Source organism: Bidens hawaiensis, unplaced genomic scaffold (genome assembly GCF_021521415.1).
Source record: "Bidens hawaiensis isolate Kalapana, Puna unplaced genomic scaffold, B.hawaiensis_p1.1 tig00042928_1, whole genome shotgun sequence".
Taxonomy (NCBI): Eukaryota; Viridiplantae; Streptophyta; class Magnoliopsida; order Asterales; family Asteraceae; genus Bidens; species Bidens hawaiensis.
The window spans coordinates 29,986-102,074 of record NW_027505812.1 but is presented as its reverse complement, the minus strand read 5'-3'; the positions used below and the strand labels follow the sequence as shown (position 1 = coordinate 102,074).

Here is a 72,089-nt window from a genome sequence, read left to right as displayed (position 1 = left end):
ATAAATGAGACATAAAAAAATGAAATGGTGCAAGGCCAAAGCCTGTGATAAACTTAAATGAGTTTTGGTTTCAAAGGTTATTTAATTTCATCTTAATTCATTCGTATCGCTTCACAATCACTGTTTTATTTTAAGTACGCAGATCTATACCAATTGAGAAAACCGGCTGTTTCAGCTTATCTCGAGTCATAAATCGGCGAAACTTGCTAAATGGAAGATGTTCATAACACCCTAATTCAGTAGACTGGATATGTTTGTAATTTTTAGAAACTTATTTATATTTTTAAGTATTATTCAAATCAAGGACAAGTTATGTCCAAAAATAAATTAAAATCTTTTTGGTTGTTTTCACACTTTGGATGTGATATATTTTTGTTTGATCATTCTTGGTTAATGTTTTATAGTTATTTTTCATGTTATAGCCAGATTGGTATTGTACTTGGTCTCAAACCAAGCCCCGGAATAAATAAACCAAGCAACCCACCTTAAATCTAATCACTCATTTAAAAACACAAGTTGTGTTTTAAGAGACCGATTCTTGATTTTTCTTTCAATTTTCTATCTTATTTTAGTTGTTAGTTCTCATGTTTTGGATATGTGTCAACCAACCTCGGTGTAATACCAAGCCATGGACCGAACCAAAGCCGAACATTCACTTAAACTCAAGATTTGACAAATAAAACCCCTATTTGAATTCAAGATTAGTTTATTTTACTTTTATTTAATATTTACTTCTAGACACATCCCCAATCCTAAACTCATTTCATTTCTCTGAGTTGCTTGTCAAAAACTGAACCTTCCGGTTCGCCCGCTTAAGGAGCGGCCCGTCTGTTTCGTCACTCGCTTAACTTCCAAGTGAGTAATCACACTCCCCCTTTTTACACTTTTATACTTTTTAGGGGCGCCATGCGTACCATATTCAAACTTACATGTTTTAAGACCTCTACACTAAATCCACAATTCAAAATTTTGTGTTTATATGAATAAATGTCCGACCATTTGTTTATGCCTCAAATTGATTGCGTGCATGAGTGTTTATTTTGATGTTTTCGTTAAGCCTCATTAAGTATGATCATACGCTCTGCTAACTATTTTAGCTTTGTGCTAATAGAATAGGGCCTCATTATTTATCCGAGTATGTTGGTTGTTACCAATTAGAAAAGAGCCTCAATTATTTACTTTAAATTTAGAATGGTTGTTGCGATGTTTTATTTACACACATGAATTGTGATTTTACTTCTTTATGTGCATATATCAAAAACTAGTGTATTGCTCACTAACATTCATGTTGATCAAATCAATTTATGCATGTTGTAGGTTTACTTTTAGGTTGCTTATGAAAATTGAAGACTCATCACTTAGATGATAAATTTAGGATATTTTAATAAATTAATATTGTTGTAATTGCTTGTATTTAATCTTTTGACAAGTTGTACTTGGGTTATTGAATGAAATAAATGAGTTGTGTAAATATTGTCACTTTAATAGTGTCATTGTGTTCTTGAGCAATCCGTCATCACCTGATATGTTCCGCCGCCTTTGTTGTGAGTGTGATAGATTGGTATAAGAGCCATGAGTATAGGATAGACAGTTAGATGTAACGGCGTAGTATAGTTTATGCATTAGGGTCCTAATGCGTGTTTTCGCGACGTGATTGCCCTACTTGATTGTTCATTCGACTTATTTACTTCATTTAATCTCATATATACACATTCACACACTCTCATATTATTCTATGGTACCTTACCGCAAAAAGATAGTGTTTATATTATTTTTATGGATCACAAACTAAATTTGGATCCTGTTATTTCTCATATCCTTAAATATTGATCCTATAATGGGTTGGTAGCAACCATAAAACGCAAAATACTATATTTGATTCCTATGACAAAAAAATTCCAAGAATCGAAGGTGATATGACTTACCTGGGAGGATTGGATCTAAGTGTTTGTCTCCTAAGCCAAGCGAACCCATGTTATACAAGTCAACTACTTTAAGTGGTCATTGCAAGCGTTCCGGTTGCATCCACATCATTTTTATGTTGGAAACATAAAAGCCACGGTGATAGATAGACTAGTGTTTTTAACATCTCGTCGCACCTCATTTCTTACTTGTTATTTTTATGATTTTGGTTGAAACATGAAAGGCGTGATGATACGTGCAAATGTTCGACTCCTCATTTTATCTCATTTTCATTTAAGATTTATTGATTTGAATAAGATTCATGGTGATACATGCACGTTCTTGCCGTTAAATTTTAAAATTTTTTTTTTGTTTTTGTTTTTTTTGGATGTTTACGAAGAACTTATTTATTCAAGTATATATTTAGTAATTTTATTTATAACTGATTCCTCATTATGAATCTTCATTTATTGAATTTTATTTTAATTATGATTAATCCTTTCATATTTTTATTTCATACGGTAAATTTATTACACAAATTTCACCATCTTGATTTCTCACAACAAATTTCGTTACAAAATTTCGTCTATTTTGTTTTCCTCATTTTCATTTACTACATTCTAAATCCTCATGACAACTTTCAGCATACTATTTTTGTTCTTTATGACTTCTCACCAAAAAAATAAAAATTCGTCATATGATTTCTATCATTATAAATTTACTCATATCAATTTTACATTGATTTCTCAAGTAATTCTCGTTGTATGATTTTAATTTTCCTAGAAATTCTATTTTGATGACAATCTTGTTTATCTTGATTCCTCGTTTCATAAAATTGTTTATTTTAATTTCTCATATCCGTTTTCAATGCACAATATCATATAACCCTCATGGTAAACTTCTCACTATGTAATTTTGTTCTCATGACAATTTTCATTATTCATACGATAGCTCATAACAAATTTCACTGTACAATATACTTATTTTTCTCCCTCGTAGTAAATTTTATTTAGATTCCCATAGAGATTTTAAGTTGATTTCTCATGACAATTTTGTTTTTATTCCTTATGGTAACCTTCAATATACATTTTCGTTCATTTTTTTTGTTTTCTTCTCATGATAATTTCCACTACTTAATTTTGCTCATTTCAAGTACGATTTATGTTAAAAGCATATGTTTATTCCAAACTTTCCCTTATAATAATATTTATATCAAGGAAAGCATGAGTCGACGTTTACATAGCGATACTTATGTAGTGGGATTCGTTGAAACAAGAAAATTGTGGTGAAGCACTAACTTGTTTCTCAAACGTTCCTATAAAACACATGTTTTAAAAAACAATTATTGATAACTCATATATATAAATATATATATATATATATATATATATATATATATATATATATATTCTCTCTCTCTCTCTAACTTTTATATCAAAATCTGCATGTTCTTATAAAATCGCAAACATTCTATGGTGATTTACAAAAGCTTTGGGTTTCGCTTGATAATTTCAAAATGTAATTTGGTTCATGAAATTTCATAAATGTTTCAACCTTTTTAACTTCAATTTTGTGGTTATAAATATGATTCTTTCAATTTCAAACTTAATATTGGTCAAAATTCCTCTAAAACGCTACCGTAAGTTCCTGAACATCCTCACTCAAACTATCACCTCAATCAAACCCTTACTACCACTATTACCACCGCTACAACTCCTTCCTTACACTACCATATTTTCACATGCAATCAGTTTTTCCCCAACCACGAAGAGAAATGAAACCTAAATAACCTATGTTATGCCCTCACCAACTCAAACTCCATGCAAATCCAAGATGTACAATATCAACCCAACATAAAGCCCCAATACCGACACTTTTACCCTACGTAACACCTACCAATTTCACTATCCCTCTACTACGAAATGCCGACATGAGCATCAACTCATGCCTTGAACACACACAAACCAAAATTTAACAACCTATGACTCAATCATCTGACCCATACTATGTCGAATCACAAACCATGATGTCATACCACTACCACTCGACCTTCCAGCTTAAGTACCAAAATAATTACCTGAACCATCTCCGCAAAATACATATACAAACCGAATTCAAGCCCAAAATAGTCCAACCCACCAAGCTTAAACAAACTCCACCAATCAACCCAAGTAAACTCAACTACACAACACACTCAAGAACTCACTCATTCCTCAAAAGGTCCCCAAACCATCCGCCATTAAAGCCTAAACCTCTACATACACATGCAAGCCTCATTTCCCTTGTTGACTTTTTATAAGTAAGGTATTTCTAACGATTCCACGCACTCAAACCTTCATTTTAAATTATAAACTTTTGTATTCAAGATAACAATTTACGTATTACACTTATTCCTAAGGCTCATTTCTTTATAAATCATTTTCATTTAAAAGGGATATTGTCATAACAACTTTACGCACTCGAAATTTAATAATAGGTTTTGTTTTCAAGATTATTCAATAACTATTTACGTGTTTCGTTGTATCGCATTGCCGCAATGCTTATTTCATTTATGATCCTTTTTTACTTAAAGTGATGATACCACATTGACTTATACACACGAAGTTTCATTTTGAATGTTGTTTCAAGATTTATTCGATAAAAATTTACAAATTTTATTATTTCGTGTTGCCTAGAAGATCTTTGTTTTTTTTTATTATGAATTAATTTTTTTGGAGATGTTTCCACAACAAATTTATGTACTCAATCTTTCAGTATAAATTTTATTATTTCAGATTATAATATATGCGTTTCATTACCTCACACTACCGTGCGTCTTATTCCTTTTACGATTTATTTTCAATAAAAGTGATATCATCACAACGGTTTTATATACTCAAAAATTTTGTTTAAGAATTTAGCTTTCAAGATTTACTTGATAGCAAATTAGGAGTTTCTCAGACTACGCGTTTCCGCAATGCTCAGTTATTATATTCCTTTTTGTGGAACTGATATAACAACTTTACTCAAAATTTTGTTTTGGATTTTATTTTTCAAGAATATACTATATGCAATTTACATGCTTCATCATTATCCTAGGTCTCATTTCTATTATGATGTTTCCTTTTCATTTAAAGAGATATTTCTATAACAACTTCATGTACTCGAGATTTCATTTCTGTGTTTTGATTATTCATGTCTGAATTCTGATTATTCGATAACAACTTGTCTGCTTATTATGCACTAATTCAAACATCAGTTTTACTAAAATTTTGTTTTGTTATAAACGATATTTTATGCATTTTGCAGCTTGATCTCACTTACTCAATTAACGTCCTACGCATGGCTGTCCACAAACATTGGCGCTATTGGAAACCGTTACTATAATCATGATTATATAAATTGTTTCATAACAGAAGTCATACGCGCATTTTATCACATTTCTACGATATTTTGTTAAATTAAACAATTGTTTGTCCGTGTTTGATACATGGTTATCCTACCCCATAGAACTCATCTCATCCTCATGTTATTTAATCTTATTTGACAAAATTATATCCACAAATGCTTATTACCTCAAGTTTGTTTCACATATGAAACTCATCGAACGATTTTATTTTTAATTGAATCGTTTTTTATCTCAACTTAAAGTATTCACTTATCGGATTTCTCATTATCACATGTTTAGGTTTATCATGTCTCATTTAGTGCCTCAGTTTATAGACAAATATTTATCTTGATGACTTTCAACTTCAAGTCTCAATTCATATTGTTTACTCTATAACTTTATCTATTCGACCATCTATACTTAACCGAACTGTTATTTTAATCTCGAGTCGTATCTTGTGACCCGTTATTTTTTTTATATTGTTTCTTTTGTTCACCTTATTTTTTTTAATTTTTTTCCAACTTATTTAAATACCGACCTCAAAATTTTTAACTACTTATTATTTGTTTGTCAATTATGGTAAAAGTCGACAGTTTTATTTACGTTTCTCATATTTAAGATTTCATTTAAATGTCTTTTAAACCACACAATTGAACAAAACATGTGGACCATATGACAATCTAGATAATTATTAATGCGCACTTAATTATCAAAATCCTCGTATGGAAACTAGAGTAAGTGTGATTGTGTGTCGTAACTCAAACCCGAGGTTGATTTCAGAAAAACAAAATGACATAAATGTGGTATGATAAGGGCATGGTGGATACGCCGCTGGTACATCCTATATATAAGTGTCCTTGTAGTGTTTCCCATTTAAAGCGTTTTTTGGGTCATTCGAGGACTGGTGTTATTCTTTTTACCTAAAAATTATTTGTACTTTTCTTACTAAAACGACATCTGGTGGTAGTTGTATGTAATGCCCCAGTCCCCGTGCCCTACTTTGGTGTTGGATTTACTCATAAACAAAATTCTAAATATCAGAGTAAATTAAAACTTTTGGAATGTAAATAGATCAATCATATGTTATAAAATCATTCAAATGTTCGTAGCAATTAAACTCTTATCTTTAAACATAATTTAAAAAGACATTTCAAACATCACAACATTCTTCTCAAGATGCTAGTATCATCAGTCCAATGCCATGTGTCCTTATTCAAGAGAGCTGTGTTGGTCCCTTGGATTTCACCTTGATCTTAATCATTCATGTCATAACTCACACAAATTAATCGTGTTGACAAGAGAGTTAATGACGTGTTACTATATTTAGAAAGATATCCGTTTGTTAAAGGCGGAATCAATAACAAACATACGGTTGCAATGAGTAATCAAAGGTAGAAAGCACACTTAAGATTCACTCAAAAGATTTCCATTTATATAATGTTAATCATAAAAAAGGATAATCGATTTTGGGTTTTTTAGGAATCCTAAGACAGCCGTCACACAATATTCTCATAATTAATGTGTCGGTCTTATCCGTATTGTGCTCTCCTTTTGCGGCGTGCCCTAAATATTCTATTTATAGGCCTGCCAACCTAGGACAGCTGTCATTCCTTCTAGAAACCCCCAAATACAATTATACATACTCAGATTAAATATTCAAAATAAACTAAGTGTAAAACAAGTCTTTCGGGTAGGCTTTGAATCAATCTTATCTTTTCGAGTATGCTCGGCCATCCTTCATAACTTGGTAACATAGAAGTGTGCTCGGGTACAGTTTCCGGGTAGACCTTACTTAAAGAGTATTTCACTAAGTAAAATACTCACCGAGTAGACTTCAGTCTTCTTGACTTTGCCAGACTTTGCCCGACAACTTCTTACGAGCAACCTTGTTCTTCGATGGTCCATTTCAACTCTTTGCCATAAAATAGCTTATTAGCAATGTGTACTCGGGAGTACTGTTCCTTGCTTGAGTTGAACCTTGCCTGACGTTACTTAGAGATATATTACATTTATACATCAAGCTTGCTCGGACCATAATTATTAAAGAATACCTTGCCCGGTCTTCCAATCACTTGGCTTCATGGACTTGGTCAACCAAACTTTACTCGGAAGAGTAATATACTTGGTTCTGAAGAACAGACTTCCTTGATAAAGTGAACCTTGCCCGGATTTACATAAACTAGTGAACCTTACTCGGAAACACACTAATTTGCAAACCCTGCTCGGATAACCACTTAAGAAGACTATTTGAAGTAAACCTTGCCCGGTAGGCAAAATATCGTACCCGGCTAAGTAAAAGCTTGCTCGGATCCCAAGGTGTGCTCGGATTCAATACTTAGCAGTTTCTGAGGAGGTTGAGAAGATTCCAATCTTCCATAATCTTGATTTAGGTCAAATCTCCTCATTTGGGTCAAACTCTTGACCCAACAAGCTTCCTCAACCTATTCACCTGCGTGCATACTAAAAGTCAGCTACGTTAAGTGAGTTCCACTTAATCAGGCAACATACTTACATATATACGTAGCAGAAGATACATATAACATACTTAGCCTATTACCTTTCTTTCATTCATACATACATACTTTCATTCTTTCATACCTTCACACTTTTATACTCTTGTACTTTCATACTACATGCATAACTATCTTCACCATCTTAGATATTAGTAGGGTCTGGTCTCTTCTATCTCAGATATTATTAGGGTCTGGTCCCTTCTGTCTCATATATTATTAGGGTCTGGTCCCTTTCTGTCTCAGATATTATTAGGGTCTTGTCCCTTCTATATCATATATTATTTGGGTCTGGTCCCTTCTATCCTATACAACCGTACATACATTTCTTTACACATACATTTCAATATTTATACTTTCATGCATACTCTTAACCTCATATATATGTCATTCATACACATCCACATATCATACACTTACCACTTAAGTTGAGTGTATTAACTAATCACATTAAGTATGCACACAGCCCTGAAAACATAACAAGGAAATTGTGCTAGAAACTCACCTGTGTCATGTTCTTCTCTGAGTTAATGGTAACACCCTTTCTTAGATGTGTAATAATTTCAAGTGTTAATTAACTAACTTTAACTTTATCATACTTCTATATTAGTGTAACCCCTAGCTACGGGGGTCCGGGGACAGCGCCCCTGGCAACGGTGTTTAGGGGCAGTAGCCCCTAGCAGGGTCCAAGGGGCAGAGCCTCTGGCTGGGTTCGAGCTGAATCGAATGAATTCTAATCGAATCGAATGAACCTTAATTGAACCGAGCATGCCTTGTATTAATCGAATCGAATGAGACTTATTCTAATCGAATCGAATGAGACTTTTCTAATCGAATAGAATGAGACTTTTTCTAATCGAATCGAATGAGACTTTTCTAATCAAATCGAATGAGACATTTTTTCTAATCGAATCGAATGAGACTTTTGTAAGGCCCCGTTCCGGTGCCCTACTTTCGCGTTGGATTTACTCATAAACACAGTTCTAAATATCTATCACACCCTCAAAATCCACTAACGGAGTTTTACCGTCAGAGGGTGTGAACTAACAGGATCGGAATCATTAGTTATAATTAAACCATAAAAACGTTTAAATGAAATTAAGTGCGGAAGAGTAAAAACCAAAAGACAAAAGTTGCGTCACGCAGGACGACTTAAAATCCAATGACAACAGTTAAAAATCAGTTTGCATAAACAAAAGCGTTTTCAATAATGCATGATCCTATGCCGCGCGCCCGCCTCGGCTACCTGAGAATAACATACTAAAATTGTCAACACGAGGTTGGTGAGTTCACAAGTTTATATAAAATAAAGCGTTTAGCGTTTTGCGTCCAGCGTTCAGCGTTTTGCGTTTAGCGTTTTGCGTTTAGCGTTTTGCGTTACCAGATAGTGTTAAATCAATTATATATCGATAGGTAGCTAGCCTATACAACAAGTATTACTAAGTGTTCGACACCGAATCTGACTATTTATCAAGTGCCTTGCCACAAGGTCATCCAGACCATGGTATGTGTTAGCCAAAATTACACCCGCTCGACCTCCAGTCGAGTTTAGCGTTGGGTGGGGTTTGTCAAACCGAGTAGTACTACTCAACAGTTACTCGCTATTATCCAAATATTAACCGGTTCGATGTGTAGGACTTCAATTGTTTCGTTTGCCACTTAGCCTTTACAAGTGATATATAATTTACTAACAAAATCTTAAATGCGTTTTTCGGAGTATGTTATCTCCCCCAAGTGAAAAGCGTTTAAAACAGTTTAATGGGGTAAGCGAAACTCACTGTTTGCGAAGAATTCCCAAAATAAATCACCAAGTGATGCGCGTCACAGAAAACTCTCTCTAGCGTTCTAAAACAACAAGGAGATTTTCTAAGTATCGGAACTAATATCGAGTCTCTAGACCCGGCACATAATTCCTAAGCACAAGATACGTTTCATGTTTCGTTTGTGAATCGTGTGTGACTTTAACAAGTACATTTGTGATACATTACATGTGTGAGCAATTATTTACGTGTCATGTATTAATAATGTACATCACTAGCAATTACTCCCCGTGAGAGCAATTTGGTCAACACATAACAATTTAACTAGCAATTATTCCCCGCAAGGGCAATTTGGTCAAAACATGACAATTAATTAGCAATTATTCCCCGCAAAGGAAATTTGGTCAAAACACGACAATTAATCAGCAATAACCATGTTTCATGCAACTTTTACAAAATTCAGCAACTAGTTTCTTAATGACAGAATTCTACTTGTAAAACTAGTCTATTCCACCGATCATAGCATCTCAATTAATTTACTAAAAATCATCACAAAAGCATACATGTATTAGGTTTCCAGAACATATTTTATTTTATTTTTATTCCACATATGTTTCTCACAATGATCAAAACATTACAGCAACCTCATAACAGTCAAATTCATGCATAACAGAATGTTATTTGAAATTCCCGTTAAACTAAAAATCCAACAAATGCAAGACCACTTGGGTTAGGTTCCTAACACAAGAAGTCAACTTACAGAAGTGGAACCAACCCAATTGGTCTCGTAGTTCATGAGATATAATATTTACAAAACAACCTAACAGCAGGTCTAACAACTCAGCTTTGCACAATGTTTTTGTAAAATCATAAAGGTTAACTTTTACACGTCCAAAAATTGCAAATTTATATTCTTTAGAAACTAGACTCAACCTAGTTTACTGTAGTATCAATAATCTCAACCAATTTTTAAATTTACACCCAGATACAGTCTATTGGACATCAACAACACAATCTGTCCAGAAACTGTTTGTAACAAAACCCAACATATTAACCATCTATAGACCATAATCCGTTCATATAACACTCTAAACACCATAATCACTATCCATGCACATCAATTACACATTACATCCATGATTAGGGTTTTACTTGAACTCAAAATCAAGAAACAAACGATTAACATGCAATAACACCAATACTAGTTATCAATTCAACAATCAATACATCTTTCAATCAAAACAAGACACATGAACACAATCACATATAAAAATCAGACCTAGGGTTTATAATTAACCCATTAAAAATCGAAATTAAGCATAGAGGATGCATAGGATAGTTGTTTATACCTTCCTAGCACCTTAATCTTCAATCAAACTTGAACAATCTTGATTGTATGTGTGTGTATGAGGGCCGATCGCAAGGGGGGGGGGGTCTAGAGGCTGCCGTCGGGTTTGGGAGGAAGAGAGGAGAGAATTTAGGGTTTAGGTTAATATTAATAATAATAATATAATACACTTTGGTCCCTTAACTTTCAAATGTTACTTTTCTAGCATAATTAACTAGTTCTAGCACATTGAGTTAACGTTTATAACAATGTTATCACCTAACACATAAGTCTAACACATAATTATCACATAATTATTGTTTTGACGTTTTTCGTTTATTCACCAATTGTTTGCGCCAACCCGTTTGCGTTTCGGTGCAATTCCCGAAAGACTACACATGTAGTAAGTGTCAAGCGTCATTTAAACCCTAGTTTAAATGTAATGAGGTGTGCGTTATAGGTTCAGTGATCTAAAGTTTGAATTGACGGAGTTGAGTTAACGGAGTTAACCTGAAATTGATGATTGTCACATCATTCCCATGTTAAAGAATTTTCGTCCCAAAAATTTGAGTCAAGTCGTGATGAGTGTCTGAAAAAGTAAGAAAAATTTTCAGTTTGTCATATCATCACCTAGTAGAAAGAAATTTCGTCCCGAAATTTAATTCATACCTCTGGTGATTTCTGACGGTTTGTCAGGTTTCGCGGTTTTTTGTGTTTGGTCAGCCCTTCAAAAAGGTGAGGATACTTTTTCATCATTTGATCCTCGCGTTCCCACGTGAACTCCGGTCCACGTCTCGAGTTCCAACGAACCTTAACGATTGGAATTTTGCTGTGCTTGAGCGTTTTGGTTTCCCAATCCAAAACTTCGACTGGTTCTTCAATGAAGCGTAATTGTTCATCAACTTGCAGTTCATCCAAAGGGACTACTTGGGTTTCATCAGATAGGCATTTCTTCAGACTGGATACGTGGAATACATTGTGTACGCCACTGAGTTCCGTTGGTAGGTCCAGTCGGTACGCCACCGAACCAATGCGCTCAGTTATTCGATAAGGGCCAACGTATCGTGGGTTGAGTTTGTTTTGCTTCCCAAAGCGAACCACACCCTTCCAAGGTGAGACTTTGAGCAACACTTGATCGTTCACTTGAAATTTGAGGGGTTTTCGGCGCTTGTCGGCGTAACTCTTTTGACGATCTCGTGCTGCTGCCATGCGATTTTGGATTTGAACAATCTTTTCTGAAGTTTCGAGTACCAGTTCTGGACCAGTGATTTGACTGTCACCCACCTCTGCCCAGCAGAGAGGTGATCGACACTTCCGTCCGTACAGTGCTTCAAACGGCACTGCTTTAATACTTGCGTGGTAGCTGTTATTATACGAAAACTCTACCAAAGGTAAGTGAGGTTCCCAACTTTTTCCGAAATCCAACACACATGCACGCAACATGTCCTCTAAGGTCTGAATAGTTCGTTCACTTTGCCCATCTGTCTGAGGATGGTATGCTGTGCTCATATCAAGGCGTGTGCCTAGGGCACTCTGTAGCGACTTCCAAAAGTGCGAAGTGAAACGGGAATCTCGATCAGAAATAATTGAGACAGGCACTCTGTGTCTAGACACTACTTCCTTCATGTAGACGCGAGTCAATCTTTCCATTTTGTCTGATTCCTTAATCGCTAAAAAGTGCGCAGACTTAGTCAACCGGTCAACGATCACCCAGATGGTATCGCATCCCGTCGGTGTCTTAGGTAAACCCGTGATAAAATCCATTGAGATGTGTTCCCATTTCCACATTGGAAGTTCCGGTTGCTGCAGCAAACCAGATGGTTTCTGATATTCTATTTTGACTCTGGCACAAGTCAAGCATTTGCTCACTTAGGTGGCAATGTCGGCTTTCATATTTGCCACCAGTAAAGTGCCTTTAAGTCATGATACATTTTATCTGAGCCAGGGTGGATAGAATATCGGCACTTGTGTGCTTCGTCCATCACCAGAGTTCTCAACTCTCCGTACCGTGGAACCCAAATCCGGTTCTCAAAATATTGAACCCCGTCCGATCTGGTTTCAAGTTGCTTGTTCATGCCCCGCATGAGTTCTGATGAAAGATTATCATCCTTCAAAGCTTCAAGTTGTGCATCGCGAATCTGATCGGGTAAGCTGGCATGAATCGTGAGTTGCAATGCTCGCACTCGCCTGGGTTTATGGGTTTCTTTTCTACTGGGAGAGTCGGCCACTACATTGGCCTTGCCAGGGTGGTACTTGATGGCACAATCATAATCCTTAAGTAGCTCGACCCAACGACGCTGTCGCATGTTCAGCTCCTTCTGATCGTAGATATGCTGGAGACTCTTGTGGTCGGTGTAAATGGTAAACTTGGTACCGTACAAGTAATGCCTTCATATCTTAAGGGCAAACACCACAGCTCCGAGTTCCAAATCATGGGTCGTGTAGTTCTTCTCGTGAACCCGTAGTTGTCGAGAGGCATAAGCTATAACCATCTCGAGTTGCATCAGCACACAAGCGAGACCTTGTATCGATGCGTCACAATGTACCTCGAAATTCTCTGTTCCCTTGGGTAGGGCTAGAATAGGGGCGCTACAGAGTTTGGTTTTCAACAGTTGAAAAGCGGATTCTTGTGCGTCACCCCAATTGTACTTAGTGCCTTTGTGAGTCAAAGCGGTGAGGGGTTGAGCAATCTTTGAAAATCCCTCGATGAAACGCCTGTAGTAGCCGGCCAGTCCTAGGAATTGCCGCACCTCAGTCGGAGTCTTAGGTGCTTCCCAGTTTTTGATGGCCTCTACCTTGCCTGGATCGACATGGATACCATTCTCATTGATCACATGTCTTAAAAAGTGAACCTCGCGAAGCCAAAATTCGCATTTCGAGAGTTTAGCGTACAGTTGTTCCTTCTTCAACAATTCCAGAATTAATCTCAAGTGTTCTTCGTGGTCAGCCTCGTCCATGGAGTAGACGAGAATATCATCAATGAAAACAATCACAAACTTGTCGAGGTACGCCTTGCATACTCGATTCATGAGATCCATAATTACGGTTGGTGCATTGGTTAGTCCAAAAGGCATAACCGAAAACTCATAGTGACCATACCGTGTTCTGAAAGCCGTCTTTGAGATATCTTCTTCGCGCACTCTTAATTAATGGTAACCAGACCGCAGATCGATCTTCGAATAGTAACTCGATCCTTGGAGCTGGTCAAACAGATCATCAATTTGGGGTAAAGGATAACGGTTCTTGATCGTCACCTTGTTCAACTCCTGGTAGTCGATACACATTCGGAAAGTCCCGTCCTTCTTTCGGACAAATAAGACGGGGGCTCCCCATGGCGATGAGCTAGGTCGGATAAAACCTTTATCCAATAGATCTTGCAACTGAGTGGACAGTTCCTGAAGCTCCGCCGGTGCGAGCAGATACGGGGCTCGTGCTATAGGTGCTGCACCGGGGGTCAATTCGATTTGAAACTCGACTTGTCGAATAGGAGGAAGTCCAGGAAAATCCTCCGGGAAAACTTCCGGGAAATCTCGCACAATCGGTATATCTTCAATTCGCTTCTCCTCCGCGGGTTTCTCAACAATATGCGCCAAAATTGCCGGATGACCCTTTCGTAGATACTTCTGCGCCTTCATGAGGGTAATAACGCTGGTGGTCATGCCGCTTCTCTCGCCCCGGATCGAAATGGTCTCGCCGGAAGGAGTAGTAATGTGGACTATCTTGTCGTGGCATATAATCTCCGCTCGGTTCTCGGATAACCAGTCCATGCCGAAAACGACATCGAAACTTCCAAGCGTAAAAGGAATAAGGTCGATATCAAAAACATGACATGACAGTTTTAACTTACATCCCGCAAGTACATGAGTCGTTACTATAGTCTTACCGTCAGCTAATTCAACAGGAAACTTAGCATCTAACGGGGTTGGAGTTAAGTCTAAGAGTTGACTAAAGGCTTTCGATACAAAACTCATATCAGCTCCAGTGTCAAACAATACAGAAGCAAAACAGTCGTTCACAGGAAACTTACCAGTCACCACGTACGGATCATTGCGGGCTTGACCCGACCCAATAACAAAATCTCTTCCTTTACCATTGTTTCCACCACCACTGCCACTTACATTACCTTCATTTTTGTTGCTCTATTTCAGCTTGGGACAATCTTTCCTGAAATGACCTTGCTGCCCACATTCGAAACATCCCTTTGTCGTCATAGGTGGTTTAGGGGCACCCTTTGCCGCAAGGTCTCCTCTACATTCCTTTGCCTGGTGACCCATCTTTCCGCATCTCAGACACTTGACACGGTCACACGGGCCAGCATGATGATAGTTACACCTGTTGCACTTCGGGTACTTCCCAGCATTGCCGCTCGAACCCTGCCCGCTACCGTTGTTATTGTTGTTGTGACCCTGATTGTTGAAGCCCCGAGTGAGTTCGGGCTTATGGTAGTGTTGTTGCTGTGGAGGGTTCGAGGATGAGGATCTGGTGTTGTCAAACTTTCTCTTTCCATTGCTCGGGTTGTTGTTGCTTTTGTCAGTAATCGGGTTGTCACGGGCTTTAGTGGCTGAACCTCTAGGTGGTAGCGCACCTTGGGTCACTGCTTGATCCGTCAGTTTGTGAGCTAACCGGATCGCTTGTTGAATCGTGGCTGGTCTGGAAGACGTCACCATGCCCTGAATTTGCGGTGCTAACCCATCAATATACATTTCAATCCTCTTACTCGGCGGGTCTACCATCCGTGGACACATCACAGCTAACTCGTGAGAACGGGTATTATAGGCTTCGATTTCTGAACCCACCATCTTCAATGACCAAAACTCGGATTCCAACTTTGCAATCTCCTCCCTAGGACAGTACTCTTCTCGCATCATGTTCTTGAACTCCTCCCAATTCATAGCGTTAGCCAGTTCCAATCTAAGGATCTGCACGTTTGAATTCCACCAAGTGAGGGCAGAATCTTCAAGTGTTCCAGCAGCAAATTTGACCCTACTGGCAGGGGGGCAATTACACATTTCAAACGCCGATTCGGCCTTCTCAGCCCAACGCAGGAAGCCTATAGCTCCCTCAGTGCCCTTAAACGTACTGGGCTTGCAGTCAAGGTAATTCTTGAAGGTACACGTTCCAATTGGACCTTCAGCTTGGTTCTGAACATGTGCGGCTAGAGCGGCCGCCGCGTGGTCGTTCATCAGAGTTTGGAGTTCTGCTGCAGTCAAGTTGATGTTACTGCGACCGTGTCCAGCGTTTCTTCCTGCCATTTCCTAGAATCACAGCATAAGTTGTCAGACATGAATTTTTCTTTCATATGCAACACGCCATAGGCGGGAAATTTCCTCCGGTTCCTCTTCAGGCTCTGCCTCAGGTTCGGCTGCGTTCTGAGCAATTTGCATTTGTAAGACATCGCAACGCTCTAAAGCTATCTCGGTTCGAGTCCTTGCTACTTGGAGTTGCTCTTGCAAGTCTATCATCTTGGCTTGCATCCTTCTCATAATCTTCATCTGTTGATCACTAGCCTCTTACATTTCCTTCATTGCCGCTGTCATAAGGGAAATTTCCTCTTTAGTTTCGGTTCCATCTTTTAACAGTCAGGAAACGTTCGCTCTCGTATAGCGCATGTAACCAACATCACGCTCTAAGCAAGAAACAACAGCTGCAAGCACACGCTCTACAGGTTCGGTTATGGGTGGTAGGGTGTTGGGGTAAGCAGGATGGTTCGGGTGAGGTAGCGGGGGAACTTGTTCATGGTAGACCATACGTCTGATCATATTAGGGTACCAATCCCAGCTAACTTCGTTTTCATACATGCCTCCGGATAAGCGATACCTCTTCGGCGCAGGAGCTTCGAGTTCCGGGACTACACGGGGTGGCGATGAGGTAGGTAACTGCGGTTCCTTCCCATGCGCATAAGTCATCGGATCAGATGATGATGATGGTGGCGTCGACATCCCTACAGGTAAGTCGTGTATGCGCGCGTATGAGTGAAAAGGGGTAAGGAGATAAGATAACAAAGACTACAGAAACTTATGCAGTGCGTATCATTATAACTAATGGGTCGTCGCAGTTATAATCTAGTATGCATGCAATTTCTAGTTCGCTATAACCAATGGCTCTGATACCAATCTGTCACACCCTCAAAATCCACTAATGGAGTTTTACCATCAGAGGGTGTGAACTAACAGGATCGGAATCATTAGTTATAATCAAACCATAAAAACGTTTAAATGAAATTAAGTGCGGAAGCGTAAAAACCAAAAGACAAAAGTTGCGTCACGCAGGACGACTTAAAATCCAATGACAACAGTTAAAAATCAGTTTGCATAAACAAAAGCGTTTTAAACAATGCATGATCCTATACCGCGCGCCCGCCTCGGCTACCTGAGAATAACATACTAAAAGTGTCAACACGAGGTTGATGAGTTCACAAGTTTATATAAAATAAAGCGTTTAGCGTTTTGCGTCCAGCGTTCAGCGTTTTGCGTTTAGCGTTTTGCGTTACCAGATAGTGTTAAATCAATTATATATCGATAGGTAGCTAGCCTATATGTATTACTAAGTGTTCGACACCGAAGCTGACTGTTTATCAAGTGCCTTGCCACCAGGTCATCCAGACCATGGTATATGTAAGCCAAAATTACACCCGCTCGACCTCCAGTCGAGTTTAGCGTTGGGTGGGGTTTGTCAAACCCATTAGTACTACTCAACAGTGACTCGCTATTATCCAAATATTAACCGGTTCGATGTGTAGGACTTCAATTGTTTCGTTTGCCACTTAGCCTTTACAAGTGATATATAATTTACTAACAAAATCTTAAATGCGTTTTTCGGAGTATGTTATCTCCCCAAGTGAAAAGCGTTTAAAACAGTTTAAAGGGGTAAGTGAAACTCACTGTTTGCGAAGAATTCCCAAAATAAATCACCAAGTGATGCGCGTCACAGAAAACTCTCTCTAGCGTTCTAAAACAACAAGGAGATTTTCTAAGTATCGGAACTAATATCGAGTCTCTAGACCCGGCACATAATTCCTAAGCACAAGATACGTTTCGTGTTTCGTTTGTGAATCGTGTGTGACTTTAACAAGTACATTTGTGATACATTACATGTGTGTGCAATTATTTACGTGTCATGTATTAATAATGTACATCACTAGCAATTACTCCCCGTGAGGGCAATTTGGTCAACACATAACAATTTAACTAGCAATTATTCCCCGCAAGGGCAATTTGGTCAAAACACGACAATTAATTAGCAATTATTCCCCGCAAGGGCAATTTGGTCAAAACAAGACAATTAATCAGCAATTACCATGTTTCATGCAACTTTTACAAAATTCAGCAACTAGTTTCTTAATGACAGAATTCTACTTGTAAAACTAGTCTATTCCACTAATCATAGCATCTCAATTAATTTACCAAAAATCATCACAAAAGCATACATGTATTAGGTTTCCAGAACATATTTTATTTTATTTTTATTCCACATATGTTTCTCACAATGATCAAAACATTACAGCAACCTCATAACAGTCAAATTCATGTGCAACAGAATGTTATTTGAAATTCCCGTTAAACTAAAAATCCAACAAATGCAAGACCACTTGGGTTAGGTTCCTAACTCAACAAGTCAACTTCCAGAAGTGGAACCAACCCAATTGGTCTCGTAGTTCATGAGATATAATATTTACAAAACAACCTAACAGCAGGTCTAACAACTCAGCTTTGCACAACGTTTTTGTAAAATCATAAAGGTTAACTTTTACACGTCCAAAAATTGCAAATTTATATTCTTTAGAAACTAGACTCAACCTAGTTTACTATAGTATCAATAATCTCAACCAATTTTTACATTTACACCCAGATACAGTCAATTGGACATCAACAACACAATCTGTCCATAAACTGTTTGTAACAAAACCCAACATATTAACCATCTATAGACCATAATCCGTTCATATAACACTCTAAACACCATAATCACTATCCATGCACATCAATTACACATTACATCCATGATTAGGGTTTTACTTGAACTCAAAATCAAGAAACAAACGATTAACATTCATTAACACCAATACTAGTTATCAATTCAACAATCAATACATCTTTCAATCAAAACAAGACACATGAACACAATCACATATAAAAATCAGACCTAGGGTTTATAATTAACCCATTAAAAATCGAAATTAAGCATAGAGGATGCATAGGATAGTTGTTTATACCTTCCTAGCACCTTAATCTTCAATCAAACTTGAACAATCTTGATTGTATGTGTGTGTATGAGGGCCGATCGCAACGGGGGGGGGGGGTCTAGAGGCTGCCGTCAGGTTTGGGAGGAAGAGAGGAGAGAGTTTAGGGTTTAGGTTAATATTAATAATAATAATATAATACACTTTGGTCCCTTAACTTTCAAATGTTACTTTTCTAGCATAATTAACTAGTTCTAGCACATTGAGTTAACGTTTATAACAATGTTATCACATAACACATAAGTCTAACACATAATTATCACATAATTATTGTTTTGACGTTTTTCGTTTATTCACCAATTGTTTGCGTCAACCCGTTTGCGTTTCGGTGCAATTTCCGAAAGACTACACATGTAGTAAGTGTCAAGCGTCATTTAAACCCTAGTTTAAATGTAATGAGGTGTGCGTTATAGGTTCAGTGATCTAAAGTTTGAATTGACGGAGTTGAGTTAACGGAGTTAACCTGAAATTGACGATTGTCACAATATCAGAGTGAATTAAAACTTTCACGGAAAAACAATAAAGGTCAACCATTCATTACAAACATTCATAACTTGTCTTTTAAAGCATAACATAAAACACAATATCAAAACGTCATGACAAATCTTCAGATATCAACATCTTCAATCCTGCCATGTGTCCCCCTCAAGCCAGCTGCCTCAGTCTATTAACATGCGTGCATACTAAAAGTCAGCTACGCTGAGTGAGTTCTAGTTAATACGGGTAACATACAATACATACATATACTTACTTCTTTAGGCATCCTAAGATACATATAACATACATAGCTTTTTACCTTTCTTCATACTTTCGTACTTTCATACTTTCATTCTTTCTTTCATACATACATTATAACCTTCGTAGATACTATTAGGGTATGTTCCCTACATTCGCAGATATTATTAGGGTATGTTCCCTACATTTACAGATATTATTAGGGTATGTTCCCTTCATTCGCAGATATTATTAAGGTATGTTCCCTACATTCGCATATGTTATTAGGGTCTGTTCACTACCTTCGCTCTACCATAATTTCAAACTAGCATTCATACACTTTTATACATACCCTGCTTTATCATTCATTCATACACAATTACATATTCTAACACTTACCTCCCTTGGCGATACGTGCAATAGAATTTTATTTCCATTAACTTCCTTAACACATTTTCATTAGAATTCTAAACTTATTTTATTATTCGTTATCCCAGTCGTTATAATGAATGGTCTTAGGTTAAGCCTCATTCGCTATCTCATTCGTTATGATGAATGGCTCCATTCATTATATCATCAGAACGAATCTATGTATAAAGAATGAGTAGGCTATTCGTTCTTTCTATAGGACGAATGAGAGGTTCATTCGCTGTCTTTTCATGACGAATGGATGAGTAATGAATGAGTAAGGTCATTCGTGACGAATGAAAGGCTCATTCGTTATCGGGGCGTACGAATTCGTCTTCTTCGTTATGGCTGTCTAACGAATGAGTAGCTTTAACGAATGATCATCTGTCCTATCCAAAAATTTGACTCAGAAGTCAAAGTCAAAATCGTCATGAACACAAAACGGGTCAGCATGAACCAGATTTGCAATTGCACCTCAAATCTCAATGAAACAACACAAATTTGGTAACATTAGGCTCGCATTCTCAGCGCCTACAAACCCCAATCATCCAAACATCCAAAAATCATGTTTTAATAGTGCGATTTATGTATATATATATACGGCTCATTGATTGATTAATTAACCTATCTAATGTTAACGAAATTCAACAAGGATCATCCTGTATTATTAGTTTTTATCATGTGTATATAGATATAGGATTATTAAATGAGCCAAACAAGTTTTCGTTATTGAACGTACCTTAAACGAGTCATTTTCACGAACCCGATCTAAGCTTGATGTCGGCTTGGCTCGTTACGATGTTCCAGCACCAACAAGCTCGGGTTTTCACCTTCGGATCATGGCTCGGGATATAGGAGGGTGTTTTTTTGTGTTTTCTAAGGTGTAGGCTATGGTGTAGGGATGGATAAAAATGGAAAGGATTAGGGTTTAAGGGGTATTATACTCCCTCAAGCCCATGGACCTAAGGCCTATTTTATCCCTTATTCCATCTTTTAAATGTCTAAGCCCACCTTCTATTAGTTTACTTATCTAAACCGATAAACGACACATTGTTAAATAAACGAAATTTATTTTATTTATTCTTATAACCGAAAGTAGGATGTTATAAGTCTTCCCTCCTTAAAGAGGTTTCGTCCCCGAAACCTAACTATTACCTAAACAATCTTGGGTAAAACTTGCGCATCTCTTCTTCAGCTTCCCCAGTGGCATCCGATCCTTTGCGATGCTTCCATATCACTTTCATCAATGGGATAACTTTATGACGAAGCTGTTTTTCCTTGCGGTCAACGATCTTTACAGTCTGTTCGATATAGTTTAACTGTTCATCAACCTAAATGTCTACTAATGACACATGCGATGTGTCATCAGCTAGGCATTTTCTCAAGTGAGAAACTTGAAAGGTAGAGTGAATTCCTTCTAACTCCTTAGGTAAATCTAGCTTGTAAGCCACTTCACCCACATGATCTACGATCTTATACGGTTCAATGTACCTCGGACTTAACTTTCCGTTCTTTCTAAAGCCAATAATTCCTTTCCAAGGCGAGACCTTGAGCATCACATTGTCACCAACGTTAAACTCGATTGGTCATCGCCTCTTATCATCATACGACTTCTGACGGTCTTGAGCAACTTTCATTCTTGCCTTGATCTACTCGAACCTTGACAAGGTTTCTTGCACAACTTCTAGGCTTCCAATTTCTTTCTAACCAATCTCTCCCCAACATACAGGAGCTCTATAACGTCTACTATACAACATCTCAAATGGTGGCATACCAATACTCGAGTGGTAGATGTTGTTATAGGAGAACTTTTCCAGATGCAGATGATCATCCCAACTTCCTCCAAAGTCTAAAACACAAGCACGTAGCATATCCTCAAGGGTTTGGATAGTCTTTTCCGACTGCCCATCTGTTTGAGGATGATATAATGTACTGATGTTCAATCTTGTTCCCATAGCCTCATGGAACATCTTCCAGAATCTTGAAGTAAAGCGAGTATCTCTATCAGACATGATCGACAGCGGTACTCCGTGCTAAGCCACAACCTCTTTTATGAACACATTTGCAAGCGTTTCTGACGAGATAGCCTCTCGTATGGGCAGAAAGTGAGCACTTTTATTCAAACGCTCAACTATCACCCAAATGGTATCATGATGTTTAGTTGTACGCGGTGGCTTAGTTATGAAATCCATGGTGATGTGTTCCTATTTCCATTCTGGTATCTCTAATGGCTGCATCTTTCCATAAGGATTCTGATGTTCCGCTTTGGCTTGCAAGCAAGTTAGGCACTTACTGACATAATCTACTACATCATTCTTCAAACCCGACCACCGGTAATCTCTCTTCAGGTATTGATACATCTTGGTAGATCTTGGATGAATCGAGTATATCGACTAGTGAGCTTCACCTAAGATTCGACCTCTAAGATTTCCATGACGTGGAATCCACATACGGGAAAACCTAGTCTTCACACCATGAGTGTTATTTATGTGTTGTAAAACACACTTATTTTCCGTGCCTTTTTATTATCTTTTAATGGCTTAATTATCTAGTAAATAATGGTTTTGGATTGTTTTAAATGATCATAAAAAGTTTATATCTTTCCTAGGTTGCGGGTTTTAAAGAGAAGAGGAACCGGGGCTTTTCAAGACTTAAAAGTCCTTTTATGATCAATTTTGGAAGAACCAAGTGAAATCCTGTCACACCCCACCCAGGATGGGGCATTTACAGTGACCAGTCGGCACATACTTACAGCGGAAGTGTATTCTTATATAAAAACTAAATTATTTGTTACATGTCTAACTATTACCGTATTACAAAACGTAGTTGCAATAGGATAAAACGTCTAAATTTTTCCAAGTGCTAACAACTAATCTTCACGCCCTTATATATCAGCCTGTAATACATGCTTGGGTAAAAAAAATACGTCAGCACAAAGCTGGGGAAACCAACATATTTAATAAACTGATACTAAAACAATTTTATTTCTCGGACCTTTTGGTGAAAAAGAATGAATAAAACTTGTGTGATTACTAATGATGGACTATCTAAATTTATAGGAAAATTTTAACCGACTTATGTCACTTTACTTATTAAACTCGTTTACTAAATTTGATGTTGTTGTAAGACAAACTTTCATCCTTATCTTTACATGCTCCCTCTGCTTATTTATATATTATATTACTATAATATGTGGACAATTTTACGACTTCACTTACATGCACTTCTTTCATTACTTTACTATATTATATTATTATATTTACAATTATTATTATTATTATTATTATAACAAACGTCTAGTAAGATTCTCATGCACACGTAAATTTCATTTCTATAATTCTAATTTTATTATGATTACTTATCAAGATCATTATTGTAATATTACGAGTATATTATTATTTTACGTATTTCTTAATACCAATTACTCGTCTATCAATCTCATACTTCATACCTAAAACAATCATTTTGCTCATTACTTACTCGTTTATTAATTTGAGATACCCGTCTAAATATTGTATATGTTAAAGCTTCGTTATACCTATCAAACACATTGTTTAACCATCCTTGAGTATGAGCTAAAATACATTTTTTATATTTAAATTTGGGATGTTACAAATATCTCCTACCAATTGAGGGTTTCGTCCTCGAAACCATTTGTGTAGAGAATAATTGAGTTAAATGCTTCCGCATTACCTTTTCGGATTTTCCAAGTTGTCTCAAATCATTTCATATGTTTCCTTTGTATTTTAACTTGATCTATATTTTTTTTTTCATTCTTGAGTTTCTTACCTCAATGTGATTTAGAGGTACATAACATAGGCACTTTCATTAGTTAAACCATTTTCTTAGGTGCGACACGTGGAAAGAAGTTATGGATACTATGTAATTCTTAAGGTAGGTCCAAATGATAAGCGACATTTCCTATATGTGCGATGATTTAAAAAGGTGTTATGTATATAAAGGTAGGTCCAAAGGAGTTACTTTTAACGTGACTAAATCTCTTACATTAAATTCAATAAGGCGTCTACGTTTGTTAGCATTTGATTTCTATTGCTCGTGTGCAACTTTTAATCGAGCTCTAAGTTGATCAAGTTTCTTGGAAGTAAGGCCACTTCAATGATTCCTAGGTTCAATGATTACTTTAATATAAGAATTTCCTACATTTTCTCTCTATATATAATTTCACACGATGGGCTTACCAAAATCATTCGATAACTATTATTGTAAGAAAACTCTGCTAATAGTTGTCCTAAATGTTTCTAAAATCCAGTCATAATGCCCGTAGCATATGATCTAATGTTTGGGTAGTCCTTTCACTTTGGGCATTGGTCAGAGGATGATACACAATACTAAGAAATAAATTATGGCTCATCACTTCATGGAATTTCTTCCAAAACTGATAAGTAAACCGGGTGTTTCTATTAGAAAGAATGCTTATAAGTGTTCTAGGTTGTGAAGCTATTTCTTTAATGAATGTTTCGGCTAGCTCTTTAGAAGAGTAGGCTTCTCCTATTTGTAGAAAGTGTGTGCCTCATATAGTATTCCTTTTCTTACTTCTCTTATTATTGAAATCCATATTTAATTACACCTTAACACCATTTACATTTTCAGTTAAGTCCTTAACTTATCCAAATATCCTCTCGTCGGTTTGATTTGTTGTGTTTTTTTTTTCATTAAATCGGAACTCAGGATCTACTTACACAATCTGAGATTAAGAGTTAGATAATTTTCTTTTAGGCTAAGAGCATCAACAGCCACATTTTCCTTCCCTTAATGATATAGGATTTAACAATCGTAATCCTTTATTAACTCCAACCATCTACACCGCCTCATAGTCAAATTTCTTTTTTTTGAAGAAATACTTTAAACTTTTGTGAATGCTAGCTTCTGATCATGAGTCGGTTAGTTGCTCGATTTCAATTGTGGAGAGGCGTAAGCTATTAAATAACCTCGCTATATAATTACGCAGTCTAATCCTTGATAAGAAGCATCAAAATATATTATTACTAGATCATCAACTCTTTCTGGTAGGGTCAATACTGAAGTTTGAGTTAGTAGTTTCTTCAATTATAAAAAAGCTTTTTCTTTATTGTCACTCCATACAAACTTAATATTCTCTATAGTTAATTTTGTAATGGGTGCTACTATCCTAGCAAAATCTTGGACGAATTGTCAACCTAGTTAATCCTAAGAAATTCAATACCTCAGTTGGTTGGTGCCTTAGGCTACTCTTATTTTGTTATATATTCTATCTTTGCGGGATCTACCATAGTTCCTTGAACATTTATTGCATGCCCGAGGAACTACACCTCTTATAGTCAAAATTCATATTTTAAAAACTTGATATACAATTTATGTTTTCCAAGGTTTCCAAGACTTCCCATAATTATTGATTTATGTTCATCTTGGGTATTGGAGTAACCAAAATATCGTCGATAAATATGATAACATATTTTCTAACATGAGATTAGATACCCAATTTATCGTGTCTATGAATGTAAACAGTGCATTTGTTAACCCATAGGGCATGACTAAGAATCCATATTGTCCGCACCTAGCACAAAATTCAGTCTTTGAAATATCTTCATTCTAAATTTTCAATTGACAGTTACCTTATTCAAGTCTTGATAGTCTATACACACTCAAAAGGCTCCTTTTTTTAACGGATAGACCGAGGCTTAAAGTTTAATAGTTTTGGTGTCATAGCTGATTTGAGCTTTGTAATCGGCTAACCAGTCCATTACCATTACTAAGTCAAATGCAGTCAATATATTAACTATCAATTATATAAGAAAGATTCAATCCTCTATATTAAAGAAAACACTACTATATTACATCAATAATTGTTGTCTTTCCCATAGGCCTTTCTCAGGATAAAAGGTTGTTTTAGTTTCCTTAATGAGCCGCCTAGTGTTTGACAATACCTATATAAAATGGATCTCCTATTCGCATCAAAATCAAAAACAATTGTTGGTAACTTATTAAAGAAAAACATACTAGTAATCACATCGTCTAGTCTATTCAATCTAGGCCTTGCATTGGTCTACCTCCTTTAAGTACTTTATGGTTTCAACTAAGATGATTATATATGCACATTTATATACGTTATTCATAATCCATCAGCATGCCCCAAAGATATAAACTATTATAACCATACTATGTATTCACCACTGGTTAACCTAGAGACATACAATCAACTATCACACATCTTATCACTCATGTCCCTACAGGTAAACATATAGTAACAAAGTAGGCTTAGTATGCTCACATAGCCATATTTGTATGCAGATTTTACTGGCATGATCCTAGAGTCCGGTCATATTAATATCTTCATGCCTACAATTTGATGCTTTGAGTACAATATGATGTTTGTGAGATCATAGTGGTGCCATAAATTGAGCTTCATACTGGCCAGGCATGAAAGCAATCTATGATACAAACCATGACACTCACAACTACCATATGGTGTCTCTAACATACAATGTTTGGCATACAAGTCAAAGTATACCTCAAACTAGCATCCGACTACCAAAGACCGGCGTTTTAACTTGCTTAGCAACTATAGTTTAAGTTTAGATACTACTATGAGTAGCTAAATCCCTTAAACTACGGCTTTGATACCAACTTGTGACACCCCACCCAGGATGGGGCATTTACAGTGACCAGTCAGCACATACTTACAGCGGAAGTGTATTCTTATATAAAAACTAAAATATTTGTTACATGTCTAACTATTACCGTATTACAAAATGTAGTTGCAATAGGATAAATCGTCTACATTAATCCAAGTGCTAACAACTAATCTCCACGCCCTTATATATCAACCTGTAATACATGCTCGGGTAAAAAACAAAATACGTCAGCACAAAGCTGGTGAGTCACATAAACCACATATTTAATAAACCGATACTAAAAAATTTTTATTGATTAAGTATGAGCTCATTGCATGTCATGCCATAATTATAACCCGCACGCTTCACGTTAAAGCTGGGTCAGCATCATATATTCGCACATACAGACTTTACGCACGTCTGCTGCTGTATAAAGTGCATGTCCCCTCGGGAAAATATAATGATCATTATAATATATATAACACCTTGGGTGCCACACCATATGTGCCATGTAAATACAAGATCAATCACAGTCCAAACAATTTTATGAGCATGTAGCAGAGTTTTGAAAATAGTTTAAGCAACTCACCTGAAAAGACCTTTTCGGTTAGCGTGACTCTTTCCATTTCAACTGAAATCTAAGATTTAATATACTAGTTCTTATATTTAAACCAAAAATAATATTCTAATACTTACAGGTCGTTAACACAACAACTGTCATTGTTGTGCAAACCTATTCAAGTCCAGACAGTGCTATGGCTTAAACAACCATACCCACTAATATACAATTCATGGTTCTCTTAACCATATATGACCAAAATGGTCATACCATACCACAAAGCTAGTTGTGGACACACAAGACGGGTTATGCTAAAGTCACACGCCCTACTATATGGGTTGCTACCCATACGTCTCCGTGTAACTTATTACTAAAATATTAAAGGAATAATTTACTGTTACACCCAAGGTCCCTAAATGACTCCTAATAAACTAATAAACATATACTATTTTATAATTAAAATTAATTAATTATAATATAATAAAAATGTAAAGAAATAGAAATACCTTATTGCTCCGACCTTTTGGCGAAAAAGAATGAATAAAACTTGTGTGATTACTAATGATGGAGTATCTAAATTTATAGGAAAATTTTAACCGACTTATGTCACTTTACTTATTAAATTGGTTTACTCAATTTGATGTTTTTGTAAGACAAACTTTCATCCTTATCTTTACGCTCCCTCTGCTTCTTTATATATTATATTACTATAATATGTGGACAATTTTACGACTTCACTTACATGCACTTCTTTCATTACTTTTTACTATACTATATTATTATATTTACAATTATTATTATTATTATTATTATTATTATTATTATTATAACAAACGTGTAGTAATATTCTTATGCACACGTAAATTTCGTTTCCATAATTCTTATTTTATTATGATTACTTATCAAGATCATTATTGTAATATTACGAGTATATTATTATTTTACGTATTTCGTAATACCAATTACTCGTCTAGCAATCTCGTACTTCATACCTAAAACAATCATTTTGCTCATTACTTACTCGTTTATTAATTTGAGATACCCGTCTAAATATTGTATATGTTAAAGCTTCGTTATACCTATCAAACACATTGTTTAACCATCCTTGAGTATGAGCTAAAATACTTTTTTTTATATTTAAATTTGGGATGTTACAAAGCCCGTCCCGAATCCATTTATGAGAAGTCTTGCATATGTTATTATATATTATACCATTAAAAAAAAACCCTAACAAGACTTGGAGCTGCGATCAGAAGTGGACAGCAAGAAGAAGAATTTTAGAGTTTGTTTTTTTGCAAGTCGTCGGCTAAAAGGTGGGTAGATTTGTGTTTGCTTTAAGGAGACAAGTAATATTATTACTTGTGGCTGGTAATCAATCTCACGGGAGTATAACACAAAAGAAAACCAACATATAATATCAAACAATCAAAGACCTAACACCCTCACCTCTTCCGATAGGAAGGCAGCATCAAAAAGAAAGTAGTGAAAATAATTTTTGAAGCATCTTGGCAGCCAAGGAAAGAAGAAGAACAGAACAGGGGATTTGGACAGCAGCTAGGGTTTATATTAATCATTAAACTCAGCCCCAATTGGTAATAAACACTCCATAAACTTTGTGTTCTTGTTCAAGATTCATACTTGTTGATTTGATCTTTAAACTTGAATTGTTTTGCATTAGAATTGAGGATTGAGTTGGGCTTGATTAATATTGATTATTGAATGAGTTTAATTATGAATTGGTTGAGTAATATGGAGTTTACATTGATGTATACCTGCTGTCCAAAAATCATGTTAGGCTAAACTTGTTAGTTCTAACTAGGTTTGATGAATATTGCTAGGTTTTAGTGAGTCTTATGGATTGTTTGATCATCATGACTTGATTTGTTAATGAAAGTTTGGTTTAATATTGAATTAGGTTGTGTTTATTGGCTGTGATTTTGTTAATTATACTCATATACCCCTTGCTTTGATTGATTGAATTAGTTTTGAATGACTATTGCTTGTTTGACTCCTTACTTTGTGTTTAGGGATTGTTTGCGGGGTGTACAACCGTAGGGTTTAAGTGGGTGTGTTAATTGATTAGATTTAGCCAGTAGGCACCTTCTTAGAGACCGAGAGATGATAGGAAGTAAGGTCGTCTCAAAGATTTTACTTGTTAGGATTAGGATCGCGCAAGAGCGGGATCGGTTCTTGTCAGGTTTGGGTTTATGAGCGATTAGTTGATATAGTTTAAGTTAAACCAAATTGTTCCTCTATCCTTGGTTGCGTATTATTCATTTCCATTAGGGTCGTGTGTCGGTGAGTCTGAGAGGAGAGTCTACATTAGAACACTTTAGCAATTCGTTTCCCGGTTTGTTCTTAAAATCAATTAAGTGTAAGTTAGGTTTTGTTAGTGAGACCGAAAGGTGATCTAGCTTTCTTGAGCGAGCCTTAGTTGTGTCATCCTTAGATACTGGTGTCTTCACATTATTCAATCCATTAGCTTGTTAGAACTTCAATATGATTCTTACCTAGGTAGACGTTTTCCACATTTGCAGTTAAGGTTCTAAGTTTCATCTAGTGTTTCGTCAAGTTAAGTTAAGTTTAGTTAATTAATTTAGTTAAAGTAAGTTAGGTCAAGTAGTTAATTATTAAAAATTATAAAAATATATTATTCTTAGGAAGGTCTTGTCTTTGGTTTAGTGATCATAAGCGGTTTCACATGTCCTTGTGTTCGATACTCGGACTTCCTTAGTTCTGTACTATTTAAGATCGGTACACTTGCCGGTTGTGGGTGGTTTCTTTAGGATTTTCGTTTTATAAAGTTAAAGCTTAGTTGTGAGTTCCATAGAAAAAAACATTCATTAGACACGCATCAGTTATCTACTAGCTCGTCTTGTTGTCTGAATATTCTTTCCTTCTTCACTAGACCTCATTTATAAGCACCTCAGACTGTACTTTGATGATTTCTTCAAAGAGATTGGAGTTAATGATCAACTTATAAGACTTCATTGTTGCAATGATTTCTTCATTCTTACGGCTTAGCACAACAGCAACCACATTAGCCTTACCAGGATAGTATTTGATATCACAGCCATAGTTCGTTATCAACTCTAACCATCTTCTTTGTCTTATGTTCAACTCTTTCTGCTCGAAGAAGTACTTTAAACTCTTATGATCCGTATAAATGGTACACTTAGTACCATACAGATAATGTCTTCATATCTTGAGAGCATTCACTAATGTTCCTAGCTCTAAATCATGAGTCAGGTAGGTACTCTCATGAACCTTTAACTGTCTGGACGCATAAGCTATCACTTTTCCTCATTGCATTAATACACAACCTAACCCACGATGCGAGGCATCAGTACAAACAGCCAAATCCTCGTCACCATCGAGGCATTGTGTGAGTCTCTTCTTCAATTCTTCAAAAGCTTCTTCCTAAAACTTACCCCAACTGAATACTACAGACTTTCGGGTCATACCGGTCAACGGTGCGGCTATCTTGGAGAAGTTTTCAATGAATTTCCTATAATAGCTAGCCAACCCTAAGAAGCTTCGTATATCAGTCGGGTTCTATGGAATCTTCCAACTCATTATCGCCTCAATCTTAGCTGGGTCCACATTAATTCCTTCGGGATTGATTGCGTGACCTAGAAACTGTACCTCATGCAACCAGAATGCGAACTTCGTGAAATTAGCATACAGTTTCTCTTCTTTTAGAACCTCCAATACTTCTCTTAGGTGATCCGCATGGTCAGACTCGCTCTTAGAATAAATCTATATATCGTCAATGAAAACGATGACTGACTTATCTAGCATTGGCCGACATACCCTATTTATCATATCCATAAATGTTGCGGGAGCATTCGTTTGACCGAATGATAAAGAGAAACTCGTAGTGCCCATTCCGCGTCTGGAAGGCTAGTTTAGGGTTGTCCCCCTCTTTAACTTCCTGTTGATGATAACCTGTCACACTCCCAACTTAGGCCTAGGAGTGCGACTCGACAGTTGGTACCACATTTGTATATAAATCAGAGTTACGGGTTATTAGCGAAAGACTTTATAAAACATGTGGATTTAAAAATAAAAATATTTACATTAAAAAAGACGAGACGAAAGTCTCGTTTGGTTATACTTTTTTATAAATTTAAAAAAAACATCATATTTCAATAATTAAACAAAATATCCGAACCATCGGATTCTTGAGCCTTCGTCCTTCAAGCTCTATTCTTGGTTACCTGCAGAATGTTATAAAAATAAGTCAGCAATGATTGTTGGTGAATATGCTGACGCTAAAAATGTTTTCTTTTACTTTGTTACCCCTCGAGGGTTACGAAAGCCTCGACCCATCTTGGCTAAGGAATAACAAAGTTAAAACAACATCATTATAAACTCAAGTCTCTACACTAGATCACCCCAGCAAAACACCGCGGGGTTTCGACGTACTTTGGTACCATAAATATACACAAGGTCATTCTCACTCGAACATACTTTGGTTCGGCCCATCGTGGTTGGAGGTCGTGACCAGGCGTGGTGCGATGTGCCAACCGCATTTTACCACATATGTAAGGATCTAGACAAACGTATACTACAGCCTGAGTGCTAGGCTTATACTCTTATTTACACTGTTTTTAGAGACACGTAGCCTCATGTAAAGTTTTACACATAACACGTTTGATTTGTTTAAAAACAAGTTTGTAAAAGTGGGGTGTACTCACATTTGATCGGGATCGGTTTCCAACACCGTCCATGCGTCTCTTTCTTGTTATCTCGCACATATAGTACGAGTATAACTATTCGTTAGTCGGATATACAATCTTTTCTTTATTTTACCTCGATGAACCTTTAGTCCATTTCTCAATTAGTTGAAAACCTTTAGTTTAAAAGTATTGTTTATAAACCTTTAGTTTATTATAAAAACCCTACGTTTCTTCTTCTTTAAGAAACGTATTCTTTTCTTTATTATTTAAGAATACTCATTATACTTAAATAATAATAATAATAATAATAATAACAAAGAATTTATATAACACATAAGTATATATACATTTTTTTTTCTATCTTACTTTTCTTTTCTTTGTTATATCATTTATTCTCGAGGTATAGTATGATTTCGGCTTAGGGCTTAAGCCTTTAATATAATATTATATTATATTCATTTGACATTACGCCTAACCTTGTTGGCGTTTTGGACTTCGTAAGGATTCGAGCAGCACTTCCACGCCACTTGATCAACCCTTCTAACGTCAACGAACCTCTTGTCGGCACGCTTTTCGAGGCACCAACACTTCACGGTATGCACTCCAAAATGATCGTCAGGACGTCGGTACGGGATCACCTTCTTGATATACACGTTGTCGGGAAATGGCACGCTTATCGAGGCATGGCACGGAAAACGAGGATTTGGGCACGTTTATCGAGATGGATTGAAGGCATGATTTTCGAGGTGTAGTGATATGTTTAGAGAGAGAGTAGAGTGTGAATTTTGGTGTGTCAAATGGAGATCTCGAACTTGCTATTTATAGGCAAATTCTGGGATCCCATCGCAGTACGCGACCGCCTTTAAGGCACCCGTCGCGTACCGCGACGTAGCCTTGGTGACGCACACAGTAGGTCTGCCACGTGTTGTCACGTATCGGGACACGTGGCGACCGGTGTGCCACGTGTGGACACGTGGTGAAAAGGTGTCAGATGTGTTAGGCCACGTCATCGCGGTACGCGACGACGTAGGCACAACAGCAACCGCGTATCGCTGTTGACTTCATCCAGAAGCTTTGACCAAGTCCCATCGCGGTACGCGATGGGCTAGTCTTTTTGTCCCGTCGCGTAGCATGAGAGGACAAGAAAACAGAATTTTCATATTAGCCCTTAGAGTTTGGAAAACGGCAGAATTGATCCCTTAACTTTGGAAACTTGACATTTTTGGCCCAAAATTCCCGTGATGTTACATAACCTGTAAGGTCTATCCGTGAAAACCAACATGAACCTTGTAGTTTATCAAACAAATCATCAATGTATGGCAATGGATATCAATTCTTTACCGTAAGCTTGTTCAACTCACGATAGTCTATACACATTCTTATACTTCCATCCTTCTTCTTAACAAACAACACCGGTGCGCCCCACTGGAAAACACTCAGTCTTATAAAACCTTTATCGAGGAGTTCTTGTAGTTGGGACATCAATTCTTTCATCTCAGATGGCGACAGACGGTAAGGTGCTTTCGGGAAGAGCTGTGCACCTGGTATTAAGTATATTTGGAGTTCTACCTCTCGCTCCGGTGGCAACCCCGAAAGTTCCTCAGGGAACACTTCTGGGTAGTCGCACACAACATGAACATCATTCACTTCCTTCATCTCGGCCGTTGCTTTGACAACATACGCCAGGTAGGCAACGCAGCCTCGACTTAACAAACTTTCGGCTTTTATCATCGAAATGACATTAATCCCTGAACTTTCTTTATCACCGTAAACCGTCACTGTACCACCATCCAAGGACTTTAACCTTATCAACCTACTCTTACAAACTATCTGAGCCTCGAACTCAGATAGCCAATCCATTCGCAAAACCACTCACCATCCTAAGTTCATAACATACGTAACTCTATTTTACAATCCATAACCATTCTCATTATCTGAACTGACGTTTCACTAGCGGTTTCTACTATAAAAGTTTCAGGACACGACAACATTTTATTTTTGCTAACTTACTAAATGGTGTAGCTACGAAACTTCTGTTCGCACCTGAATCAAACAACACATAAGCGGAAATATCGTTTACTAGAAACGTACCTGTGACAACATTTGGAATCTGCTTGGGTTGTTCTTTAGACAGCTCCCAATTCCAAATCGTGAGTCGCATAATTTCGCTCGTGGACTTTCAATCGTTGAGAAGAATATGATATAACTTTCTCTCATTGCATAAGTACACATCCGAGACCTTGGATGGAAGCGTCGCAATATACAACAAAATCATCGACTCCATCTGGCAAGGATAGAATCGGTGCGCTATGAAGTTTTACTTAAGCGTTTGTAAAGTTGTTTCCTGCTCTTCACCCCAATTGTACGCGGTGCCTTTATGGGTTAGAGCAGTGAGGGGTTGTGCGATCTTTGAAAATCCTTCAATGAACCTCCGATAATAACCATCCAAACCAAGAAATTGGCGAATCTCGATCGGCGTTCTTGGGGCCGGCCAATCCTTAATGGACTCAACCTTAGCTGGGTCAACATGAATACCTTTGCGTTAACCACATGACTTAAGAATTGAACCTCTCGAATCCAAAATTCACATTTTCAAAACTTTGCGAATAATTGCTCTTTCCTCATGAGTTCCAAAATCAACCGTAAATGATGTTCGTGATCCTCCTTAGTCTTTGAGTATATCAAGATACCATCAATAAACACGGTGACAAACTTATCTAGATACGGTTTACAAACGTGATTCATGAGATCCATTGAATATTGCTGGATCGTTTGTTAACCCAAATGGCATAACCGCAAACTCATAGTGACAATAACAAGTGCGAAATGTCGTCTTTGATAAGTCCTCTTCCCGAAATCTGAGTTGATTATAACCCTATCTCAGATTGATTATTGAATAATAACTAAATCCTTGCAACGGGTCAAAGAGATCATTAATACGTGGTATGGGATATCGGTTCTTGGTCGTAACCTTGTTAAGCTCTATGTAGTCAATACACAACCGGAAAGTTTCATCCTTCTTCTTTACGAACAACACAGGAGCTCCCCATGGAGATGAGCTCGGACGAATAAAACCCTTGTCTAACAAGTCTTTAAATTGTTTCGACAATTCCTCCAACTCATTAGGAGTGAGTCTATAAGGTGCGCGAGCAATAGGAGTTGCTCTCGGGGTTAATTCGATCTGAAATTCAACCTGTTGTGAGGCGGAAGACCAGGTAGATCTTCAGGAAATAACTCAGGGATATCCCTAACGATAGGAATATCCTCGATTCGCTTCTCTTCCGTCCTCGAATCGGACACCATTGCCAAAACTGCCAAGTGTCCCTTACGTAACAACTTTTGGGCCCTCATCATTCAAATAACGCTCATAGCTGTACCACCCTCTTCTCCTTGAACGGTTAGGACTTCTCCATTAGCGACGGATATACGAACTACCTTCTCATGACAACCTACTGCGGCTTGATGTGCAGACAACCAATCCATACCAATAACCACATCAAAACTACCGAGTTAAATTGGTATAAGATCAATGTCAAACGTATGAGTGGACAATACTAATTTGCATTCTTTAAGAATCTGGGATACTTTAATGGATTTCCCGTTAGCAAGTTCAATTAAATAGTTCGACTTTAGAGTTGATGGGTTGTGTTCTATTAGTTTGAAAAACTTATCAGAAATAAAACTTCTATCTGCCCCGGTGTAAAATAATGTTAGGGCAGGATGCCCATTTAACATAAATTTACCATTTACAGTAGAAGAATCTGATAGAGCCTGACCTGATCCAATCACGAATGCTCTTCCTCTTCCTTCTCCACCGGAGTTGCCATTTCCACCCTGGTTGTCTTTTCCATTGTTAATGTTCCCTCCATTGCTTTTATCTTGAGTTTCGGACAGTCTGGCCTGAATGTCCTTCTTGTCCGCACTCGTAACATTTCTTTGATTCTCTTGAGCCTGTGGTTGTTTGTGCTTAAGCTCTACCCGACAAACTTTTGCTTCATGACCCGGCTTTCCACAAAGCTGGAAAGCTACTTTTTCACATTGGCCGATGTGGTGCAGATTGCACTTGTTACACCTAGGATGTCGGCCCTGATAACCCCCTTGATTCTGGTTGGGGTTAAAGTGATTGTGGTTCCGGGTTGGATCGAATCGTTTGTTCTGACGATGCTGAGTATTGATGGAATATGATGCTTTGTTCCCATGACTGTGGTTATTGTTGTTCTCCCACTTACGTTTGTTATCACTCGATTCTGCAGTCGATTTCTTTGGAGGTAATACTCCTTATTTGATAGCTTGCTCAGTTAGTTTATGAGCTAGACGAATAGCTTCTTGAATAGTAGTAAGTCTGGACGAAGTTATCATTCCCTGAATTTGAGGTACTAGGCCATCAATATACTTTTAAATCCTCTGTCAGCTCTGCTAACCATTTCAGCAACTTTGGTTCTCACCGCGTGAAAAGCTCGCACCATACTACAATGGTATTCCCCAAGTTGCCTATTCCTATCTGTCAATTCTGTAATCCTGAGCTTAGCCATATCTAAGTCTTTCCTCATACAGAATATCCCCAAGTTGTTATCTTCCACATGACGACGTTGGTGCTCCGACGAAGCAACCATAGCAGCTATCACTTGTAACTCATGACACGGAAGGACAGGTAGAGTAGGTTCAGTAGTCGACTCATCAGTAAACGAAGGGTTATTTAGACGAGGCATAGGTGGGACATGATCCCTCCTAAAGAGATTAGAAACATAATCTGGATACCATGTCCATGGCTTCTGTCTCCTAAGCAAGTGAGCGTGAGATGATTCACCTAGAGGTGTTGCCCCCTCTGGTAATTCGGTACGCTGCATGTTCGTCCCTGCTGACGAAGGAGAAGTAGCATGAGTTGGTGACAATGATTCGTCACTCCTGGTGACGGATTCCTTTCCATGAGCGCGATTGGGGTTGGATAATGACATAGTGTAACATTGGCGGGTGCACAAATAAGTACCCAATATGTGTGTGTTGTGTAACTAACTCGACAAGTACAGTCATAGTTAGGAATGCAACCTAGTTCAATTATCAGTAACTAGAAATGCAACCTGGTTCACTATAACTATTGGCTCTGATACCAATCTGTCACACCCTCAATTTCCACATGCTGGGTTTTACCGCGAGACGCGACACAAACCAGGATCTCAGTCGTTAGTTACACCAAACAATGTCTAAATATTTTAATTAACTTTTCATGCAATCCTATGACTAAGTCCAATATTTACCAATTTCAATTATTCACAAGTAAGACTAAAAATTTAGTTAAATAGTTCCAAGTTGACCAATAAAGTGAAAATCCAATTTACTACAACAATCCTAGCACAAACTATGATTATCTTTACAAACCGTATGCTAATCAATCTAAATAAGTTTCAACTCATCAAAACTGATTTTTCCAACCAACTAAAACATGTAAATATATTACCAAATAATTCACACATATAATTCATGTATTAGGTACCACATAAATTTTTCTTATAATTTTTTAATGCTCACAAGCATACAGAAAATTCATACTCTGCAGCAACCTATTTTCAGTCTCTTTATTAACACAACATAATACAAATATTTTCCAAAAATTCCATATGTGTCCAATTGATGCAAGACCAATTGTATTGTACTCCTACTTCAATATATGACATTCTAGAAGTGGAATCACATCATTATCTATTTTCAAACACAAGTTATGCAATTTACAACACAACTCAGAAAATTTCTTTTTCAATCAAGATTGCAACCCGATTTTGTAAATTAATAAACACTAGTCAAACAAAGCCCAAAAATTATGATTTATGACTTTTTGAAAACTAGACTCAAAGTACTTAACCGTAGTATCAAAAATCAATCAAAAACATCATCTTATAAACAAGTTATATAACTACCAATAAATCACCAAATCTGTCAACAAGCAGATCCAAACAAAAACTTACAAAAATCATTTTTATTATATCCTTCTAATCCTAAATCACCAAGGAACAATTTTATTACCAAATATTTGATATGAAAATCCTATAAACTAGGATATACTAAAAACTAATAGCCTATTTAAAAAAAATATTATATATAATTAAGAAACAATTTTATAATAAAAATAATAAGCGGCTCATGGTTCTCACCAAACCCATGTAGCTTTTAAACATGTTATAACATCTCATTTATTTGTTGTAGGTTCCCAACCGGATCTACACAGGAGTATCTCGTAACATGAGGGTGCGGAATCCCCTACGTATACGATACGAGTGCTAAGACAATGAATACGTAAATGACAAGCAAAACACACGAGTATAAAAGATAATACTTCTTATATTGCAAAGGATGATAACCAAAGAACAAACACGTGACACACAAAGTCACCAAAAGCCTGCCGTTCAAGTTAAAAACAAAAGAGCCGAAGTTAGGATTTATATAACCTGACAACTTCGCCTAACATACTAGGCGAAGTTATCCTAACTTCGCTCAACCCAAGTTCGCTGAAACACAAAGCGAACATAAAAGAACAAGTCCAACACAATCTGAACAATATAAACGATTACAGACACATAAAAACATGAGATACTGAACTACTGGCATTATGCACCAACAGACTTCCCCTTGGCAGTAGCTTCATATCTCTAACATCTTTCTCGAGTCATGTAATCCAAAAAATCACTTACCACCGTCTTCAAGCATGAACTCCCTGTTTTACACAAACAGAGACCACCTGCTGGTACTTCTTTGCTTCGTCTTTCCACGCAGGAATATAGAATATCTTCTTATCATTGAGTACCTGCAAATCAGCTTGAGACAAATTAACCAAGTGCATTGGATCATACACCACTTGAGATTCTTCCATCACCGCTTCAGCAGTTTGACAATCAACATACCACCACTTGAGATTCTTCAATACATCATTGGGCATCAGCTTCATAGGAACCTCATTCAAGCAACGAATCGGATTATACTTCATCACCATCCAGGGCTTGCCATCAGCCGACATTCCCCGTTCTTTATCTTCCACTAACTTCCCTTTCTGAGGCTTCAATGACTCAAACTTTTTCTCCTTTATGCTTTCCTTCCACACAATCTTCCCAACCCATCTTGCAAAATCATTATCACTTCTATTTATTAATCTCAAACGAGCCAAATCTCTTACCTCACACTTAGGCAAGGTGTTGAGCGATCTCAATGTCTTCTTAAAATACTGAATCCCATCATACCGCTTTATCATAAACAACTTCAACTGTTCATCATATAACCAGCAAATGATACCTTTCTTTGATTCAGCATAGCACTTGATATTATAACTTTTCTTAAACATCGTTGGTACCGCAGGCTTCTTTGTCTTGAAGAACCATTGAGCACAACCTTCTTTACATCTTGGCTGCTCTTCCCACTCCGAATCACCCGACACGTTTTCATCTTGACTCAACTTTACCACATCCACACTTGGAAAATCATGCTCAACATCATCATCAACTATCTCTCCCTTCTCTAACTCACTTTCAATATCTATCTGTTCCCCGATTTTCTCGATCTCACTAACTGTCAGCACATCATCAACTAAGTCATCCTCATCATTACCCAAATCATCCTCATCATCTACAACCACCACAGTCTCACCACCTGTACCGCCAGACGGACCAGCAGACTCCCCTTGAGATGTGGAAGTCCCAAGATTTTGTTCAGTTCCTGGAAACTCACCACCTGCATATTTTGATGGATTGGGATCATCGTCCCTGTCTTGTCTCTTCTTTGTCCTCAGCTTATCACCTTTGCAAGTCATCTCCCCCTGAGATGCTAAGAACTGCTTCAGCTGATCAAATAACTTACCATGCTCAACAAGCAGGGCAGTATGAAGTTGATTCTCTGCCACCAGACGATTAATAGCCTGAGTATGAATAACATTTGCCCGTGACTGTTCAGCAACCACCCTTTCAAGAGCCGCAATCCTCTCAGAATCAGACAAATTTGAATCAAAATCGAAGTTCATGTGAGAGGTATCCTGAGAATACGGAGATGGAATTTCCAAGCTTGCAGGAATAACGGGTGAAGAGTGAGCAGTAACCGGGGGTGGCATAGAGGTAGATAACCTAGCAGTCGCTACTAGTGTGGACTCAACAAATCTAGCAACCACCTCTGATGGAGTAAGGATAGGAGGCGGTAAGGAAACAATCTCTAGAGCTGTAAACTGGAACGTAGTTGGAGGAATACCAAATGATGACGACACGGTCACCAAAGGTACACTCGAGGTGTCTGGTAATGGAACTGCCGAAGAAGCAGGCAACATAGACATACCCGATAATGTTGGTGGAGTAAAATGAATAACACTTGAACTTTCTCCAGCCCTGGCCCTCTTTGATCTACGAGCAACACGATACAGCTCATCCTCATAATCTGACTCACAGTCATCAGAGTCCTTCTTTCGTTTACCATGAATTCTCTCTTGTGCAACTAGGACATGGTGTGCTTCCACAGCGTCATCGGTTGAAGTATCAGATAAGGTTTCCTCCGAATCCTTCACGGAAGAAAGAGATTGTCCCACAGATGGACCAACTGTGAAAGTAGGCATAACAGTAACCTCACCCACCGAGGCTTGAACTTCAGTGTCGGATCAACTATGTCCTTATCAAAGAAACCTTGCCCTCCAAAGGCAATCTCAAGATTAACTTGTTCTTCAGGAGCTGCAACAGGGTCAGCAACAGGTGCTTGTTGTACCACGGGTGGTGGTTGAACCACAGGAGGTGGTTAAGGGATATCAGCCTATTGTGGTGATGAATCATTAAATTCATCTCCTGGAGGAGCAACATAATCAGGATTCACTAAGTACCCAAACAAGGCAGTGTTCCTTGGACGTAGCTCTTCCCTGCTACGTGCACTCGATGATCGACATTGAGCATAAATTCTCTTAGAAACACTCTCCACATAAGAAATAGGACGTCGTTGTGGCAGATTGGGAGCTACATGATTTAGAATCATCTGTAAGAATCTCGGGTACATAAAAAATCTTTCCCGTGCCACTGCACGTCTCTGACGATCGATCTCATAGAAAATCATCTGACTAAAACTGTAAGGTTTGTTGTATGTCAACGCAGTCATCGCAAATTGCATCATCGCACCCATACCATCTGTACCAGCTTTGCGACCGGACATGCACACAATCTTCACGTGCATGAAGAACTGCCACTGATCTAACAGAAACCCCTTTCTCCTCTGAGAGTCCCCCAACGGACCCGAATATCCCATGCGAAGAAACGCACCATTCCTGAACGTAGCCGAAAAGTCCGTGGGATTCTCAGTTGTCTCACCTCCAAATTGTAGAGCTTCCCTTATCTGATTTGCCGAGAACTGTACCACCTGATTGTTAACTGTGGCACGCATCACTGGAGGTTCAACCCTACAGTCATATTCAACGGTTCTCCATAAGTCTTCAATGTTCGGTAGTGAAATAGGAAGAGTAGTAGTAATGGCATGAAAAATACGGGAGCGAACGAGAAATGAAATTATCTCCCGATAGTCCTCAATTACACGAGCATCCGGATCCAAGGTGATATACATGTTGTGACCCGGAAAAAACTGTCTCCTATCATCTCTACCTTCATCACCACCAGCGCCACTAACACCTGCCACAGCAGCCATATCTGCACAACAAACGAGCTAAGTTAGACAAAAGTATGAGAACAGTTAACAACTTCGCTAACTTTGAGTTGGGCGAAGTTGTGAATGTAGCAGATGACAACTTCGCTCTGCAAGATACAAGAGAAGTTATAGCTTTAGCGATGTTGAGATACAGGCGAAGTTATATCAACTTCGCTGAAAACCTAACTTCGCCACATAAATGACCAATTATTCACACCCTGTTATGTCGAGGAATGGCTGATCAGAGAGTAGTAATAGGAAAAGAGTAATGCGATTAGTGTGTCGAACAACTTATTATCAAAAACAAAAAACCTTCAATCAGACCAACATAGTGGGAATAGGGTTTGATACACAAACGGTTGCAAAACAGATCATTTAGAAACCGATTAACAATTTACAGTAAGAATTATGAGTTACAACGATCAGACCAACCTTGATTACGGATTAATAACTGATAAAAAACTTGGTTTGATTCAATGTATAACTTCGTCGAGGGTTTAGAGAATATAAGTTTTGACCAATTTTAACCACTGTCTCGTTTTTTATAGTATTTAAAAACCCCAGGGGCGAAATTAGGATAACTTCGCCCCATCAGTCAACTTCGCTAGTCAGTCAACTTCGCCCGTAGTCAAACCAAAGTCAACTTCACCCGTAAACACGTTAAATAAAATTAAGAATGAAAGATCAAAAACAAGTAACCAAGTGTTTATGAAAGCAAACCATAAGACAAAACACATAGCAAAAGTTAAATAAAAGGATGGGATCAAATTTCAGTCTTGACGAAACCCTGCATGTTTTTAGAAAAGATCCGAACAAGAATCATACTGACTAAGAGGGTGTCACACAGATCCATGTTCAGCGGTATTATGACATAGAGAGACAGGTTGTAGGCAGGTATAAAACTTAGTATGGTTTTCATTGCTTCCGTGATACGGATTAGGTTCAATTAAGATCAAAATTTAGATGGACATCACATGAGAGATTGTGATGCCTCCTATCTATTCTCAAGGCGTATATGGCTTTCCCCAGGTCACCCCGAGTTGACTTCGACCCGTAGTGTCTGATCAATCAATATTCACATGTCGACTTTCCGATTCGTCTTCCTGAACTTTCTTAACTTTGAATTATTCTTTCTTGCCTATTTCTTGATATTTGAAAAAAAATAATCTTCGTAAGGATTAACGATAATAATAAGTGATGTTTTTTCTTACATAATAATTCAACTGCAAGTCCCGAATCTGGATCACTGCAGAAACATAACACTATCTTCGCGGGGATCAGGACACTCACGGGCTCGTGGATGACTGGGTAATTACTTTTCTGCCTATCATTCGGAGAGATGTATGTGGAGACATGCACAGCTCAAAATGACTCTCCACAGTAAATCGAGAAGATTTAGTTTGTATCACTTCTACTTTTACGCACCATAGAAAGCTACCATAACGCACAATGACTGTTCTAGAGCCTTTTAGGCCTAATTACTTCACCGGTTAAGCACACAAAATCAGTTTATCTATCACTTTCCAAGGTTTGATCAATTTTCATTTTAACACCAATATTGAAACTTCTTGCGAAGTTATAGAAAGGAAAAATTATATCATTTCCCAAAAAAAATTTAAATTCAGACGCCCCGATCAAGTCAAAGTCTTTTGGTAAACGGCTATCCTGAAGATCCAGTTGATCAGCCGGACCGACCACATACAAATATGTGTCCCTCTGACTAAGTATGAATGACTAATTTTAAGCGAAAGAATAAAACCCATCATAAACCGTCCCGGTCGCTTTCAGTCATCTGGCTAATGGCTATCCTTATAGTCTACACGTAGATGTAAGGACCAAACATATTCATGGAATATGTCCTTCAAACTTGAGCAACCGACATAATTTTAAGCGATAGTGATGTTTTTTTAAACAAAAACAAGAAACAAGGTTACTCGGGATTGATCATCCCATTTAGCTCAACAAGGTTTTGAAAACGGGATCGGTCAAACGCTTTTGTAAAAAGATCGGCAAAATTATCCAGTGAATCAACCTTTTCAAGCATAATTAATTTTTTTATCAGCACAATCCCGTATAAAATGATGACGAATGTCAATATGTTTAGTTTTACTATGTTTAACGGGATTGTTAGTTACTGAGATAGCAACAGTGTTATCAATGCAAATAGGAGTTTGAGTGAAATTCAGACCAGAATCGCGCATTTGTTGTTGTATCCATAAAACCTGGGAGCAGCAGTTCGATGCTGCCATGTATTCTGCTTCGCAGGTGGATATGGCTACTGAGGTCTGCTTCTTGCACTGCCACGACACTAATCTTCCTCCAAGAAACTGACATCCTCCGTGTTGACTTCCTGTTCTGATTGCAACCTCCATAGTCAGAGTCGGTGTACGCTACCAGATCTAGCTCTCCTCCTTTCGAGTACCAGAGTCCCAACTTAGGCTTTCCTTTAAGATACCGCAAGATCCTCTTCACTCCCTTCATGTGCGATTCCTTCAGGTTGGCCTGAAAACGAGCACAAAGACAAACTGCAAACATAATGTCAGGTCTAGAAGCAGTTAAATACATTAAAGAACCTATGATTGCCCGATACTGAGTGGGATCCACATCTTCGTCACTGTCGGAATCAGCACCCAGTTTGTGGTTGACGCAGATTGGAGTATCAAACGGGGGTACTATCGTCCATCTTAAAGCGCTTAAGCACATCGTGAACATACTTAGTTTGATGAATGAACATGCCATCCTTCTTTTGATCTACCTGTAAACCCAAAAAGAAAGTTAATTCGCCCATGGTGCTCATCTCAAACCTCTTCTTCATGACTGCTTCAAACTCCTGACACATAGAGACTCTTGAGGCAGCAAATATAATATCGTCCACATATACCTGAACGAGTAGAAAATCACCCCCTTTCCATTTAACAAACAAGGTACTGTCGATCTTCCCTCTCTCAAACCCATTCTCTAGCAAGTAATCTGACAAAGTTGCATACCAGGCTGGAGGTGCCTTATGTATCCCATATAATGCTTTGCTCAGTTTGTGCAAATGGTCAGAAAAATCTGGGTCAGGGAAACCCGGAGGTTGTTCGACAAATACCACCTCATCGACTTTTCCATTAAGAAACGCACTCTTCTCATCCAACTGGAACACTTTCATCTCTTTGTGTGCAGCAAATGCCAGAAATGGTCGAATTGCCTCCAATCTTGCCACCGGAGCAAACACTACGTTTTAATCGATTCCTTCCTATTGATTAAAACCTTTAACTACCAAACTTGCCTTGTTGCGAATGATTACTCCCTCCTCATCTCTCTTACACTTGAATACCCACTCTGTACCGATAGCGTTCACATCTTGTGGCTTTTCAACTAACTGCCATACTTCCATCTTTTTCAAACTGTCCCAGTTCTTTCTGCATGGCTTCAACCCACGAGCTATCCTTCAGTGCCATTTGATAATTCTTTGGTTCTATCTGACTGATGAAGCAAGCGTACAAGCATTCATTTATAATACCAGTGTCTTTAATGCTTGCATACACACATGTGTTTTCATCCAAACTTCTTCTAGTACATACACCATCAGAAGGATTACCGATCACATTCTCCAAAGGATGATTCTTGTGAATTTTGGTAGTTTGTACCGGACCAACTTCCAGATCGTTCTCAAGATTTGGAGAGAGTTAATCAGAGTGATGCTGAGTGTGAAATGGATTGTAGAATTCATCTTCATTTGAGACAGCTGGAGTTTCAACCGCACTTGACGAGGATGGTTGATTTTCATTATATTGGGGACGTTGTACAATGGCCTCTTCTTCATCAAGCAGCATCTGAGTTGCCATCTTTTCATCTATGTATGCAAAATCCAAGTAAGGCACATTAAAAGATTTGAACAGCTTATCATAGTCGAAAGCCTCTGCTGGTCCCATGCTAGGCCTAGGTGATTTGTAACTAGTAATGTCAGTGTTACAGACCACCTCAACCTTGCTGTTTGATAGATTAAAGACTCTTCTATTGGGTATCCCAACAACATAGCCAACTAAGATACCTTCGTCAGCTTTCTCACCAAATTTAGAGTTAGTCTTTAATGAACATGGGGACCCGAAAGGTTCAAGACCTTTCAAATTTGGCTTTCTACCATGCATAAGTTCATAACAGGTTTTATTTAATCTTTTAACAGTTAAGACAAGATTAAGGATATAACACGCTGTAGCAACAGCCTCAGCCCAGAACATCACGGGAAGTTTAGCATCTGCCAGCATGGTCCTGGCTCCTTCGATTAGAGTTCTATTCTTCCTTTCAGCTACTCCATTTTGTTGCGGAGTATATGGGGCACTGTACTGATGTTCTATCCCTTTCTGCAAACAAAACATCTCCATCTGGTAGTTCTTGAACTATGTACCATTATCCCTTCTGATGTAGTTAACCTTTCTCCCAACAATATTTTCCACCTTGGTAATCAAGTTAATTACCAACTGAACTGTTTCATCTTTTGCCTTCAGAAAATAGACCCAAGAGTACCGCGAGTAATCATCAGTCACCACCAAACAGTATGACGTTCCTCCTAGACTTTTTACATTCACCGGACCAAAAAGATCCATGTGAAGCAAATCCAAGATGTTGACAATTGAGTTGACTTTCTTGGAGTGATGTGGCTTTTTGTGTTGTTTTCCTTTTTGCATGACACACACTGGTCTTCAAAATTGAAGTTCTTCAATGGAACCCCAAGTACCAGCCCATTCTTGACAATGTAATTCATCTTACGAAGGTGAATATGACTCATTCTTCGGTGCCACAGCTCAGACTCAGACTCTGTAGCTTTTGACTGAAGACACGACTCTTCCGTCGCCGTCTCGGTTGACCGATGTCCATTACGTATGTGTTATTTTCCCTTGGATCCTTCATCACAATCTAGGTTTCAGGAATCTTGAAACCTGGATAAAGCACGAGTGCTTCATCTTTTGTAAAATGCACGGTGTATTCTTTGTTACAAATTTGAGAGAGACACTCAGAAGATTGTGCTTTAGCTCTTCCACAAAATTTACTTTCTCCAACTTGATTCTTCCATTATCAACAGTACCAATACCAGTAATTCTTCCTCCACTTTCTCCTGCAAAACTAACTCTTCCTCCTTGAACGGTTTTCCAATCACGTAACAATTTCTTATTACCAGTCATGTGCCGGGAACAGCCACTGTCAACAACCCACATATTGTTTACAGCCCTGCTTGACTGTTCCAGCACAATTAAAAAAATGGATTAAAAACGGGGGACCCAAGACCTTCTGGTCTTGGGTTGATCAAACCTGTTATCCGGCATCCAGTACCTTGGTTGCCCAAAGTTCTTTTGAGGAACGTTTCCGTATATCCTGAAGGGAAAGTTTCTAGATGACTGGCTATGAGGCCATTCAAACCTTCTTGATCTTCTAGCATTTGAAGAATTATAATTGTTGGTTGGGGGGTTCACTGGGAAAAAACGATACTGGTTTCTTTGAAATCTTGGATTAGTCCAACGATTATTGGATTTGTTAGCATTCTTACCAGCTTATTAATTAGTATTCATATTATTCTCAGTTTCAGTTGGCCTCATATTTCTAGATTTTCTCTGTTTCAAAGGACAATCATTGACTAAGTGACCTGTTCTGTTACATCTAAAACAACTTATGTTCGAACTATTTGTGTTCTTTTAAACATTTGTCTCAAAAGTTGCTTTAGATGATGAGGTTGTGTTACTATCAGTTTGCCTCACATATGGTGGGACAAACGGATTTTGGGAAGATTTCTTTTCATCAAACTTATAGTCCTCCCCTCGTTTTAGTAACACGACCTCTTCTTTTATCTCACCTGATTCAGACGTTTTATCCGAATTTAACGAGATGGAACTTGTGACATTAGAACTTGTCTGACTTGCTTCACTCTCATTAACTTTAGTATCTTTTGTAGAGACTTTAATTGGAACTGTCTGACTAATTTCAACATTCACGGATTGCTGATTACTAGGATTGTATGTATAGTTATGATTATATTGTGGTGGAACTTCTGTAAATCCAATTCCCTCTTTTTTAACCGGGGAACGTTGAACACTTATAATATAGTCCAGCACCGCTGAAGAATTTCTAAATTGTTCAATTTTCCTGTTCAGTTCCACCACTTTTACCTGGTAATCAGCTATCTGTTTATCCCTTTCAGCTATTAGTTTGGTCTTTTCTTCTAACACATCATAACTAAGATCAATTACTTGTATTTTTTCAGCTAGGGTGGCTTTAAGGCTTCTGATATCTTTTTCACTAGCTTTTATTTTTACCGAGTAGCTATTTTCTTTAGTTTTAGAATAGTGATGTTCTTCTTTTAAGTTTTTTAATTCTACGTCCAAAATAACAAACTTATCAGTTAACGCTTTCAATTGATCAAACAGTTTTTCACATTGTTCACACTGAGATTCAGAACATACCTCTAAGAGCTGATCGTTCACTTCTGCCATGTATGCTTGATCCTCCACCGTCTCTTTGTCACATTTTCCAGTTTCAATATTCACCAGATTTGCCTGTTCGATCACCTCCTCAACTTGTATATTCCAGTTATACCCACCGTTCTACTGAGATACCATAGCCTTGACTTCATTTCCACTTCCATTCTGTTGAGTAGATCTGTTCTGACTTCGTTAAACTCTCTCATTTGTACACTCTTTAGCAAAGTGACCATTTTGTTGGCAGTTATAACAACGAACCTTCGACTTATCGAACCCCAGTCTTTCTCCAACAAATTTCCTACCAGTTTTCTTCATAAACCTCTTCACCCTTCTCACTGTCATTGCCATTTGCCACTGCAGATCCATTTCTTCCATGTCATCAGCGTCTATCTGATCATAGTCTTCATCTAAGATTGTCGGGTCAACTATTTTTCCTTTGATGTAGTTCTCATAAGAGGCAATAAATGAAGCATATAGAGTAAATTGTTGTTCAGCTGATTTCATGCTCATAGGCATCTGTGAGTAACTCTTGCTAGAAGCACTGGTTGAGAAATTACCAGCTGAGGATTGAGACTTTGAGGAACTACTTCCAACTGCTACAAAACATACGTCACCATCCATATTGAGTACCACATGACCGTCTTGAGTGGAATTTGGTTCTCCCCCCGAGTAGTAGGCAATTGATATTGTTTTTGAACTTGAGTTTGAAGAGCCTTTAGCACCATACATTCCCGGATCCTGAACCTAATCAGTAGGCGTCTCCTTTCGAACCATGTTCAGTTCAAAATTACACAACTTATTAACCACCTTCTCCAAGTCAAACTTCTCAAAATCCTTATCTTCTCTCATCAGAACTGTGTACATTTCCCATTTTGGTGGGAGAGAATCGAGAAGCTTTTCTACTATCTCTTCTTCCTTGTATTCAATGGAGTAATTATTCAGTTCTGTCATCAGATGATAATATCGTCTGATGATGTCATCAAGTGATTCGTTTTTCAGATACTTGAATACAAAGAATTGAGTTTTCAGTAGCTTTGTCTTGGAGGTACGTATCCCAACATTTCCTTCATATCGATTCTCTAGTGCTTCCCATAGTTCCTAGTAGTTTTTGTATTTTTTGAAAGTATGAAGAATCTCTTGTGGAAGTGCCATTGTTATGGCTGCATGTGCTTTACTTTCTGCTTCATACATTTTCTTTTCATCATCCTCCATCTTACTGTACTTCTTAATCTGTTCACGACCTTCAAACTCAGTGGTTGGTGGAATGTATCCATCTTGAATGCATACCCATATTTTTGCATCTTGATACTTCACATATTGTTCAAACCTATCTTTCCAAGCAACGAAATCAGTACCTTTGAGAAGTTTTGGAGCCTTTGTTGATGAATCGGCTTCAACTTCCATCTTTACTAGCTCTATGATATTTATCGAAGTCATACTTGAGCAGAATGAGACCTAAAGTCAAAAATAGTGTTCTGTGAACAGTGTTGAGCGAAGTTAATTTTAACTTCGCTCAGGAACAACTTCGCTACAACCAACTTCACTAGATGATAACTTCGCACACTTACTAAGTTCGCAGCTACTAACTTCGCTATCCATAAACTTCGCTTATCCACCAACTTCGCCTAAAACCTATATCTTGGCTGAAAAACCCTAGTTTGGGTTCGACAACTTCGCCAAAAGAACGGATGGTTTTTGCAGGGTTGACACGGCTGTAATTGAAAGTTGCGAGGGTGTTGGGAAGGTCAAATGATGAGTATCGAAGAGAAACTGACAAAGGAGGTGTATTTCAACGTAAAACGGTTCCGTGAATAGTCTAACGGAACAATCTTAACACACGTGTGATAATCCCGAACCACACAATCATGATCAAATGCTCTGATACCAATTGTAGGTTCCCAACCGGATCTACACAGGAGTATCTCATAACACGAGGGTGCGGAATCCCCTACGTATACGATACGAGTGCTAAGACAATGAATACGTAATGACAAGCAAAACACACGAGTATAAAAGATAATACTTCTTATATTGCAAAGGATGATAACCAAAGAACAAACACGTGACACACAAAGTCACCAAAAGCCTGCCGTTCAAGTTAAAAACAAAAGAGCCGAAGTTAGGATTTATATAACCTGACAACTTCGCCTAACATACTAGGCGAAGTTGTCCTAACTTCGCTCAACCCAAGTTCACTGAAACACAAAGCGAACATAAAAGAAACAATATAAATGATTACAGACACATAAAAACACGAGATACTGAACTACTGGCATTATGCACCAACATTTGTGAAATAATTTCATCATCAAATCCTAAGTATTTTATTAACTTCCTTACAATAAATAAAATTAAAACTCAAAAAAATATATAAATATTAGAAACGAAAAATGTAAAACAACCCCGGTAATACGTGATATAAAACCTAGTATTGTAAATTTTTATAAACGAAACATTTAAAAGCTCTCTAGTTTCTCCCTGCTTCTTCTCAAGCCACCAGATTGTTTTATTTGTAAATGGAGACTTCTAATGAATTTGATCCGAATTCACGGGTATGGGTCTTACCAAACCCGGATAGCCCTTAAATGAGTTATAATATCTCATTAAATTAAAAATTAATCTCCCTAAATATTTGCTTTGACAATCTTATAAAATAGGGATATACTAGAAATCAATATCCGATTCAAAAACGAAGATATTATTTATAATTAAGAAACAATTTTATAGTAAAAGAAATAAGCGGGTCATGGGTCTCAACAAACCCAGATAGCTTTTAAACCTGGTTATAACATCTCAATTATTTATATTATTAATTTCCATACGATAAATAAAATTAAAATCCAAAAAATCTTAAATATATAACCAAATCCTATTTATTTATTATAATTATAGATCCGACTGAAATAGGATTTTTGGAATAAGAAATAAACTAAGCGAATTGATTACTTTTCTTAAATCCAAGCGATATTTGCGTAAGCGTTTTCCCCCGATCCATTCGGGAGATCGATTTGATTATAAAAACATGAGTTTAATTAGTCGATTTATTAGTTAACAAAGAAAAATATTATCTAGATGAGTAAATAGATTAACCTTGAAACAACAATGATTAATTACTATTGCAATAAAAAAGCTCGTATTTTATCTTTGTTACAATTTCTTAATAATGAGAAACAATTTGAAAGAACTGAGCCGACTACTAGAACTCCTAGTCTTAGAGGCAGAAAAAGATAGGTTTACTCTTTATTAACTTGAATTCAAACCCTCATCCGAACTCAAATGCCGATTTCTATTTTGTTGTCAAAATCCAAGAATCCAGATTAAATTCTCGTGTGATAAGGAAAAAAAAAGAAGAATCTGGGAAGAAGAATTTTTATTGAACGTGTTGATTCATTTTTATTTTGACTACTTTCTTTTCTCATATTTTATAATATTGTATTCATTTTTATTTTCATTTTTATTCGACCTTCCCAGAGTTCATTCTCCGGGCAACTCCGTTTAACCAATGGATTCCTTCCAACTTACTTCTTTTATGATCTCATTGGAAATCATATAAAGACAAGTGTCTATTTGTAAAAGAATTTTACGATCAAGAAGCAAGTGTCTCTTGTACAGATCATTTATTAATCTACTATAACTATAGCATACCCCCCCCCCTTCACGAATTGCTGCATTTATTCGAGTGATCCACAAACGATGAAATTTTTTTTCCTATCTCTATCCCGATGAGCCGAAACCAAAGCTCTTATTTTTTTGTTGAGTAATAGTTCGAGTAAGTCTTGAATGATCCCCCACGAAAGCTTGATGCAAATAAACGAATTTTTGTTCTACGTCTCCTAGCGATATATCCCCATCTAAGTCTGGTCATTGAATAAATGAAACTTTAACGAATAACTAATAGATTTAGAGTTCCTTTCATTTAGTTATTCGTTTGCCCCTTTCCTAGTATATTAATAACAAAACTGTTTTTTTCCAATGTATAAACTAAGAATTTCAATGGCTTTGGCTACTGTAACCTTCCCAACCACCACTTTTGATTTTTTCCTAGGTATTTCACCTCGAAATACGAAATTATACTATATTAGGTATTAAAACTCAAAGTAATGACAAAGAAATAGTTGATTCCATCGTTTATATGGTTACTTCTTAAACGGTGAGGTCTTCTTTATACACCGGAGCCTTTACTTCATTTAATCAATGTTATTGCTAACTTGTATGGTTCACATTCTTCGCCTCTACCCATGAATTATTCAATAATAGGTCTTTCACAATAAGCTCTACCTATACAGTAACTGTATTAAATTATGAAGGTTGGTTGGGTAGTTGACCCTATTACTCCGTTCTTGCAAGAAGGGTCTATGCTAACTAAGATTTCCTCTGCTTAATGGATAACCATTTGCTACCAATGGAGAATTGCTTCTCATATTAAATTGAGGTGAGTGGATTTACACCAACAGAAACCATAAATTTCATACACGATAGAAGGGATATCATCCACTTTTAGATAGGAAATATAGTTTGTTTTTCCGTTATAACCTATTTGATTATTGATATTAAATGAAACCTTCCTACATTCTCTCAAACCACTAGATTGTTTTATTTGTAAATGAAGGCTCTCATACATTTGACTCGAATTCACGAGTATGGCTCTCACCAAACCTAGATTGCTCTTGAACGTGTTATAACATCCGATTAAATTAAAAATTAATCTCACCAAATATTTGATATAAAAATCCTATAAAACAGAGATATACTCAAAAGTAATATCCAATTAAAAATATTATTTATAATTAAGAAACAATTATATAGTAAAAAAATAAGCGGGTCATGAATCTCACCAAACCCATAGCTTTTAAACCCGGTTATAATATCTCATTTATTTGTGAAACTCTTTTATCAAAATGTCTTAAGTATATTATTAACTTCCTTATAATAAATAAAATTAAAAATCCAAAAAAATATATAAATATTATATTGAATAACGTAAAAGAATTCATGTAATATGGAGGATAAAAACTAGTATATGTTGTAAATAATTAAGTCAGCCATACAATAAATGGATGGATACATTTTCAAAAACCTAGGGTTAATCTTACTTACCTAGTTGTCTCTTAAATAGTTATCTTTGTCTACTAAATAGTATTGTAATTGTAGTATAAATACTACGTCAATGGTAATGAGAAAGATGCACCATCTTGAATAAACTCAAGATTTCTTACTACTCCTTTCTATAATAATCTCTAAACTTCTTAAGGTATTTCAATAATCTTGTTATAATTATAGTTATATTATAACACGTTATCAACACGACTCGCTTGTGTTTAAGGCCCCGTTACCGGTAGCCCTACTTTAACGTTGGATTTACTCATAAACGCAGTTCTAAATATCATAGTTAACAAAAACTTTCACGGAATAATAAAACTTCAACCATAACATTTTACATAACCATCAAATCATGTCTTATAAAACATTCGTAGTCAATTAAAACAAAACATAGTCTTTAAAACATCACAACATTTCTTCGAGATACCAGTATCTTCGATTTCCATGCCATGTGTCTTCAGTCACGCGAACTGCCTCAACCTATTTGCCTGCGTGCATACTAAAAGTCAGCTATGCTGAGTGAGTTCTAGTTAATCACATAACTTACTTTTCATACACATATACGTGCCCGAAGGTACGCATTACATACATATCATGTTCATCATTCATGCATACACATTCATATCTAACCATACATTATAAAGGGCGTTTCACCTACATACCTCGGACATTATTATTAGGGTCCGGTACCCTCCATCCTCGGATATTATTTGGGTCCGGTCACCCTTCATCCTCGAATATTATTAGGGTCTGGTCACCCTTCATCCTCGGGTATTATTAGGGTCCGGTACCCTTCATCCTCGGGTATTATTAGGGTCCGGTACACTTCATCCTTGGGTATTATTAGGGTCCGGTACCCTTTATCCTCGGATATTATTAGGGTCCGGTCACCCTTTCTTCCATCGCTTCACACTATACATGTCCTTAAATATTTTTCCTGACAATACGTGCAATCTCCGAAGAGCGTTCACGTACCATAAACTTATCATACGTACATTATGCATACATCATAAATATTCATACATGCATCTTATCTTACATCATACATAGCAATCACGTCTTTAGCTACCACCTGACGGTACATGCAATATCCGAAGATCGTTCACGCACCGTCAAGCAATCATCATACATACATCATACAAGGCATACACTTACTACTTAAGGTAAGTGTATTAACTATCACATCGAGTATGCACACAGCCCCGAAAACATAACAAGGAAGTGGGGCTAGAAACTCACCTCAATGCAGTTGCGTTCACCGTTTACGGTTATTCCCTTCTTGAGTTGTGCACGACTAACTGTATAATAATTATATGTTTCAGTAAACTATCAATACACATATCGCCTTTCTAGTTTAATTATTACCCTCAACGAATGGGGGTCCAGGGGTAGCGCCCCTGGCAGCGGGGTTCTAGGGGCGGCAGCCCCTAGCGAGGTCCAAGGGGCAGAGCCCCTGGCTAATTTGTATCATTAACTGTCTTAACACATTTTCCATTAGCATTTTGAATCATTGAATAATATGCTACTTAAATGTTCAATGGCTAATTTGTAATTAAATCATTCTTTTCTAAGTCCAGGGACCATTCTGTCATTCTGTTAAACTTCTAATTCGTTACTTATCCTTAACAAACTTACTTGCCATGACGAACTGGTTCTTGTAACGAATGGAACCTTTAACGAACTGGTTACTTACACGAATTGGACTTTTAACGAACTGGACTCTTAACGAATCAGTCCATGTAGCGAACCAGTCCAAGTAGCGAATTGGACCTTCTAATTCGTTATCTCCCTTAACGAACTGGTCATAACAAATCAAGGGTAATTCGTTACCCTTTTCTCTTAACGAATTGGATACGAACTAGAGCTAGTTCGTTAATTTTTCCTTAGCGAATTAGCTGGCGAATTACCTCTAATTCGCTAGTTATTCCTTAGCGAACTAGGGTTAGGTCAGATTTGTCAAAACATTCCCTGACAACCTCGTACATGTTTTTTCCGGCGCCGCCTTTCCGGCGCCGCCATTGCCGGAAAACTCACCGGAAAAACGCATCTTCACCGTTTTACACCGTTTTTCATCGTTTTTCGTCCCGTTCAATCCATATCTGAGCTAGGGTGACCCCTAAGCTCATATTAGGTTCGGTTTACACCCGATTCCACCCGGATCTCATGACTTAAACTGTTTAACGGTGTCGGCTCGTCGTTTCATGATTATATCTAACGGATTTAAGCTCAAACAATAAAATACTATCATTAACTCGGGTCGGTTCTCGGTTTCCTTCTTGATATCGGTTTAGAGAAAGAACTAGAGAGAGAATCTTAAGTGTGTGTTTTGGATGGTGTAAGGGATATGTGTAAATGAATTAAATGGAGGATTAAGGGTATATATATTTTTGATCATGGGCTTAAGCCCATGGTCTTTCCTTCATTCCTCCATAACCCAAGTCCATAACCCATATCCATTTACCCAACACAAGTCCATCTCGTATTCTATTCAACTAAACCGATAACGACCCGCTATAAAATAAACGAACTTTATTTTATTAATATAACCGAAAGTAGGATGTTACATTGTATCTTAATCAATAAGATAAACAAAGTAATAAGGTGCTATTCATAAACAAGATTATCATTTATATCTCATCTATTCTATTACTTATAAAATAATTTTTATATCTATACATATAATTTTTATATATGTATATAACCGTTGATGAAACGATCATATAGCCGTTATAGAACGGTTATAAATTTTCAACTATAAATAACCAATTATCAATCTCAAATCTTTCACAAATACAAAAAAAATTTCTTCTCGAGAATACTCAAGATAATATTTTGAAAGATGATTCACCAAGTTTTGATGTTAACTACCATAATGCTGATAATCTTACTGTTCTTAATTTGTAATCTCCCACCTAGAGAGTTTAATCTTTTCTTTTATCTTTATCTATTATAGCTCTACCTTTGTATTTTCTTTCAATTTTAATAAGTATGTAATCCTAATATTTATTTTATTTATGTTTAGTAATAAAATGGCAAACATCACAAAACTTAAATTTCCGGCTCTTAATTTCACCGGAAATAATTATATGGCGTGGACGGCACATGTTAAACGACATCTCAAATCAATGGGTGTTTTGGATACGATAATAGAGGGAAATAATGGCGAGGAACAAGACAAGGAAAAAGCCGATGTCTTCCACCACAAACACATTGACGAGATGCTACAATTTGAGTATTCAAATTGTGAGGATCCATGCATTTTGTGGGAAGATTTAAAAAGAAGATCATCAAAGGGAAGTTCCACTTCCCACTGTCAGAGATGAATGGAACAATCTCAGGTTCCAAGATTTCACAAAAGTAAATGAGTACACCTCTGCTTTGTTCAGAATATGCTCAACGCTCCGATTTTGTGGGAAAACTGTTACTAAGGACGATATGTTGGAGAAAACTTTCTCCACCTTTAATGCATCAAATATGAATTTGCAACACCAATATAGGTTGATAAAAATATAAAAGATATTCTGATCTAAATTCATTTCTCCTCGTAGCATAAAAGAATAACGAGCTTTTAATGAAAAATCATCAATCTCGTCCCACCGGATCACTAGCAATCCCATAAGCAAATATTGCTACTAATATAATGACACTAAAGGGAAAAAGTGGGTACGAGGCCGTGATCGTGGCCATTTTGATAAAAAATTTTCTAATGCTCGAAACCGTCCATTCAAAGGTAATTATAATTACGAGGTAATTTTCATGGCCGTGGCCGTGGTCATGGTCGAAATCAACGAACCACCAATTACCACGCTCCACAAAATAACAATTCCAACCAACACAATAAATGGAATGAAGCTGGTAGGTCCGAAAACAATGGCACTTCATGTTTTAGATGTGGAAGTACAAACCACTGGTAAAAGACTTGCCACACAGCTCCACACCTGTGTGAACTATACCAAGCCTCTCTCAAAGGAAAAGAGAAAGAAGTGAACTATATGGATAACTTTGATGATCTCAATGTTGAGCTGAACATTGCAGACTTTGATGTGGAACTCTGAAGAAAATATTGCTTGACGACAATAATTATATGCGATAATTAAGTGTGTTTCTTATTATCTTTAATTATGTGTTTTCCTTCATGTACTGTATGTTTTTTTTTCAATTTAATAAAGTTTTTATTAAAATATCGTAATGTCTTCGTTATACACTTATTATTTTTCATAATATTTTCAAAAAAATGAAAATCACTGGAGCACAAGATCAAACAAATGAAGAAGATATATGTATAGCGGATAGTGGAGCCACGCATACTATACTTATATCTAAAAAATGTTTTTATAAACTGAAACCAACAAAAGGGATTATCAATACAATATCAGGTCCTACAAACTTGATAAAAGAAGTGGGAAAAGCTAATTTAGCATTACCAAATGGTACAAATCTCAAAATTGAAAATGCTTTATTTTCCCCAAAATCAACAAGAAATTTGTTGAGTTTCAAAAACATATATCATAATAGATATGATACTCAGTCAAGGACTGTTAGTAATGAAAAATATTTGCATATCATAAGCAAAGACCAAATATTAGAAAAACTGTCAATGCTCCATTCTGGTTTACATTATACATATATAAATGTGCCTCAAGCACATATGGCAGTCAAAGAAAACTGTTGTGATTCTGGTATCATAAACTTCTGGCATGACAGATTAGGCCATCCAGGATCCACAATGATGAAAAGAATCATTGAAAATACACATGGGCATCCATTGAAAGATCAAAAGATCCACAAAATAGATAAAATGCCTCAATGTACATCTTGTTCTCTTGGCAAATTAATTACAAGGCCTTCGCCATTAAAAGTTGATAAAGAATCACAAATGTTTCTTGAAAGAATTCAAGGTGACATATGTGGACCAATTCATCCACCATGTGGACCATTTAGATACTTCATGGTCTTAATAGACGCATCCAGCAGATGGTCTTATGTCTCTTTGTTTTCTTCTCGAAATGTCGCTTTTGCAAAATTTCTTGCTCAAATTATCAAATTACATGCACATTTTCCCGATTATACCATTAAAAGAGTAAGGCTTGATAATGCGGAAGAATTTACATCGCACGCTTTTGATGATTATTGCATGTCTGAGGGGATTGTTGTTGAACACCCTGTTGCTTATGTACATACACAAAATGGTTTAGTCGAGTCGTTGATCAAACGACTACAACTAATAGCTAGACCATTAATAATGAGGAAAAAACTCCGTGTTTCTATTTGGGGTCATGCGATTATGCATGCTGGATCATTAATTCGTGTGAGACCAAGTACAAATCATAAATGCTCTCCCACACAACTTGTTTCCGGAAATGAGCCAAACATCTACCACCTTAGAATTTTTGGGTGTGCTGTGTATGTTCCTATTGCACCACCACAACACACAAAAATGGGTCCTCAAAGAAGGCTGGGAATATATGTTTGATATGAAACGTCTTCCATTATAAGATACCTTGAACCTTTAACAGGTGATGTATTTACAGCACGTTTTGCTGATTGCGATTTTAACGAGAAAATATTCCGGACATTAGGGGGAGAACTGAAAAGGAAAAAAAGAGATATATCATGGTGTGTGCCATCATTGTTACACCTAGACCCAAGGTCAAAACTAAGTGAGACATAGGTTCAAAAAATAACACATCTACAAGAAATTGCCAAACAGTTACCTGATGCATTTACTGATATAAACAGGGTCACTAAATCTCATTTACCAGCTACTAATGCTCCAGCTCGAGTTGAGATTCCAAGTAAGCAAAACCATAATAGTGCGCCTCATGAATCCCAAAAACATTTAAAACGTGGAAGGCCAATCGGTTCAAAGGATATCCTCAAAAAAGAAAGGGCTCTGAAAGGGACACTGACCATAAGGAAGGAATGACTGACAAAACCTTCCCTCAGGAAGGAATAAATTATATAACCTTCCCTCAGGAAGAAATAAATGATTCCAATAAAGAGTTGTCAATCAACTATGGCCAATCACATATAATGTGGGATCGAGATGAAATTGAAAATATTGATGATATATTTTCTTATTCTGTGGCAAGTGATATCTTGGAAGAAAATGATGATCCTGAACCAAAATCTGTAGATGATTGTAAAAATTGACAAGATTATAACAAATGGAAAGATGCCATGCAAGCTGAATTAAATTCACTAAACAATCGAAAGGTTTTTGGACATATTGTCATTACACCAAAGTCAATAAATCCTGTAGGATATAAATGGGTTTTTGTGAGAAAACAAAATGAGAAAAATGAAGTTACAAGATATAAAGCAAGACTTGTAGCTCAATGTTTTTCTCACAGGCTAGGAATTGACTATGAAGAAACGTATTCTCCTGTTATGGATGCTATTACGTTTAGATATTTAATCAGCTTAGCAATCTCTAAAAATTTTGAGATGAGTCTTATGGATGTTGTCACAACTTACTTGTATGGATCACTAGACAGTGACATCTATATGAAAATTCCTGAAGGATTTAAACTCCCTGAAGCATAAGCCTAAGGAAAAAGTATTTCATCAAGTTACAAAGATCCTTGTATGGGCTGAAACAATCTGGAAGGATGTGGTACAATCGTATGAGTGATTATTTGATAAGCAAAGGATACATAAATAATCTTATTTGTTCATTCGTCTTCATTCAGAAGACAACATCAGGATATGTGATCAAAGCCGTGTATGTTGATGATCTAAATTTGATTGGGACACAAAAGGAAATTAATGAAGCAATTTCTCTTTTAAAGAAAGAATTTTTAATGAAAGACCTTGAAAAAACCAAATATTGTCTTGGTTTACAGATTGAGCATATGCTTAATGGGATACTTGTGCATCAGTCAACTTATACTGAGAAACTCTTAAAGCGTTTCAATATGGAAAAAGCAAATCCTTTAAGCACACCGATGGTTGTTAGATCACTCAATGTTGACAATGATCCATTTCGTCCTTGCGAAGATAATGAAGAGATTCTTGGTCCCGAAGTACCATACCTAAGTGCAATTGGAGCACTTACGTATCTTACTAAATGTACAAGACCTGACATTTCTTTTGCAGTTAATTTATTGGCAAGATTCAGTTCATCCCCTACTAAAAGACATTGGAATGGAATTAAACATATTTTTCGGAATCTAAAAGGAACTGTTGATTTAGGTTTATTTTATCCTAACGATTCAAAAGAAGGGTTAGTTGGTTATGCAGATGCAGGTTATTTATCAGATCCTCATAAGGCAAGATCTCAAACCGGGTACGTGTTTAAGAATGGTGGAACTGCAATTTCATGGCGCTCTCAGAAACAAACACTTGTTGCAACATCATCAAATCATGCTGAAGTCATTGCACTACATGAAGCCTCTAGAGAGTGTGTTTGGTTAAGATATATGACACAGCTCATAGTTATGGACTAGAGAAAAATGGAAGTCCTACTCCAATCTACGAAGACAATGCAGGCTGTGTCTCACAGATGAAAGAAGGGTATATTAAAACTGACCGAACAAAACATATACCTCCAAGATTCTTCTCATACACTCAAGACCTTATTAAAGATAAACAAGTTGAAATAAGATATGTTCAATCTAGCAACAATTCAGCTGATCTCTTCACTAAGGCACTCCCTATAACGATTTTAAGGAAACATGCTAATGATATTGGCATGCGACATTTACGGACAATGTAATGCCCTACAACTTGAGGAGGAGCTATATACTGCACTCTTTTTCCCTTAGCTTAAGTTTTTTCTACTGGGTTTTATTTAGTAAGGTTTTTAATGAGGCAGTACTTCAAGATTAGAGTCAAGTTTGAAAACGTATCATCCAAGGGGGGGGGGGGGGAGTGTTGTAAATAATTAAGTCAACCATACAATAAATGGATTGATACATTTTCAAAACCTAGGGTTAATCTTACTTACCTAGTTGTCTCCTAAATAGTTATCTTTGTCTACTAAATAGTATTGTAATTGTAGTATAAATACTAACTCAATGGTAATGAGAAAGATACACCATCTTGAATAAACTCAAGATTTTTTATTACTCCTTTCTGTAATCATCTCTAAACTTCTTAAAGTATTTCAATAATCTTGTTATAATTATTCTTATATATAACAGTGTATATATATATATATATAATATATAAACGAAAACATAAAAATCCTACGTGTCGCGATGTGATCGCTTCCCCTTTTTTTGGAGCCACCATATTTGCTTGATTCTTAAATGGAGGCTTCTCATGCATTTGACCCGAATTCATGGGTATTGGTCTTATCAAACCCAGATATTTTTAAACGGGTTATAACATCTCAATAAAATTAAAAACTAATATCATCTAATATTTGATATTAAAATCCTATAAAGTAGGGATATACTACAAATTAATATTTGATTTATTTAAATATATATATATATTATTTATTATTAAAAACCAATTTTATAGTAAACAAAATAAACGGGTATTGTGTCTCATCAAACCCATATAACTTTTAAACCGTGTTATAACATCTTATTTATTTGTAAAACAGTTTATCATCAAACTATAAGTATATTATTAACTTTCATATAATAAAAAAACAAAAATTCAAAAAAATAAATATTAGAAACAAATAATATAAAACAATCCCCGTAATACGGGGGATAAAAACTAGTATATATATATATATATATTATAAACGAATAATATAAAACAACCCTATAATACTAAAAATAAAAACTAGTATATAATATTTGTTGAATAAGCAATAATTTTTTTACGTATAATTAAAGAGAATATAAATTTTGTGGGTAACGTGGATTCGAATTTCATGGATATTCTTATTAATTTAAAATTTTGCCGGTAAAATCGCACTTATTTCCCCAATTGCAAGGAAAGGTGCTCTTTTTCTATTCAGCTTCCACTACGTTTTTGACATCTAAAGTCAACGTTACTTTTCATTCATTCAAATATAGACACAAAATATATGCATATATATTATTAAACAAGATTCTGCATATTATTTGTTTCTTGATCTCTGAATTCATTTTAACTTTAAACTCCATCTTCTCTGCAAGCTAAGCACATGAAGAACACTTATGTAAGTTGCCTTTGTTTCATCTTATATTCAAATAAAAGTTTTGCATATTTTTTACCAACATTTCATAAGGGACGTTATTAGTTTAATGAAAAATGAAAACAAATATACATGAATGACTGATCGCTTTGTAGGTCAAGTTGCCAAGAAAGAGGCAAAAATCAGTAATTTGCAGCATTCTTTTTGGTGCTATATTAGTTTCATCGGCTTTCTTTATAGCAGGCGCGATTGTAGGTGTAAGTCATAAACAGGTACGCCCATCGTTGTCTAAACTAGTTGTTTCTGAACATGAGGTCTTTGGTTTGAAGTTTGAACCACTTAGCAGCCCTTGATCGCAAACCACTCATGTTACTCGTTTTGTATTCATTGATTTTATTAGCTCCAACAGTTGCGAGCAATCGTGGTTCAGAAGTTTCCAGAACTACAGCAGACTGACGAATGCCAGGTTCGTTCTGAATAATCTTCAAATTCCTTGATATATAAAGATGAAAGTTAACCCTTTACAATTGCTTCTTAAAGAATCAATATTTAATTTTCATGATCTACAAAGATGAAAGTTGATCTTTAAGTTTCTTGATATAAAAGATATCCTTTACAATGGTCGTCAAGAATCAATATATAAGTTTCTTGATTTATGTAGATCAAATTTTGACTATGATTTTCTTAACGAATCTGTCTTTAAGCTTCTTGGTCTACAAAGATCAAAGTTATCATGCATAATGTTTATTTCAAGAATTTGTATTTAATTTTCTTGATTTATAAAGATTAAAGTTGATCTTTTCACAATGGCTTTCTTAAAGAATCAATGCAGTCTTGACGGAAGTGAAGCTTTACCTAAAGGTATTGTAGTCAAAACATCTGATCTAGAGATGCGGCCATTATGGGGACCACTTAAGAAACGGGTGCGTACCAGTTTCTCTGTTCTTTTAAAACAAAAAAGTCGACTTGGAAGTGTTCATATGTATAACTAATTTTATGTCGTGTATCAGAAGAACCCCAAATCACCAATGAGCTTGTTGGCTATGGCAGTTGGAAAGAAGCAAAAAGCAAATGTGAATGAAATGATTAAGAAGGTAATTCATCAAGTTTTCTAGTGTAACTATATACTCCATATAAAAAACAATTTTGTATATTCGTCTTGTATTGTTTCCTACAGTTCCCAGCAGACGATTTTGTGATCATGCTTTTCCATTATGACGGGATTGTGGATGAATGGAAGGATCTAGAATGGAGTAGTCGCGCCATACATCTTTCGGCTATTAGTCAAACAAAGTGGTAAGTTTCTAGTTTCCTTGTCTTTTTCTCTCTTAGCCACCTCTTTGTTATTGGTAGGATACTACAACTATTATTAGTACTTTATGTTTTCTTGTTCTTCCGATTCTCTTAGCTACACTTTATGTAGTTTGTTTTCATCTAATATACTACGCATCAGAAAAGTAGTCAAGGGTGTAAGTGGGAGAAGCCTCGCTATCTTCTAGATAGAGTAAAGATCTCCCTAGACCTATCATACGAGTGGGTTACTTTTGCTTGTTTGTTATTGATTATTACTATGGTGTATGGATGGTACAGGTGGTTTGCTAAGAGGTTTTTGCACCCGGATGTTGTCTCAGAGTACGCTTACATCTTTCTTTGGGACGAAGATCTTGGTGTTCAAAATTTTGATGCCGGAAGGTTATTCATCTGCTTAACTTTACGTCTTTTTAGAAAGTCAAAACATCAAAGGAATGTGACTTTTTTTGGTAATATTAATGATGCAGATATGTATTGATAATTAGAAACGAAGGGCTTCATATCTCACAGCCTGCACTTGACCCTGAGAAATCAGAGGTGCATCATGAAATGACAACACGAGAAAAAGGGTCAACAGTACACAGGTAAACAATTGACCCTCAGAAGGTCAACTACTATGGCTGACCTCAAAAGTCAAAAATTGTCTTATGACTGAAATATGATGTGACAATATCAGAAGGATCGAAAGAATGAGTCGCTCGAAAAAGAACTGTTACAGGAACAGCACAGATCCTCCATGTACAGGGTAAGACACTAAAACATTCATTCATTAGCATCAAAATGAAGTTCCTTTCTTTTAATATATTGGAGCAATGTGATGACTTAACTTAGGTGGGTTGAAATGATGGCTCCCGTTTTCTCAAAGGAAGCATGGCGGTGCGTATGGTATATGATTCAGGTAAACCACATCATACAACACAATCACTTTCTTGAAAATATAATTGTTCTCACAAGGGCCATTTGATTTTGATTTTGATTTTGATTTGTGACAGAATGACTTGATTCACGCGTGGGGGTTAGACATGCAACTGGGATATTGTGCACAAGGTAATAGAACTCAGTATATCGGGATTGTTGACTCGGAGTATGTTGTTCACTATGGTCTTCCAACACTTGGGGGATCAGAAAACAAGGTCTGTTTGTCTACGGCATATTCTAGACTTATCTGTTGTCATAAATCGACCATTTTACATAACTTTTTTATTTTTAGTGAAAATGACAAGTTAAATAGATAAATAAATTCTTAGAATGTTTGATTAAGTAAGATGGTTTAAAAGGTCGATTTTTTATAAGGATGGTCGACTCATGCACATGGCTTGATTTTTGAGGCATGGGTATGTAGAAAGGAATGGTGCACATGTGAACATGTGAATTTATTATTTGTTTATGCAGACAAATAGTGAACCATCAAAACAACCTTCACAAGATACAGTCTCATTGGAACCCAGTCACATTGATATAAGAACTGAGGTAGGTTATACAAATGACATTTATTGGTATACATATTTGACCAGAAAAGCCGAAGGGCATATTTACATTGACAAATTAAATTATAAATCTTGAATCTTATTTGGCAGGTTCGAAAACAGTCATTTAATGAGCTAGAAACATTCAAGAGAAGATGGCGAAAAGCAGTTGAACAAGATAAGTGTTGGGTTGATCCGTACAGCCATCAATGACACTAACTTATTATCACACATAATCCCTTTGTTTCCAGGATTTTATAAAGTTACAATAGCCTAACAAGTATGCATCCTTTCAAATTCATATGTATCTTACAGATAACAATAATTAATCACAAGTATACCATATTTTTTTTCCATTATTCTCACATGAAAAAAGGTAATTTGGATAAAGTAATGTGATCAAGATATCAAATTCGAACCTTTCGGCTAATGAGTCCAGCAATAATGCTTCCAAGTTCTTCACCCGAGTCCTCCTGTACATGATGCCCTGCCTGCAAACCAAAGTTTGCAACTTAATTATTTGGGTTATATTATTATTTTCAATAGGTCTGATGGTAAATAAACATAAATATTAGCAAATTATAAACAGTTAAATGACCAGAATGTATTACTTTTACTCCATACAACCAATTAGATTGTTTTATTTAATTAAATAGATTATTAGTGTAATACCATATTGTTGTATTCATATTCAACACGCCAAATTATTAGGAAAGACTAATAAACGAGCCAGACGAAGAAAGTATATATTTTAAATTCATCAATCGATTAAATTAATGCTATGAGTGGGATTAAAAAAAAAACAAACAAACACACACCCACACACTATTCTCCTTGTATCTGTGACATGTTTGATTAGTACCATTGGAAGTTCAACTAGTCGATGTTTAGTAGCGTTGCAAAAATCTTCAACTCCATCGAAATCCAGCCATCGGTCTCTTAGGCCCCAACAAATTGAAGTTTTGACTTTCCAATCGTCATCCATCAGGATCTTTCTCATTTCTTCAACATATTTCTACACATAATCAATATTCCAAATATATAAAAACATCTTCAAATTTTTGAAGTGATTATCTTTATGTATAGCACCTTAAGTTCCTTTTTCATTGAACGAGAAATTGCATTAAGAGCAAAGCCAGATGAACCCGACGTAAGATATGGTCGCCTATACACCATTGCGTCATCTTCTTTCATTTTGTAGGGCCCACAGCTTGTTAAGTCTTTATCACTCGCCCTTAGAGGATCCTACTTAACAAAATGTTAAAAAAAATTAAATCATTCATTTAATATTCTAAAGGTAATTCTAATAACATGTATTGTATTAGTATGTCATATATATACCTGTGAGAATATTTCACACAACAAAAAGTTACTGAATATAGACAACGTTGAAGGCAGGTTCGCATGCTTGGCCGTTACCTACAGTCATTGAACCAAATTTTTTAATTTAATATCTCGTTTTCCAGATACGTGGGTGTGAAATGACTAAAATACCCTTAGTATTACAAAAAAACAAAAAGAGAATTTAGAGAGATTTGGCATTTAATGTTTTGTTTGTTTCCAATATGATTTATATACTAAAAGACAAGAGTAAGGGTATTTTAGTCATTTCAACTTATCTAGAAAATCTAACAGCCGTCCATTCGAAGGACCATCCGTGCTACATCTTAAAGATAGTGAGGAGCATACGTGTAATTTTTCTAACATAAGGGGCAAACTTTCAATACGGACATACCACATGGACCACCCGAGTAACTACTCAAAAAACGTATTTTACTATTGTCTGAGCAGTTTTAGCTTTGAAAAATTGGTTAAACAGTATTTACAAAAGGTAAGGGTATTTGGGAACATCAGTCCCTTCAAGTTTTAAATTCAGTACAGAATTATTACGTCAATAACCAATGTTAACAAAATTGCTACAGTAGAAATAATGTGCATACCGGAGGATTAAGCAAAATGAGATCATTCAACTTCTCCTGATGTGTGCTTGCATATATAACAACAATGGGTGCAAAATATCCCTGCAAGGTTTAGATATTCATTTTTCAACTTTCAAGATAAATTAATAAGTTAAAGTGGATACAAAAAGTATTTTACCTGAACAACTAGTGAAACCTTATTGACACCAAGTTCATCAATAACAGATTCCAGTGCTGAAACAAATTCTGTGTACCAACAAATACAGCATAAGGCTAAGTGATGTATATTCTGAATTTAAATTGTAAAACAGGAATTCAAATCTGAATTTATTTCTTACCATCTAAGGTGTAATCAAATCCATATTTGGGTTGAGGCTTGTCTGAATATCCAAAACCTGTTAGAAGGAAAGTCAACCTGGTCAAAGCTACTGGCACGTCATCAAATTGACTGTTGACCACGTCAAAGCTTAAATGAACTACGCAGCTATGCACTAGGCACAAGGCGAACTATTTTTTTCGCCTATTACTAAAAAGCCTGAATGACTTACCTATCCAATCAAAAGTGATGGCATGATAATCCTTGGATAGTAGTGGAAGTACCTTGCGGTACGAATAAGCCTATAACTCACCAATTAAAGGGAGTTATTATTAGTCCTCTTATCTTATTTTAAAATCTAAAAAATAAGACTCACCTGTGAAGGGAATCCATGAATTAATATAACCGGAGGTTTATCAGCATTGCCACTTTCTACACAAAACCATCTGGTGCAAGATTATATATAGAGAGCATGTTTCAATCGGTACGCCCTGCAAATAGCCCACTTCAATTACTGCATTACAATCACCTAACTCACTCATTTTTTAACCCTCCATCCTATGTAGATTGCAGTATTTGACCAAACTAAGTTAGGCAAAAATGTTGACTTTGACCATCAAGTCGAAGAATTATTATTGCAATTTCATTGGATGGGTGAGTAGTTTGAAAGAATAATAATACTTTAAAGAGTACATGAAAAGATCTGTTGAAGCTTGAGAATTGCCACCCATTGTAAGACCAAATATTGGATCTTTGGCCTTTTCACCAGTGCCATACACAGTATGTGCTTTCATCTAAAGAGTTAAATTGTTAGAAAAAGAAAAATAAAAGTAAAAATTCATATGGTGTGCTGCAATTAGGGACAGCAGTTGCTGACACGACACCGAACCCGACACTAAAAAAGGCAGGTTTTGGGTCGGCTAACACTACCCATTTGAAAAACGAGCCGTCGCCTAACACGACCCATTTAAAAAATGGGTGGCTGGGTTGGGGTTGACTCGTATAAAATCGGTTTGAGTGTTTGACCCCGTTAACCCTTTTAACTATTTAAAAAGAACTTTTATCATTATATTTTTATTTAGATTTTTTCCATTTTCCATTTTTCCGAAGACAAGTTTGCAATTCATTTTCAAAATTTTTAATAACTACCAAAAAAAATATTCATATTACTCATTTACTCGAAGACTCTAAACTATATAGATTTTGTTTTTAAATTCTTTTTATAGATGGTTTAAACACTTAAACGGGTCAACCCGAATTTATGTGTGTGTGGGTTAGGGACCTAGGGTTGAAATCTTTGACAACATGGGTTGGGTTCTGGATAAACAGAAACTCACATATTTTCCTTTCTTAAACCATTCATCGGCCGGATTTGGTCCATCCGAATATTTTCCTGCTCAAAACAATGATTAGTAAACCCGAAAACAATCACAAAAATTCATTCATAAAAGATTACACAACAAAAACCTCCACTTAAAAGAGAAGCCATCTCCAGCTGAAACAGGAGCATCCAACAAAAAATCCTGATTGAACAGCTTAAAATTTAAACATAACATAGTGATAGCGAAACTAAAATAGAAATTAGAAACGAAACCCGCATGCATACATCATCGGCATCATTGTTGATGGATTTGCAGGTGAATGCGATCGATCGGTTTGTTGCCTGTGGAAGAATGCGATTGAGGAAGGTATACGGCGGAGATGCGGTGAGAGGATGGAGGACGGAGAGCATTTTGGGGATGGGATTTGGCGCGAGTGAGTGAGTGGAAGGAAGTTCGTTGGCCGTTGTGTTTATTTTTGAATCGTTGAATGGAGATAAGTTATGTTTGGTTCTTATTCCTCATTTTATATAATAATATTATTATCATCATCATCTTTCTCATATATCTCCTTTTGGGTGTTAAGGTTATATATTATATTATATCCAACTAAAATTAGCATACGGACACCCTCTAACTAACTCGTATATATTCATTTGATGTTATACGTCTCTATAGTATGTGATGCTACGTATAGAGATGTACGACATGTTATTCGCTCGAATATCGTATAACTGATGGATTGATAACGGTTACTAATCTAGAAACACGTGAAGGAGCAACATCGTTGTTTGCTCGAAATCCGACTCCTGGTGCACATTATGACGTTGTGACACCTGGAGGTTTTACCTTAGGGGGTTCATCAACTCGAAGACATTTCACCCCACTAGCAGACATTGCACCGGTGGATACTAGAAATGTCACAGCACCAACTGGTCCTACCCCTAATGATTTAGGGGGAGTTACAGCTCCTAGAGGTTCCAATTTGGGAGATCTTGGGCGAATTATGAGAGATAATCGCCGAACTCATTCAGAGTTAGACCTTGTTGAAGATTCTGGTGATTCTATCCCAGCAAGAGCTCGTTTGACTAGCTCTAGATCTGGAGGACTTCTGTCTCCAGATGATCCTCCAGATGATTGGCTCCGTGTCTTGCAAGAGAATTTGGCTGCTGAGTACGAACGAATGGTACGAAACGAGCGTTTCCACGCTCGTACCCTGACTTATGATGACTCCCCCAGGAGATCTGTTTCTCCTCTGATAAGGGGTAGTCACATTCAGTACAGTCAGCAAAGGGAACAGAATTTGGGCGAAACGCGAAGGTTGCGCCCTCTTCCTCGTATTAATATGTGGGTGCCATCATACGAGGATGAGCCGGACGGTCACGATTCAACATACCGTCCTGAGGGCAGTTATGTAACGATTCCGACGAAACCAGGGATACCCTAACCGGTAGACGAGAGTTACGTCATATTTAATGTTGGATACATGAATTACCATAGTAATTATACGAGAATACATGGTTCACTGTATTGATTGTACGTGAATATATAATTCATCGCATTGATTATGCGATTAATCGATCGATAGTTATTGAAACCCGAACGAATCAAGGGTTCAATTATAGACGAAATATATGATATTTAGTGATGTTACGAAGCATTAATGCTTCGGGATAAGTGAATTAAAACACAGAAAAAGAATTTAGATTTAATGGTACGTCGGTACGTTAAACGAAACCTTTAATACCAAACCGAGCAAGAGACGATCGATCAAGCCGGAAAAGATGCGTAATTATTAATAATATGATGTTTCAAGCTAATAAATGCCATGGTTTAAGTTTTTTTAAAGTTTTAAATCGGTTTTATATAAATTTCATTTTTAAGCCGAAAAACGACCGTTTTAGCCTCGTTTTAAGCCGACTTAGACATTTAACCGAAAAACGAACTGAACCAGATTATCCAAAACATTATCCGGATTTCGAGAATCCAAACTTGTGGCTAGAAATGAAGAGGTGGGTCCCACCCCACCCCTCCAAGAGGCCGATCGGACACCACCCCCACAAACCCACTTCATTTTCTTTTTTCTCATCAAACACTCCAACAATCTTCAACTCTCTCAAGATCATGATCCAAAACCGAGAGTTCTAGCAAGAAAAACAAGGTAATGATCGAGTTATTCACGTGTTCATCTTCGTTTCTTGAGTTTAATTGCAAGAAAATGAGGTTTCAAAGATGAAAACCGATTCTTGCATGATCAAGTGATGTATACGGGTTATACAAGGGATCTTGGTCCAAGAAAGGAGTTAAACGGACCAAAAACGGATTTTTACGGTTAAATCTTTGTTTTTAAAGCAATAACCGAAACTATAGTGTAAGAGGCTTGATCGTGAGTGTAACTTGCTTGGTATTGTGGTATGTTGATTGTAGGCTCTGTATGTAGTGGTAGATAAGGCGGAAAGACGAGTTTGTAGCGTGTAGTGGCGGAAAACGAAAGGTATATTCGGTTATGTTCGGTGTATGTGTTTTGGGACAGATTGTTGATGGTTTAGAGTTGGGTCATGAAATTTTAAAGGGATGTATAACACATGAAAATAAGAGTTCTGTGAATGTTTGGTAATTTTTGGACAAAGGATGAATATTTGGTGAATTTATTGCTCGGTTTTGGCCAAAAATGGTGAAAAATAGTTAAATATCATGAAAAATTCTGGAAAAATGCAGATAAGCTTTTTATATCATGTATAAGTCACACACAAAATTTGAGGTCAGTTGGAGAAGTCTAAGTATGCTTTTCGGTTAAACGAGTTCTAGGGTTTTCTAGCTCGGTTTTAGTGAAAATGGCATATAAAAGAAGATTTTGGTTCTGGAAAAATTTCAGGGGACTATGTGGATGCAGGGGACATCCAGGAAAAATTTGGGATTTTTCTAAGGTCGTTTGGTATTTACGACATATTTAGTGTTTAAATGGTGTTTAAAAATAGATAAATAAATTTTAAATATAAAATTTATTTCTGGAAATATTTTTATAAAATTCCCCACTGTCAAAAAGTGATTTGTGCAAAATTTCAAGATCCGAGACTAAACGGATAATTATTTGTGCTAATTATCAAACTTTTAAAGTTAAAACGTTTAAACCGGTAAAGTTCGTCTAAACGAACTGACTGGTGTATAAAAACCCTAAAAATGAACTATTTTCATATAATAGAGTTAAACAAGTAAAAATGAATCATCCGAAAATAATTCGGATGATTTGGGTATTTTTACCCGATTTAACAGTTTCCGGTGCACTAAAGACGGAAACGGGTCCCGCGGCCAATCGGGGCGTCTAAACCGAGCTCAAATTTCACAACTTTACTTAAACTATCAGTCAACGACTATTTTCGGGTCGTGTGTGACCAAACTC

At 36.7% G+C, this 72,089-nt stretch overlaps 2 protein-coding genes and 1 long non-coding RNA gene across 3 annotated transcripts; 2 read left to right on the top strand and 1 right to left on the bottom strand.

The window, feature by feature from the left end:
• The first annotated feature begins 62,137 nt into the window (after positions 1-62,137).
• LOC143615440 (uncharacterized) lies at positions 62,138-62,811 on the top strand. Its single transcript, XR_013150478.1, has 3 exons — positions 62,138-62,382; positions 62,514-62,630; positions 62,759-62,811. It is a non-coding gene; the product is annotated as an uncharacterized LOC143615440 (long non-coding RNA).
• A 372-nt stretch (positions 62,812-63,183) lies between these two features.
• LOC143615439 (uncharacterized) lies at positions 63,184-65,457 on the top strand. The gene is made up of 10 exons (XM_077088560.1): positions 63,184-63,281; positions 63,369-63,452; positions 63,536-63,654; positions 63,949-64,050; positions 64,137-64,253; positions 64,346-64,414; positions 64,501-64,567; positions 64,662-64,802; positions 65,062-65,139; positions 65,247-65,457. The coding sequence occupies exons 1-10, from the start codon at positions 63,249-63,251 to the stop codon at positions 65,346-65,348; spliced, it is 912 nt and encodes a 303-aa protein (XP_076944675.1). The 5' UTR covers positions 63,184-63,248; the 3' UTR covers positions 65,349-65,457.
• On the bottom strand, positions 65,385-68,859 carry LOC143615441 (uncharacterized). The gene is made up of 12 exons (XM_077088562.1): positions 68,838-68,859; positions 68,708-68,763; positions 68,052-68,164; positions 67,747-67,816; positions 67,603-67,672; positions 67,393-67,449; positions 67,233-67,300; positions 67,076-67,156; positions 66,477-66,554; positions 66,225-66,380; positions 65,998-66,150; positions 65,385-65,626 (listed from the first exon to the last, which is right to left on the bottom strand). Exons 1-12 carry the CDS (start codon positions 68,857-68,859, stop codon positions 65,543-65,545), a joined length of 1,008 nt encoding a protein of 335 aa, XP_076944677.1. The 3' UTR covers positions 65,385-65,542.
• Positions 68,860-72,089: the final 3,230 nt, after the last annotated feature.

Excerpts from the sequence above, each read along its gene's own strand:
- LOC143615439 (XM_077088560.1), top strand. The coding sequence starts at position 63,249 with ATGCGGCCATTATGGGGACCACTTAAGAAACGG. Across the intron at positions 63,282-63,368 it reads GGGGACCACTTAAGAAACGG|AAGAACCCCAAATCACCAAT; the intron begins GTGCGTACCAGT and ends GTCGTGTATCAG. Across the intron at positions 64,568-64,661 it reads GCGTATGGTATATGATTCAG|AATGACTTGATTCACGCGTG; the intron begins GTAAACCACATC and ends GATTTGTGACAG.
- LOC143615441 (XM_077088562.1), bottom strand. The coding sequence starts at position 68,859 with ATGGCTTCTCTTTTAAGTGGAG. Across the intron at positions 68,165-68,707 it reads GGTTTAAGAAAGGAAAATAT|ATGAAAGCACATACTGTGTA; the intron begins GTGAGTTTCTGT and ends TTAACTCTTTAG. Across the intron at positions 65,627-65,997 it reads GACTAGTTGAACTTCCAATG|GCAGGGCATCATGTACAGGA; the intron begins GTACTAATCAAA and ends TTTGGTTTGCAG.